Below are 55723 nucleotides of genomic sequence, written 5' to 3'. Positions count from 1 at the left end.
TTAAAACGTGCATTAAATGTAATACATGCATTCCTATGGATTTTCAGAGAACTTGTTCTTAAGACGATTTTGTGAAAACGATGCCCTGCATTTCAAAGCTCTACTACCTCTCCTTCCAGCTATACCTGGAGGGGGGAGGGGTGCCACATCGGGCACTGTACATCATCCACGTAAATCACTTTCTGAAAAGCACACTAACAGTGGTTTACAAACATTCATGTTATACATTATATCAGTACAGTACACTCAGAAAAATCCTTGAATGCATTGATTAGTTACCTACATGTAATGTATGTTACGGTATACACAAAATTAAGCCTGGTTCCGGCACGATGTGATAAACTGCTTCCATAAAACCAGCATAGCAAAACAAGTAATTGTTGTGCTAATATGCCATCCATAGTTTTATTGCTATCATAATTGACATCATAATATTATATGAATTCTCACATAATTCAATGTAGCACAATGAACAGCACATACTACACTAACATTATGTTCACACTTCATGCAATACTGAACTATGCAAGATTTTACACAAAGGATGTGATTACAGTGTACTTTCATTGGGTTCTTAACATGGAGTATACATAAACACTAATAGACAATTCCAGTTTTTGACAAGTGTTTTTTTCTAGGTTGGATTGCTGGCCACTAAAATATTTTGGGGAATACTGAATCTTATTCCATACTTTTAAAAATTACAAGTAGTACATCAAAGAAAAAAGGCTTATCTATTTGTAAAACAAAACATATATTTGTTTTGGATGTACTATTTGGTTTTTGTTTCATTAAATAGCAGCAAAGATGGAAGTAAAGAAAGAAAGAAAAGGCTGTACACAAGAATGTTTCATTCTTATCAAATACCAGTATAGGGAGACACATTAATTCAGACCATATACTTAATGTTATCTTTTGCTTTACGCTGCAAGTACTTGTATTACTAATGCCCAAGCTCTTATCTTTAATATATAATATTTACAATATTTGGCATCAGTCTTTGCTTGTCACATATACCGGTACACACATTTTACTTAAAAGCTATTAAAGACTTTAAAATCACCATGACGAGAATGTTTAAAGAAGACTAGCTATTGAACTACATGAGGGAAAGTACATTTGCCACCCTAATCAGAGTCCAGAATGTCACCAGTTTTATTTTATTTGCGATCTCTCCCCTACCTGCTGCAAGCCGAAGATGGCGGAATCCACATATTCATATGCCAAGCTCATTCTTCCGCTGGGCCTACAAATTTGGGAATTGAGCCATCTTTGGCTTGTGTCAAGATTGCGTTAGTAGATTGGTAAAAGGAAATCGGCCAGATTGTGGACTACTCTGTTCAGTGATGAAGATGAATAAAGTGGTTGCCAGTTTCTGCTTGAATCACTGACCTTTAATTATATAAGAATACCTATTTGCTATTACTTGATCCATCCTACATATCTTCTGATGCAGCACACTAAACGGAGAGAGCAAGGTCTTTTATTTCCCCACAGTAAACTAGCTATTAGTCCCAGATTAATTAGCACATTTTTTAATTATATAGGAATACCTATATGCTATTTCCAAATGCAGCAAACTGAACAGAGAAAGCAAGGTCTTGTTTTTTCCAGAGTAAACTATTAGTCCCAGATTGATTACCGGTAGTACATTATTTATGTTTACTGCAACATATGAATACATGACATGTAAATAATGAAATCAACAGCTATTTTTATAAGCCTTAAAAAGTGCATACAAGTCTACATTAGGTTCCAACACTCAAAAATTTGAGTTTCATTTTTTTTTCTACCACAAAGTATAACTGTATACATGTAATCATACAATAAAATAATCATATTAATCATGATCATGACAAACATAATAAAATGAACATAAATGTCCCTTTCTGAAGAGTCATCAGTTTTCTGGGTACATGGTTATATTTAGAAAAGGGAAGCCTCTTTAAAGAAATAAATATACTGACTTACGGCAACAAGGTGGCATAAGAAATGAAAACTCTGATGCAAAGGAATACAAACCCTATAAAACGTACAAACTCAATTTTCGTACGGTATACATTTACTACTCTAACTAGGTCATGAATAGATTTACCTTAGTTTATGAATTATTCATGAATCGCAAGGTCATTTACTTGCCATGTGCCTGACAGATGGGCGATAGGGAAATAGTAAAACTAACGCCCTTCGGACTGGGCATGCAAAGTTGCTTCCAATTAAAGATAAAACAAACATCTATGACTAAAACATGTATATTTCAAATATGTCACACAATTGCATCTTGTAATGTACCATATGCACACGCATATATGTAAATGTTACGGCTGAAGAAAACAAAAGAAATGTCAAGTTTGAATTGTTAATCCAATGACAATAATTGTTAACTGGGTCTTCTAATAGAGTGAGAAAAAGAATGTTGAAGTTTAAGATCTGTCACTACAAATCCTAGTTATACGGCAACATGCAGAGTAAAAGGCAAGCCAAACCTTATTATACTTAAAACACCACGCTTGGTGTATGCCAGCAAAGCAAGGTATTGAGGAAAGTAGGGCACGCACACTTATAGTTATATCAAAGCCATGAATGAATAAAAGCACACAGTATGTCACACAAAAGTTACCCTGTAAAAAAAAAAAAAAAAAAGATAATTATACTGAACCCTTCCTTACTATAAGATGCGAATCCCACCCAAGAATTGGAAAGGCTGAATGATGAGTTTGGACATAGAATGTCTGGGTTTTTTTCTTCCAGAATCAGACACAGGTGACTTCATTCTGGAATTTATACCCATGGATGATACATTTTTCCCAATTACCAATGAAACAAAGTAATACAAGTCACAGTTCACAGTTCATCTATGCTTATCAGAGAAACACTTGGATAGAAGGCCAGGGCCGGGTTACAAAGGATGGAGAAATAATAAGTGAGTCAAAAAATTAAAACAAATACAGCACATTCTTTTTTTCAAAATAAAAATAATTCCTTCTTCAGCACTATGCAGCTGCATTGAGACCATGCCTATCCTCTCTGTAAGTGTTAGACAGTTGAAATAAAGGCAAGATCTATTATCTACATGAAGTTGTGCAACAGACACAATTCCCTACATGCTGAATTTAAAACAAAATCATATATACTAGTAATAACAGTTAAATAGGGAAAATAATTCCCCCCCCCCCAAAAAAAAAATCATTTTACCACAAAGTACAGTGCAACCATATTATAATGAGCTCTGATATAAGAGAGCCGTTTAGCAAGGTAATAATGCAGGTCCCACTTCTTTATATTCTTTATATCGCTTTTTACATGTACCTTATATATACCGAGGTAATTTTCATGGTCCAAGTCTCCTGTTATCAGGAGGTTCTGTTCTATTATAATCCTATTATAATGATGTTACACTGTCTTTGAGTTTATACAGTATTTCAGAATAGAATTCTTTGCAATGATCATTATCAATGGTACAAGCACAACAATAACAACTTTCAGTACAACAAAAAACAACATTTCTATACAACACACATTCAGCCAATATTTACTGGGCTAGGGGCAATAAAGAATAACTAAAACAGCCTCTTTTGTGACTTCAGCCTGATCTATCAAATGAGTTAAGATTTATCCACACTACTGGCTATGAAGCTTACATCCTCTAGCACCGCATCATCCTGAGCTCAAATAACTTTACCTACTTTATTATTTGCTCAGAGCCAGAGGGACATTATCTTGAATGCTTTTACACAGAAGTTTAAATTAACAAGCTTAAAGGTAAAGACCAGTTATGGTCATGCGATTGCATTGTGAAAGAAACGTTGTGGAATCGATCAGAAAAGGTTGATCATCTAGCATCTAGCATCTGCAAGGTTCTGGAATCATCAAAATGATAAGAAATTTGGCCCATTCTTCGTAAAGTTACAAGCACTATACACAGAAAGATGTATATGGGACTACCCTATATCTCTCACAGACCATGAGAGAAACAAATTTACCAAATATATGAATTAGTAGACGGTTTCCCGGCAAATTTTTTATCATCATGTATTAGTCAAAACATATTCTTTCACATGATTGGTAATGAGAGCTTCCATTTCATTTTTTGAAATTGGGGCGTTTCCAATACTGGTCTTTACCTTTAACATATCTTTTGCTTGATAAATAGGATTTTTACTATTCTTTCTCTAGCCCATATCTTGGGCAAAACTGTCACATGGTCACATATCAAATCATGATAAATTTTTCAGCTGGCATAATAAATTTTTTTTTAAAGAATTAAAGCAGCATATTTAGTCACCAGCTATATTCTATGGTTACTGAGTTGTTTTGGGGTTTTAAAAAAAGGTCAGAACGACCACATAAAATATCTCAATTATCTGAAACCAAGGTGCTGGTAACTCCTTGCTAAAACTAGAGAGAGACCTAGGCTGGTATTCTTGCAAGCAAAATCAATTTAAAAGAGGTCTAGACCTCAACTTAAATGGTCTACCGGTAGTAGATCCACTGATTTGTCCTGTACCAACAACAGTAATTAGTTTTGGGTGACTGAAATGCACAATAATAATAAAAACTATGTTATGAAATTAATTTCTTGATTTCATTTCACGACTAAAGCTATGGTCACAAATCAGAACAGCGACCGACCGATCAGTAGCCTGCTCGGTCGCTGCTGGACTTAGGCATCGCCCAGCGATTAGGTCGGTGCCCGGGCGGCGACCGCCCAGGCACCGAGCGTATTTTGGGCGGTGAGTGAAAAGTGAGCAGGCGCCGCCCAAATTTTAACTCTGCGCTAAAACTTCAGCGGCGACCGAGCGATGCTCTAAAAACGAGCGGTGCCTGGGCGGCCGCCGCTCGGTGGCCGGGCAGCCGCCGGGCAGAATTGGTTAAAAACTCGCCGCTCGGCCGCCGAGCAGGCTACTTTAGGGGTTTGTGACCATAGCATAAATTATTGCATTGATTCGATTTGTATCACAATTACCGGTACTGTTATCGATATGAATATCTACGTTGGTACTTCATTAACGAGTGGACTCGCTTTCAACCAGGTTTAAAGACATGCTTTCAAGAATATGGGCCAAAGGGAGCCTGAACATCAATTAGGTTTCACATTAATGCTCTCTAAAAAGCTACCACTTGTGATCACAAGCAACATTTCTTATGGTCTATAGCCTTTTCTTTGGGAAATGGATGTTATAAATAATACCTACATACAATTCAGCCTCTATATAGATTACCATGACAACCGTTTGACTTTCTCACAAACACTCCTCTTTAAAATCTGTTATTTCAATCTCTTTGGTAGCAGCCTGGTCAATTACGACAAGAAAAAACGCTAGCTCTGCAACTGCCTTTGACATGATATCAAATTATTTGAATTCCCGGATCCTAAAGCTCTCCGCTATAACTCTTTTTCTCAAAGCTGTCCTAATTAGATCCTAAAGCTCTCCTGTTTGCCATCAATGTGCCTCAGTCTAAGGTAGACATCTGTTCCGATACCTTGCATGGTCTCCAGTGATATAGACCCTCCTAGGTACTCTGCATATGCCTTGGATACTGGCAGTCCAAAGCCAAATCTAAACAAGAAAGAAAATAGGACCAAATACTTCTCTGATCAATATGCTTTGGGTTATAGACAGGGCTCAAATTAATTTTTTGTCCACGGGGGCTCTTCCCCCGAAAAAAGAGCCCCCGTGAGCCTTCTCACGGGGGCTCTTTTATTACTGACGGGGGCTCTTTTTTATACAAATATCCATTGAATTGGTACCTATGATACTCCTCAATTATTTGCTATTTCATCATTATCATTTCAATCAGCATTTTCCCTCTTACAAATTTACAAGCTACATAGCTGTTACTGGCCTGTGTATATAATATATACGCATAAAACACTGATCTTTATGATGTCTTTAACGTGACATATCTTCTTCTCCCCTTGCAAACGAAAAATAAAACATGGTCATTAAAAGGGATTAACCCTTACTGTACTGAGCTATTTTGAGCACCCACTGACCGGGGGGGGGGGGGGGGGGGGGGGGGGGGGGCCTCCCAGGCGGGTCAATGTCGCTATTCATAAGGACCGCTGTTCATAAGGTCCGCTATTCATAAGGTCCATTATTCATAAGGACCGCTATTCATAAGGTCCGCTTTTCATAATTGGAGAAAAGGGTCATTATTCATAAGGGTCATTATTTATAAGGAACGCTATTCATAATCAAAGAAGAGGGTCGGTATTCATAATATTAGAAGAGGGTCGCTATTCATAATACGAAATCGGGGTCGTTATTCATAAGGGTCCCTATTCATAATATTACAAAAGGGTCGGTATTCATAACACAGAAAGAGGGTCGCTATTCATAATACGAAATGAGGGTCGCTATTCATAATACGAAATGAGGGTCGCTATTCATAATACGAAATGAGGGTCGCTATTCATAATGCAAAATGAGGGTCGTTATTCATAAGGGTTATTATTCATAAGGGTCATTATTCATAATAAGAAATGAGGGTCGCTATTCATAAAAGGAGAAGAGGGTCGCTATTCATAATAGAAGAAGAGGGTCGCTATTCATAATAGGAGTAGAGGGTCGCTATTCATAATAAGAAATGAGAGTCGCTATTCATAATAGAAGAAGAGGGTCGCTATTCATAATAGAAGAAGAGGGTCGCTATTCATAATAGGAAATGAGGTTCGCTATTCATAATAAGAAATGAGGGTCGCTATTCATAATAGAAGAAGAGGGTCGCTATTCATAATAGAAGAAGAGGGTCGCTATTCATAATAGGAGTAGAGGGTCGCTATTCATAATAAGAAATGAGGGTCGCTATTCATAATAGAAGAAGAGGGTCGCTATTCATAATAGGAGAAGAGGGTCGCTATTCATAATAGGAGTAGAGGGTCGCTATTCATAATACGAAATGAGGGTCGCTATTCATAATGGGAAATGAGGGTCGCTATTCATAACACGAAATTAGGGTCGCTATTCATAAAAAAGAAATGAGGGTCGCTATTCATAATAGGAGTAGACGTTCGCTATTCATGATACGAAATGAGGTTCGCTATTCATAATACGTCCCCCCCCCCCCCTCGGCTACGTTCCTGGTCCAGTAGGGGGGGGGGCGATATATAGCCCTTAATAGTTGTCTCTTTTTAAAGTAATTCTATTTTATCTGTTATCTTTGATAATTATATAGAGCCAACCCCCGCTCATGTGGTGACGAAAAAAAAGTAAAACATAACACACATGTAATCCTATCGTAAATTTTCCTCCTTGTTGGAAATCTTGCCCCACCACCCTGCCCCCGACTGATCTTATCCAGGCTACGCCACTGAGATATTAAGTACGCCAAGCAGGCCCATTATCCATTTTAGCTTGCTATTTAAGAAACTAGTAATTGTTTATACGACAATAATGTTTTTGTAGAAAGTAATTTTTATTAGGACTTATGGACCTACAAATTACTGAGCGGAATTGAACCTGACAATTTTCCAATTGGGTGGGGGGGGGGGGGGGGGGGGGGGGACGGAAATTTGAAAAATGCGCAGACCGTTTTTTCAACTCAACATACCAATACTGACAAGGTCATATTATGAATAGCGACCCCTTACTCCTATTATGCATAGCGACCCTCATTTCATATTATGAATAGCGACCCTCTTCTCCTTTTATGAATAGCGACCCTCTTCTCCTATTATGAATAGCGACCCTCTTCTCCTATTATGAATAGCGAACCTCATTTCCTATTATGAATAGCGACCCTCTTCTCCTATTATGAATAGCGACCCTCTTCTCCTATTATGAATAGCGACCCTCTTCTCCTATTATATATAGCGACCCTCTTCTCCTATTATGAATAGCGAAACTCATTTCGTATTATGAATAGCGACCCTCTTCTCCTATTATGAATAGCGACCCTCTTCTCCTTTTATGAATAGCGACCCTCTTCTCCTATTATGAATAGCGACCCTCTTCTCCTATTATGAATAGCGACCCTCTTCTCCTATTATGAATAGCGACCCTCTTCTCCTATTATGAATAGCGACCCTCTTCTCCTATTATGAATAGCGACCCTCATTTCCTATTATGAATAGCGACCCTCTTCTCCTATTATGAATAGCGACCCTCTTCTCCTATTATGAATAGCGACCCTCTTCTCCTATTATGAATAGCGACCCTCTTCTCCTATTATGAATAGCGACCCTCTTCTCCTATTATGAATAGCGACCCTCATTTCCTATTATGAATAGCGACCCTCTTCTCCTATTATGAATAGCGACCCTCTTCTCCTATTATGAATAGCGAACCTCATTTCCTATTATGAATAGCGACCCTCTTCTCATATTATGAATAGCGACCCTCTTCTCATATTATGAATAGCGAACCTCATTTCCTATTATGAATAGCGACCCTCTTCTCCTATTATGAATAGTGACCCTCTTCTCCTATTATGAATAGCGACCCTCATTTCGTATTATGAATAGCGACCCTCTTCCCGTGTTATGAATAGCGACCCTTATAAGTAATGAACCTTATTTCGTATTATGAATAGCGACCCTCTCGTCGTATTATGAATAACGACCCTGATTTCATATTATGAATAGCGGTCCTTATGATTAATGACCCTTAATATGAATTATGAATAGCGACCCTCATTTCACGTTATGAATAGCGGTCCTTATGATTAACGAACCTTATTTCTTTATGAATAGTGACCCTCTTTTGCCATTATGAATAGCGGACCCGGAAGTACGGGAATTACACGTTATGAATAGCGGTCCTTATGAATAGCGGACCTTATGAATAGCGGTCCTTATGAATAGCGAATAGACCCCTCCCAGGCCCCCCCCCCCCCCTATGATCTCGGCCGTCGATTGTCCGATGAACACGAAAATTTGCATGTTTGTAGATATTTACGTAAGGAACAAGATGGTATAATTAGTTTTTTCCGAATGTGCAAATTTTTGTCGTTAGCCTAATTAATTATGCAACATGCGCTAATTTTATGCATTTTACAGAAAACGTGTCAAACTCCACTTTTTGAATGTTGAAACTCATTATTCATATGAAACTTCTAACACAAAAAAGTTATTTAAATGTAATTAATAATGATAATTTATGCAAATTTTGATGGATTTTAATTTTTTTTTTTTTTTTTTTTGATGACATGCGCATACTAATTGTTATGTAACGCCTTACAGGTATATCCGATTTTGACGAAAATGGTATCAAAATGTGCGTAAGACTTGAGGGAAAAAAGTCATGAAACGACAATTCAAAATTCCAAGCGGTTGCGGCGCAATCTCCGAAAATGTCGAGGGGGAGGGGGCTCCCAGGCCCCCCCCCCCCCCCAGTACAGTAAGGGTTAAGCGACAAATAATGATTGTGATTCAAATTGATGCGAATATTTGTTTGAATAAGCACTGCTATTCACCCGAATCTTTTTGTAAAAACAACTTTTACAAATCTCAGCCATGCTTACTGAGTTGAGACGTTCCATTCAATTTAAAATACCCATTACATAATACACTTTTCCTAATCTCATAGTGATATTACAGCACAGTGGCAGAATTGCATGGCCGAGATTTGTAAAAGTCGTTTTTACAAAGAAGATTCTGGTGAAAAGCATTGCTTATTCAAAAAAAATCCTTGCATCAATTTGAATCACAATGATATTTTTCGCATGGTCCTTTATTAAACAACCTTGTTTTCTGTTTTGTTTGCAGAGGGAGAAGAAGCTATGTCACGTTAAGAAATCATAAAGATCAGTTGTATTATGCGTATATACATATGATACCAGAACAAATGTTGATTATCAGAATGTCATTTTGGAATACCTCTATACAAATACAATGTCTTTAGCCCGTATCAGTATTAGTATGATCCAATATAAAGCTTTTATTCTTTATTTAATTCAGTATAATGCTTTTCCTCAAAAATAGTTTTGCTATTTTTTTAGGGTTGAGACGCTAAGAAATGGTTTCAAATGTACATTACACGAACCCTGAACCATTGCAAAATGATGGTGGTTCTCTCTCTCTCTCTCTCTCTTTATTTTAATCATGCATTATCAACTACATATAAAGCAGCAACCAAAAACTTCGGGTTATCTGAGATAGGTGACAGTAAGAGTTAAAAAAAAAAGTCATTCTAAAACGGCGCTTCACTTCCCCCCGCCTTTTGAAAAAAAAAAAAAAATAGATTAGAAGTCCTCTCCAGAATCCCCCTCCCCCCGCTTTAATATCACATTTTCACTTGGCAGCCCAAGGGGGCCGGGGGGGGGGGGGGGGGTGGGAGGAGGGGGTTAAACCCCCCCCCCCCCCCCCCCCCCCCCCCCCCCCCGCCGTAGATCTGCCCATGTTACCATATCATTCCACGCAGGGGCGGCGATCCGGGGGGGACACGTCCCCCCCCCCCCTCAATTTTTTTAGGGGGGGATCGTCCCCCTGGAAATTTGAAACAGTGCAAAACAAATTGTATAGCATATACTGAATAATGACTGCAACACACTTTTAGGCTCTGGAAGGCCCAAGAGTGCAGCGTTTAGACTAATAAAATTGCAAAAAAAATCTCGCTCGGTCGCTACGCTCCCTCGCATAACATCCTCGTAAAAAAATTCGCAGCTCGTCCCCCCCGGTCATTAACAGAAATCGCCGCCCCTGATTTCACGGCATTTTGGTCTTCCTCTTCTCCTCAAAAGCGACTTTTAGATTTGCGTGGACGTGGACGTGGACGAGTTACGTCCTTTTAAGGCACTAGCTGGCAATCACATGTGACGTCCTTTTAAGCACTGGCAGTGCCTTAAAAGGAGGTCACACGTTGCAGTCCACGTTCTCATCGTGCAAATCTAAAAGTCCCTAATATTGATTTACTGGTCGAGGTTCATTATTTGCTGAGAACGAAAAACTTCTCCAGGCCATGACCATGTTTCTGCCCTTGCCCGATCGCCTCCAGCTCCAACAGACATGGCGCGGCAGCGTGCACACGCACCGCTACTAACGGCGCAGTAGGCCTATAACCACTGCTGACGGCGGCACTGCACTGCGAGCTGAATCGGTAATACTAATAATAGGCCTACTCATAAAACGAGAAATCTTGCACGCTAATCTTAGTTCCATTTCATTGGTTTAAGGTTTGAAAATTGAAACTCAATATTGTGTTAAAGTTATAACAGAAAAGATTATCTTTATTTTATAATTCCACCGGGGCGATTTTTAATTTTGCAATCGCCCCCGTGAGCAACCTGACGGGGGCGATTTTGTAGCTCACGGGGGCGAATCGCCCACCGCCCCCGTGTATTTTGAGCGCTGGTTATAGAAATAAAATTACTTACAAGTGACAAGTGCCAAAGGTTTTTGATTTGATGTGATCTGCTGATGTTAAAAAGTGACTTTTCAGAGATGCACCTGGGGTCAACATCAAATGATTTCAGCCAGTAGGCCCAAAATAAAAATATTGATATATAAAGAGGTGTACATTCATGGTGTCACTGACCCAAATTAAAAGTTCAGGAATCAAACTTATCCTTGGGATTGAGCATATCAGCCATAAGACAATATATATTCGTCAATGACAAAGATGAATCCTAAGAAAGTGTTCCACAGCAAAATCTCTACAGCTCATATTCTTATGTCACAGGTGTATACAAAATCAAAATCTTAAGAAAACCAGTTTTTGAACCTACAATCCTTCAACTTTATCCACAAATTATTCAAAAGGATTCAAAAAGCGAGGATCGTAAATTTAGAAAGAACTCAACCTTAGAATCAAGCCAGTCGTCTGTCAAACGGGATATTTGCTGGTGATGGGAAATCCTGAAAGTACATGAACTACTACTCACCCACAGAGAGGTCCGGCTGTAGGCTGATTGACGGCTTCAATCATGGTACCCAAAGCTCCACCATTATCACTCACACTCTCATCATCATTGGCCGTCGTGAAGTGATACTGGAACACCTTCTTCAACAAGGAATGGGGGATACCTCCTCCTCGATCCGATATCCTAAGATGGGAGAAAGGAAATTGTTTTGGTTTTAGTAATTTGATTTTTACCTATTAAGAACATCATTATCATATTCAATGAGCTGGTTTTGCCAGCCAAAGCTGAAAAATAAAGATTTTAAAAAGGTCATCAATGTCCGCAATATACCAAAAAAGCTAGAACTGTGCAAACAGGGATTTTAACTGGCCCATGGGGTAGGGTAGGTGAGGTGGGGTGGGGTGGTGGGGGTGGGGAGGGTCAAGTACGTTGTCATTAATGCCCTTTAAAGTGGCACCTCTGTCTGGTTCTATAATGTAATCACTCTTCACCCACCGACCAACCTAAACTAGGTAAAGAGAGCAAAAATACTTTGTAAAAAAAAGAATTTCAAACAAATCTGAATAAAATAAAGTCAAACTTAACTCTTAGTTGGTATTAAAAATACTAGAAAGCTGTTAGCATCTTTGAAACTTTTTTGTAAAAATAATTTCAAAAGGCATAAAATGTTAATATAAATCATTCATATTTTCTATTATCAACAAGATTCATGTTCTTGATGTGGAATTTATGAAAAGTCTAAAATATCGATACTTGAATTTTGGCTTTTGGATATATTTCATTTTAAGGCTACAAATGGCTCTCCATAATATTCAAGTCCAACTTAGAATTGAGTTCGACTTAATTAGGACCTTTGTGAAACACCCCAGGACCCACAGCTTGATGCAAACTCAACCCTTAAAATAAAGAAGAAGAAAAAAAAAAAACCTGACAGCAGATAAAAAATGAAATGTTTTTGCTTCAGGAATATTTACTTTAAACAAATAATAACATCGGCATAGACTTTGAGGCTTCAAAATAAATAAATGAAAACATTGATGAATAAGTAAATATATGAACAAACAATGAATGAACAAATGAATAAATAATAAGGTAGAAGAGACAAAAAATTACAGAGAGGTTCCCTCAAGCGAAACAAACGGGACATCCTAAATATATTAAATTCGTCCTCGATCCTCTTTTAACACCAAATGATTATAAAGACATGCAGCGGCAGAACCCCCTCCCCAAAAACATAACCGCTGGTTTTTTGTGAATGGCAATTTTGAGGAGGTGTAAAAAAAAAAAAAAAAAAAAGCCGCCGCAGCATTTTGTGCCGATCGACTGGCGGCAAAACTTTTCCAACCAATCATATTCTTACATAGTAAGCATAATCGTGACGTCATGACCACAGATCTATCTTCTTCCTTCTTTTTTTTTGCAGAGGTTTGCCGCTTTATATCTGAACGATGCTAATTTATACAACATGGATGTATATCTGTAGACATACGCCGAAACTTTTTCCCATCGATAGTGATCTGTTTTTTCTCTAAACAGAATAAAAGTACCGGTAGTAGATCGCGATGCCTAAATATGTGTGTGCGTTTTTTTAATTTTTATATCGAGAGGTTTCGAAATATAATTACTTAGGCTCTAAAACTATCTTTTATCATAACATTTTGCCGTTTTTCAATATCAAAACTCCAGCGAACGCGAGAGTCGTAAGTCATACAGAAGATCATTCTTCTTCCTTTTTTTTTGCAGAGGTTTGCCGCTTTCTATCTGAACGATGCTGATTTATACAACATGGATGTATTTCTGTAGACATACGCCGAAACTTTTCCCATCGATAGTGATTTGTTTTTTCTCACAACGGAATAAAAGTAGGTGATCGCGATGCCTAAATATTTGTGTGCGTTCTTTTTATTTTTTATATCGAGAGGTTTCGAAATATAATTACTTAGGCTCTAAAACTTTCTTGTATCATAACATTTTGCCGTTTTTCAATATCAAACCTCCAGCGAACGCGAGAGTCGTATTCTATACAGTTGTGTCTGACAGATAAATGTGCCAATGCAACGTGAACGGTCGACAAGATTCCCGATATTAATACATTTAAGTATTTTCCTGGCAAAAACACTATCGGAGACAACCCCCTAGATCCTCTCCCCTCGGAAAATATACTCCCTGCTTTAACCTTTCCTTGTAAACAAAAATGAAGAAAGAAAAAATAAAAATAAAGAAAAGAAAAGCCAAGTTGATTGACTCTTTCGATTGTTATAGTTATCGAAATCCATGATGCCCGTGCAGGGCTCCAAATTGTTTTAATCACCGTGATAAGACTATAGGCTATTATTCAAAACTTACATTCATCATCGTACAAAACGTTTCTCTATATCGCCCCAATGACGATACTATACAGTGCGTCCGAGAAAAAACGAAACCGAGAATTATCATAACTTAATCACAATTATAATTCATAAATGACACAATTTGTAAAGCTTAGATCATCCTCTTTCATTTTGATGCAACTCAAAATGATGCATATTTCACGCATGAGTGATTAAAAAGAATTTGAGGAAAGGGTACCAAAGAGTCGATTTCGAAGCGAAAATCATATACCTTGAAAGTATATTTCTGCCCTTTCATATCAGGAATATGAGCCAGGTGTAACAAAGTTTTGTTTGTTTAAAGTAATGCTTGCATTTCCACATTTTTATTAAACGAATCTGTTCCACTGTCTGTCTGCACTAACAACAAAGTAGACGAAAGACTTCCTGCATGGCTGATCGACGAAACGAAGTTCATTGTTGCTTTACAAATATGTGTCATTTTTAGTTATAATTGTGATTAAGTTAATATCGATAATTCTAGGTTTCGTTTTTTCTTGGACGCAATTTAGCGCACGCAAACGATGCAAAGGCAGAAAACGTAAGTCCCAAGCAACAAAATACTAACAAAGACAAACGTAGGGGTCTATAACAAAAGTATAAAAACACTCGGACTTTATTTGTAAAGCAATGCACTGATAAGTCACCCGTCGGGTCACCCGACTGCAGATCACAAGGTACGGGGTTCAAGTCCTTTGACATTTTTAAGCCGATTCTACATTTGCCTCTTTAATTTCCACGAAGGTGTGATGGAGTTTGATCAGCATTATGAGCGTCTATAAAATGGCGCCTTTGAGCAACATGAAAATCATTGTCATATTCTAGGAAAATCTCGACCGCCACTAGAATTTGATGTAAAATACGGTGTTCCGTTAGGTCCATCGAATTTCGTGTCTATGTCTCGTGACGCCCTATTTAAACAATGAATTTGAATGATAAAAAAATATACTCCACACCCCTCCCCCCCCCCCCCTAATAAAACATTGTCAAACAAGCATAATTATCGGAGTTTATAATATGGAGTTATAAGTATTCTAAAAAAAGATTGAAACACCACGATAATACCAAAAAAAAAAGAACATAGGTTGGCGAGATGAGAATAAAAGCAATCACGAAAGCCACAAAAGGCCAAGTGCTGCTCCCCTTCCCGAACTTATGACCCGAAACATCGAGGTCAGTATACCCGGTACCCGGCGGCGCCGCACCGTGCATGATAAACATAGGGCTCGCTCGGAGTCGACACACAACACATTTGTGTATGTTTTGTACATGGGTTTTGTGTAGAATTCGTGAGCTAGTGAGTGACTGTGTTATACTTGGTCAGCGGAAACTGGATTTACATGTCACAAATTACAGCTTGTTACCCCTCGCATATCCTTCAGGTAAGAAATATATAGATATAATATGAGTGTATCTGAATATCTGCTGGCATTGGTCCCTATAGATCATCAAAAATACAGAGTAGGAAAGAGAAAGTGCGATTTCTGTAGAGATTAACCCTCACGATTCGGTGCATGAAAAGATGCACGATTAGCATGGTGTAGTCCCATGTATGAGATTAAGATGAGGGCTAGGGTCCTTCCACGCACATAACCTCTTTTGTAAGAATTCAGCGTTGCCTTTGCGCTGCGCTTGCGTAACCGAGGTCCGACTTCTAGTTCTACCACTTAAAAAAAACAAAAAAAAAGGTTCAATTCCTTGTAGACTATATATTATAAATTTCTATTGGTAGAGCTCCAGAACGGCACCGATGTGCTGCCTCCCGTGGATTGCTGCCATCCCCTGCTGCCTTATTTTGATGGGGATATGCCCCCCCCCCTCCCCCAGAGGATTGGGGGGTGGGGGGGGGGGGGGGGCTTTAAGATTTGGTTTGGAGGGGGTGTTCAGCTGAAGCCTTGAAACTCCTAACCATTTTGTAAGGGTTGTTTTGGGGTTTAAATTTTTCTCAAAGTAAAGGCAGCCCATTTTTATTGCTAAAACTAAACTTTAAAAAGTTGCTTTTAGTCAATGACAATCTGTCACAATGGCATAAAATTAATGACCATCAAAATTTGCCCAAAACTAAAAATGTTTTTAGAATGCGGTGATTCTGGGTTAATGTGGATGCAGACTTCGGAGTAAAACATGAACTGAACTTCTTTCTGTTCATAAAGAGGTATTGACTAAATAATTTAGCCAATTTTCACATACATGTAACTGTCAAAAGTTTGAAAACAAGAGAAAAAACTAATTTTTGTTTATTTTTTTTTGGATTCATTCCAAAAAGTTATTTGAGTAGGCCTACTTCATATAATAAAATGGGGATGGGGGGGGGGGGGGCGGGGCATATTCCACAGCTATAAGTTACACTATTGTTTAGTTTAATGTCCAGAAAAATAAGTGTTATTTTCTATCTTCACACAGGATGGCGAATATTCAGCAGATGGCTGGTGGTGTGTATGATACAAGCAGGGTTGGCCAAGGGGGCATGAGTGGTGGTATGCCCAACGTACCTCCCAACATGCCCCACAACATGGGTCCGGACATGGGCGGCAACATGGGTGGGACTCCTGGCTCCATGATGCATGCTCCTGTTCCTTTCGATTGCTCAGACATAGACTCTGATGATATCAGTGTGGATGAACAGTCTGAAGGTGGTGGCTCGGATATCGAGAAGACATACACAAACTTGGACGGGAGCAGGAGGGAGATGTTCAATTCCACGATGATCCAGCAAGCGTTTGCGCAGAGCATTGGACTAGGATTGGTTCAGCAGGCTGCCCAACAAGCCGCAAGGCAGGCTGCTGACATGGGTTCACATTCACAAGGTGCTTCTCACAGTCACATGCCCTTTCATGGTCTTCAGATGCCTCCACGTGCCCCGCCTCCGCACATTGCATCCACAGCAGGAGCAGTAGCAGTATCTGCTGCAGCTTCCTCAACACCCAAGGGCAGGAGTGAGCAAGCCAATCAGCCATCGGGATGGACTCATCAAGTCAGAGCTACACCATCTCCACCATTCAATGCTGTCCAACCAGGACCTGGTGTGTTGTTTCCACCTGGTACGCCAGAGCTGAATTACTTTCACTCACTCTTCCCTGAGTCACTCATGGAGCGATTGATGATAGAGACTAACCGATTTGCTGAACAAAGCCATGCTGATAAAGCCAATGCTCATTGGCAACCACTTGATCTGACTGAAATGAAAGCTTATCTAGGTATTCGCATCTATATGAGTATTCTAAGCCTCCCTCATCAAGATATGTACTGGTCAACGGATTGGCTTTTTGGTAACCTGGCTTGTTCACAGATCATGCCTAAGAATCGCTTTCAGAACATTGCAAGGAACTTTAGTGCGAATGACATGACCACTAACCCACCTGTGACTGCACCGGATCACGATAAGCTTCATGCTATTCGCACCGTTCTGGACACAGTCTTACACACCATTAAGGATACATACCATCCACATCAGAATCTGTGCATTGATGAAACAATCATCACTTACAAAGGCAAGTTAGGTTGGAGGCAGAGATCGGCTGATGGTTCGACGGTAGGAATCAAAGTGTGGATGAGAGCAGATTCAACAAACGGCTATGTGAATGACTTTCAGTTTTACACTGGTAAATCACAGACAGGTAAAGTTGAGGGTGGTTTACCAACAAGAGTGGTGCTAGATCTCACCAAGGATCTCCATAATACTAATGCCATCATCAATATGAAAGGGTTCTTCTGTAGTCCTTATCTTCTGGAGAGGCTCTTTGACTTGGGGATCAGAGGTCGAGGTACTGTCAAAGCTGACCGTAAGGACTTTCCAGAGGCTCAGCTTGGGTCCAAGTCCTTTACTCAGCATGGTCAATCTGCAGTTGTTCAGAAAGGCAATACTTGCGCATATGCTTGGAAGGACAAGCGTGTTGTTCATGTGCTGTCAACGGCAGATGATGCCACAGTGACTGACAATGTGACTAGGAAGCAGCGAGATGGCTGGGTGAAGCCGGTCCCATGTCCCCAAGCAATGTCTTACTGTAACAAATACCTACATGGTGTCTCGCATGCCAACCAGCTCCGTCTTGAGTATCCTTCCTCTCGAACCTCCAACAAATGGTGGCACTATCTGTTCTGGTTCATCTTTGACACATGCATGGCCAATGCATACATCATTATGAAGGAGACCTACATGAACGCAAACCACGGCTCCCTGGCTGGAACACGCAAGATGTGCACCTTGGAGTTCAAGAAGAATCTTGCCAAGCAGCTGGTAGCACCGCAGATGATGACCGGCAAGAAGAGGAAGAGTCCTGATCGCAGCAACAACTCCCCTCTCAAGGTGAAATTTAAGAAGGTGAAGTCAAAGTCACCGAAGAGTGACAAGAAAGGTGATAAGAAGAGCGATAAGAAGGACTCCAAGTCCAAATCAAGGCGCAAGCGTACACCTAAGAAAGCCAAGCTTGCCGATACCTCTGCAGCAATGTTCTATCCCATGCAGGACGGTAGCTTAGGAGCACCTATTCATGAACATGAAGCAACAGAAGGTATAGATGCACTGCATGATGAAGTAGCTCAAGAAGGATTGTCTGGTACATCCACAGAATAAAAAGCATCTTGGATTTTGTGTGTTTTCCATTTTCCTGAAGGGATATGAAACTTACAATTTAACATCTTCATGAAAGTTTCAAATCCTGTAGGCTGATAACAAAGTAGATGACGTACATGTACATGTATCACACTTTTTTTACTTTCAATACTGCTTTGTAGACATTTAATATATTGGCAAGAGTTGGTAGTCCTAGTATGTCTGTGTTAACACATATTCATGAATTTGTACATCAATACATGTATTTGATTTTATGTACATATACATTGATAAAGTGTAAACACTAGAGAAATAGAAAAACTGGGGTCTACAAATCTACATGTAACTTTATTCTTGATATCACAAATTACACTTAAATTATCCTGACATAAAAGAAGGTTGACTGTGTACAACACTTGCCTGATTTAAGTTCTTTGAAATGTCACATTTTTACAAAACATTGCTAAGAATCATGCCTTGAATATTTTGCAATGTACTTTGTGTCAATTCAAAAGCACATATGTACCACAGTTCATAATAATGAGCACCTTGAAACTGAAGTAGTGAGTGATCATGCAAGTTAAACAAAAAAAAATAAACATTTTATGGTACAATAGAGGGAAATAAATGCAATTATTAAACATGGATATTGGACAATTAAACCTGATTTTATCAAAGGAGAACGTCGCATTTATGCTACTGTCTTTAAATAATATTTTCTTCCCATGTGGACGAGTCCTAACAGCATTGCTGACTTGGACTTTGAAAGAGTAACTTTGGGAATACATTTAAGAACTGTTACTGAAGCATTGTGTATGACACACACATGTATTTATTATCTTTTTATCTGTTATCTGCAAAGTGTACTAATTGGTGCTAACACTGGAGCTCTTCATAGTGGACACAAAAAAAGTTTACAGAGTAAGCAAGTACAAAATAATTGCCAAGTTGTGTTGGTGCTAACTATATATGAAAATGTAAAATAACGGAGATCTTCAAGAATGTCCTTGAACATGTACATAGATTTAGATACTTAAAGCCCTACTGCACTACTTATGGCTACTTGCGCCCTCTCCATAGCAAACAAAAGCCTAATTGGTGACTGTTGGTCCCTCATGGTCCCCTCTTTCTTATATTAATTGAGACCTTATTTGATGAGATAACCACCTGTCAGTGACCATGCAGGGAGGTCTAATCCCACCTGGCCAAACTAGTGCAGATGGGCTTTAATATATGTACTGTTGTTCTATACCAGCACTTTAAGTCAGGGTTGGCTGCTAATCTTTCTACTTTTTTTTTTTTTTTGAGAGAGAGAGGTGTCTTTGTGTTGGATCTAAGAAAATTTGGTCCTCAAAAGGTGGTGTTTTAAAAATGTTAATAACTGTAAAGAAATTGATTTACTGGAATGTATTATGTTTCTTTGCAAAACTGTCAAAGCAGTATATTCATAAAGCTCTAAGCCTAGGATTGGACTGCTCTCTTTCTTTGACAATGTTGCTCATTCTTTGGACACCTTTCAGACAATGCTTCTCTTAACTCATAAACGTTGGTAGGATTTTGTTGTACTGTAATAAACTAAAATATGTTCATTAGTGAATAATAAAACCAAAGTTCAACAAGTAGAAGCATAATGGCAGTTTCTGCAAAAATAAAAATCACATCTGATTTCCTGTTCACACTGTGATCACATGAATGTATGTGTGAAAAATGAAGTTTATCAAAACTTGGAATTAAGCATTGCTGGTGGATGATTTTTCCAGAATTAATATTCGCTGATTGAAATGTTTCATTATTTTTTTCCATCCTCGTAGCCCATACATAATCCAAGCTATGCTTGACTTGGGGTCTCTGGGAAATCATGTACCTCTAATCCCTTGTATATTTCAACAGCTAGAGTGACCTTTTGAACCTAAGGGAATGTGTAATGGCATGGAATTCATGTAGCACAGGCAGTATTAATAGTCAAACCCCTCCTCTGACAGCATGTTTTAAGGTACACATGTGGAGGCTCGTACTGCATGTGAGCTGGTAAAATGAGCAGTTTAGTAATGAGAAGGAAACGGGCTGATGTTGATTTTCAATGTCCTTATATATACTGCTCATTGTAAAAAGTTGAGTTGTCACATGATAACCTTTGATGCTGTAAGCCTTAATTAAAACATTGAGTACAAAAGTAAGCAAAGATTGCATGTGATTTTGATACAATGCACACACATTTAATGACCCCCTCTTACGATCTCCATCACTCAAGGAGAGACTGAGAGAGTGCAGAAAATGTTCTTTTTGTGGGACTATTTTGGAGCCATCCACAGATTTATGATTCCATATTTACATACTGTAAGAGGGGGTTATTCAATCTGCGCGCACTGTATCAAAATCAAATGCAATCTTTTTATCAAGACCTCGTAATTATGCAGGTAATCACGTGATAAACTCAAATTTTACAACGAGCAGTTTATAAGGACATAGAAAATCAACATCTGCCTGTTCCTTTATAAATTTTGCAATCATTAAATATTGTCTGTATCACTAAAAAATCATTTATGGATCACTTAAAATAAGAAGTAATTATTGGGATCCACAAAACAATGGGGAAAATGCCATCATGCAATTTACAGAAGTAGAAAAGCAAGCTCTTTGTATTCATTTCTAGAAAATTCCTTTTTCAGTATTAACATAGATTTACAATTAAAAAGCAATATTTAAATGTGGAACTGCTGATGTTAATTCACTTTGTTAATAGTGCAGTTAATAGTGTTATGATCATTGAAATATCAAATTCACTGGTAATTTTGTTGTTGAAAACTGCTTGAAGTAAGATTTGATTAAGCAGTGAGAGTGAGAATGAGAGGGAGAGAGAAAAAGAAACAAAGAGATTAAAACACAATTTCATAGTTGCTAAATTCTCAATATATACTCCCCATGAATTTGCGTAAAAAATATTCAAAAAAAGTATGTTATGTACATATGCATGCACATGTACAGTGTTAATACTCAAGTGGAGGCTGGTGACAATTGATACATACATGTATACATATTTTGTAAACGTAAATAAACATAACTTGTGATTACTTTTCTTTGTATAATGCTTTTTACATGATACATTTGTTATGGAATGTTAAAAGCGTTGAATTTCATATGCACATATCTATAACCATGTGAATGAGTCTCTAAATGTACTAAGTAATGCATCTGTAATAAAAGCTAGTAGTACAGTAGATAATAATCCCCATATTTCTGCATTCTGTGTACTTTTTTGTACTACCATATCGAGGGGTCAGTGACACAAAGTCGTAACTCCATTTTGGCCATTTTGAGAAAAAGTGGTTTATGTGTCACTGAGCACTTGGGCCTCAAGGAGTTAAGTCTATGTTTCACTAGCCATTGCCTTCAATGGGGTGTTGGGTGGAGTTAAGTCTGTGTTTCCTGGAAAGCCCACATTTTTCTGAACATTTTGATATCCAATACTCACTTTGACAAAATATGGAGTTACATCATTGAGTCACTGAATCCTTGATATGATACATCCATCTCCCATAACGCCACATGGCGGGGTAAAATAAACTGTCTGGCAATCTGTGTGAGCCCATCCTAGTCAAGGTGCAGTGAACTGTTCCAGGGAGCTTGGTATAGCCAGTGGTGATCTGATATTCGGTCTGGTGACATTTGATCATTGACTTGATCTATTTTAATGGGATCTTGCCCTTGGTTGAGTGTCAGACGCGTTCAGGTTAGAAAATGTTTAGATACGCGCTCGTGCTACAACGACCCTGTTGAATAAAACTTACTATTGATGGTAACTTTGCCATCAATGGTATCTACCATAGAAACCTTAATTGTGAATGAGCCCTGTTACCATGGTAGTTGAATTACATGAACATGTAAATATTTTACACAGAAACATAAACAATAACATTGTGATAACAAAACTACTGGTAAACAAATTGTGTTTATGACAGATGAAAATAAAATTGTGATCAAAACATTCTGTGTTCCACGGAGACACACACAAAATTTCACTGTGATAAATACAATCACTCCCGTTTTTTCTTCTCAGTTCACTAAGCTACAGGAATAAATAAAAACAACTCTGTTTTCTTCATTTCTTCTTTATTGTCTATTGCTTCACAACCTAATGCTAAGGGCAACTGGCAAGACTTGCCATTGAAATTCAATAATATTCATAGTGATCATTCAGTGTGCTCAATTGTGAAGAAAAAACCCCAGAAAATGTGCTTCTTTAATTACATGTGTTATCAAAGTAGGCAAAGTGGTCTAAAAACAAACAAACAAACAAACAAACAAACAGAGAATTAAATATAAGAGGGGTGGGGAGGTGAGAAGGACATGACCCAAAATTGTAATATAGGGTAATGGTATCATGCAGAGTGCTGTTCAAGGTTGAGGACAGTATGAACCAATATTTTTTCTTGGTGCATCTATCGGTACCTGGGCTAGAAAAATGATAATTCCCTTCAACAGCCTAGGTTATCTGTCTGTATGGTTAAATCTGTTTCCTCTTTGGAGATACATGTATTTCTTTTGTGGAATTTCGAATTTCTATATATTTTGAAATAGGGTTAGGTACATTGTTAGGTCAAAAGTTGAAGTTATATATTCCATTATTATTGGAAAGAATGGTTGCCAGGCAAAAAGAATTTCCGTTTCGGTTTAATAAAATTTGGAGTGGACTATTAGGCTATTATTATTATTATTATTATTATTATTATTATTATGTCTTGTACAAATATGAAATAATTTTCATTATCATTATGAGCATTAGTAAGTTTCTGCCGTCACCTGTACCTGGCAGGGGAAAGTGAACTGAATCACTGTGACCCTCGAAACTACCCTAGTGGAATAACTGATTGGGGATTTGTAGGTGGACCAATATACCGAATTTCCCATACTCTTACATGAATAATGCAGTGAGTTCTTAACGTGCAATGGTAGTGACTCTCCTCTACACAGAGCCTTTAATAAACATCCTATCTGAGGGACAGAGTGTTTTCCACTGCAACCTAGCACATGTCTATGAAATGGGGGTCACATTTACACAGAATGCAGGCTTCAATTATTTGCCTGGGTTGGATTTGAACCCATGATCCTTGGTTTAACAGGCAGTTGCTTTATCAAATGAGCCAACTCTCCTCCTCAGAAGAGAAAGTAATACTTGTCTAATGATGAGATCAATGTACTTGCTTGAGATGGGAATCACATGCCTACAACACAGGACTCATGCATACAGACTGTAAGAAGTACAATCCAGACCGCTTTCAAAGAAGTTAGTTTGGAGCCATGTTGTAGATTCACAGGGGTATCAAAGGAACTCTAAAAACAATGTAAATAGGAACAGTCGCAAGACTATAGATAAATGTTAAATCTATTACAAATGAAATTTGTGGAATCTTGGAATTCGTTTTGTACGTCAATGAAAACTGACCACGGTCACAAGAAGACGTCTAATGGCATCATAACCCTTGCTGCATGAGAAAGACAATGAAGCACAAAAACAAAAATCTTCCTATTCACCCTGTATCAAGGTACATGTATTGCTACAGAACAGATTAAATCAAAAGTCCAAGTAATACTCACCTAATGATGAAATCAACTTCATTACTTGCGATGGTAATGACTACATCTGGTAGATTCATAGGGGTATCCAAATGACTCTCAATCGTGGCTCTGTGGTATATCAAAAGAAACATGCAAGAATTATTTATGCATCGCTAATTTTCGAAGAAACGTTGACCCAAAATAAAATCAAAATTGAGATTCATAGGGGTATCCAAATGACTCTCAATCGTTGCTCTGTGGTTCATCGAAAGAAACATTCAAGAATTATTTATGCATTGCCAATTTTCAAAGAAACGTTGACCCAAAATAAAATCAACATTTCAAAGAATTAATGTTTAATGTTGTATAACTGAAGTTGTACTTCTCATGAAGAAATTACAGGGCCTATATTTCGTTATGATAATTCAAAGCAATGTTTAAAATGTCAGACAACGTCAGACACTTTCTTCACGTTGTTGGCTGTTGTTGGCTGTTGTTGGCTGTTTTTGCCTGTACATGTATTAAGGAAGGTGTCTGCATCACATACATTGAAACTGTCACAGGTTATTTCTATTGTGAGAAATAACTAAGTTTCTTTACCTCTTTCTGCAGTTTGAATATTATATTTCGTTGTTGTTGTTGAGTTTTTGTTTTTGTATTCTACTTACTACCACAGCTCTTTTTCAGTTTTTTTTTAAAGCTATATATTTGGACCTTCCACAAGCTAATTGTTCACCAGTTTCTGCCAACCTTCTAATGTGACCATCTCAAGGCAAAATTAGAAAAACAGTTTATTTTATATCATTATTCCCATAAGTTCTCAGAAAAAGAAGAAAATAAGGTTCATGACACTAGTCTAAAACCTGAAAATAGGAATCATGCCTTCAAACTAGAAATGGTTGGCATCTGTGCACAAGTTTGGACGTGTCAGAGAACTAACTTGTAAACATTTTCATGAAATGGCTAGTCTGTAAGCACAGCATCTAATTTGACACCTTACTATGGTTGTTTACCTCATGGCATTCTTAAGGAGTTCTGGAAGCATGTAATCTAAAGGCTGGATGATGTACGGGAAAGTGGCTCCAGTGTGGCCATTGATCTTTACGCTGGGTGCATAGCCAAACCGCAACTCACATTGTTCTCTGAAAAGAAAAGATAATATAATATGATACTGTCAAGCAGGATTCTTCACATTAGGGCCCTGTCTAACAAAGAGTTGCGATTGATCCAAATCAATCGCGAGTCCTCTAATCAATCACAAGTTTGCAGTCTCCTATCTCTTCTGTACATAGTTGCGATTGATATCAATCGCAAATAAGTTGCTAAGTTGGGATTAATATCAACTCTTTGTAAGACAGGGTCCATGGGGGTGTTTCACAAAGATCCTAAGTAGAACTTAACACTAAGTTGGACTTAAAAATTATGGACAGCCATTGGAGCCTTAAAATGAAATATATTCAAAAGCAGAAATTCAAGTATTTTAGACTTTTTTATAAATTCCACATCAAGAACATGAAATCTCCTTGATGATAGAAAATATGAATGATTTGAATCAACATTTTATGCCTTTCAAAATAACTTTTACAAAATATTTTCAAAGATGCTAACGGCTTTCCATAATTTTTAAGTCCAACTTAGAGATAAGTTCAACTTAGAATCTTTGTGAAACACCCCCCAGGAGTACAACCATACCACAATTCAAATTATAACATTCAATCCTTTCTTGATAGGAATTGTAGGAGGCCTTCATAATCTTGTTCTTATTCCTTTTCAAATTGGCAACACTGCTTTTTTTCTTCTATTGCTACGATTCGAGCCAATCGAGGTATAACAATTAGTGTTTGTCCACAAACAAAATTGGGTCCTTAAAGTTTATAAGAAGAGTTGATGACATGGAGGTGAACCAACATTTGCGATGGTAATATTTGCTCCTGGTATTACGCTCATACCGTATATAGGTTTAGAACTTCATTAGTGAATCAATTTTTGGTTAAGTTGAAAACCTACTGTTCAGTGTTGGAAATTGACGGCAGATGAATTGTCTCCAGAGCATTTCATACGAAACTGACATATTTGTGTACATATTCCTTGATCAATCCTTAATTTCTCCTATGTTAACTAAGCATTACCTTGCAAATGACACCCACTTCTCGATCACTTTCTTGAGTGACATCTTGGTTGCGATGATACCAATAGAGTCATTCTGTGGAATATGATAATAAAACAATACAAATCACCTGCTTAATAGAGCCAGAAGGGCATTAACTCAGTGTCAAAGCATATGAGTTAATGACCTCCTGGCGGTAATAATGAAATAATAATAATATTATAAAGGTACATAAATAGTAGAAGAGCACAGGTACATGCATTGCACTGGGCATGCATAATGTGAGCGAAACCATACTCAAATTGCCCAATTCAGAGAGAGAAAGACAGAGAGAGAGAGAGAGAGAGAGAGAGTGAGAGAGGGGATAAAGGTCACACACACATAAATAAAGACTTCATGTATAGGAAAGTTAGACATACAATTTGGGCGAAAGAAAAAAATATAGAAGAGAGTATTAAAGCTGAGTAGATAGCGAGTATATGCCAGATATTTACCAGACTTAAGTGGGATATGGGCATGGTACACATTTTTACCTTATCTTGATGAAGAAATAGATGATGTTCTGCCAACATCCGGATACCTAGCCGTGAGGTCAGGATGCGATCCAAGAAATTGTGGATTAGACTCTCGTCCTGAAAGTGGAATACAAGCTCATATTATAATTCTCTCTTCTTTGTCATTTCTGAAAGTCATTCAAATTTCTGTTTTAACAAAAACTAGCAAGTGGAGTGATGTTTAATGTGCATGAGCCCAATATGCCACTCATGCAGTAAAAAGTAATTTTTTTAAATAGACAAATTCAAGAAGGGATGGGGATGGGGTGAGCAATGGGCAATGGGCCCATGTTAGTCATTTATAGAAAGATGACCACTATGACAAGTTAGAGTCTCCAGGAGCAAAGAAACCTGTACATATAAAGACTGCTCATGAGAGACGAGACAAATGGTCTACATGTATGTTTGTAGACGGTTGCTCTTTTTGTAAATAAAAACTTTGTCTTTAGTAAAGAAACCAATTACCCCTCCCCCCAACAACAATGACAACTTAAACAAATAATGCATACAAATTTCTTGTTGCTATTTAGGTGGTTGCTAATCATGTTTGACAAGATACTAGTTCGATGACAACTTAAATAATACACAGTCTGTAGTCTGACTTACCGTGATGTGTTTTCTGCATTCCCTAAAGCCTTCAGCTAGATGAGTTACAACATCTTTGTGGTCATCTAATAACGTCTTCACCATCTTACAGTACTGTCTCTCTGTATCCATGTCTCGGATCTGTGATCAATGGACATTAAAAATCAATTATTTTCAAATACATTTGTAGAGACTTATAGATGTGTGTACATGTACATCTAGTATACCGGTAAAGCATGACAGGTGGAAATGTTGTCCTGCATCAATTCTACTTCTAATACATGTTCTACTTTGCACTAGACTCAAATACATGTATGTACAGTACACTGTGTACATTGTATGTACATGTAACATGAATATAAGGATGACAGCCCTCCGCCCCATCTACCACCCCCCCCCCCCCAGGACAACCACCCCAAGAACAGTTATCTATTGACCAACGATCCCCCCCCCCCCCCCAAAAAAAAAAAAAAAAAAAAAAAAAAAAAAATGAAATCATTTGTCAACTTTTATTTTTGAAAGGTATAATCAATTATTGATTTACAGTATGATATGATATGTATTTTAACTTTTGTAAGTAATATACATACATGTACTGTATGTACTCTTTCATGACTTTTTATTGTGTTGAAAAATGCAGAATTAAATCAAATAAACAAACAAACAACAATTCCCTTAAATATACAATTGTTGGGGGTAGTTGCCAAGGTGGTACAGGCAGGTGTCCTAGGAGCATGGCAAGAGAAGTTATCGAAGAATAAAAATTTACAATTGTTACGCTATACTGTATTTTCTACAGTAACAGCTGATTTTCTTTCTTTAAAAGGGATTACATTAGGTATCTTTGCTTCAGATTCTAAACAAAATCCTTGATTTAGCTCATGTTGCAATCATAATTATAAACCTTTACAATGTAGGTCAATCAGGAATCCCATGACTTTCACAAGCGGCTTGTCGGATTATCAAGATATTTATGAGTGGAATTAGAAATCTCAAGATACGTTTTCCCAACAACATACATGTATATAATATTTCTATTGGGAAAAATGAGTATGGTAAAAACCAGTCACTCAAAGACTTTTACTTTTTTGAAGCACTTCATGATCAATTTGAAACACACTTTTTTTTTAGGGCTTCATTATTACATCCGAAAACAAATAGCAGGAAAAAGTTTTAAGAAAAATTCAAATCAATTATGTTCAGTTTATGCAATTCAGAAAAGCCTCAGAATGTACCATAAAGCATCTTAAAGTTCAACATTTTCTGGGACCCTTAAGCTGGCCTCAGACCCCATGAAATAAAGGCCTCAGGCTCCCAATTTCGTAAATTTCATGCCCCCCCCCCCATACCCCGGTACACAGCAGTGTGTGGCTAGAACAAGTACTTATAGTTAAAGTTAATAAATCCATGGCTAGATCATGATGTAATATGATGTAGTGCATGTACCTGTTTATTTGAGAGGGTACACTTGTACATGTCGAGGTCAGCACTGGCAGGATTTTATTACACTTGGAACTCAATACAAAGTAATGTACAATGTAAACAATACCGGTACTCCATTAGGCAGTAAGGCGCAGGTAACCTGCCAGCTTAAATGTGGGCTAGTACATGTACGTACAAGTAGAAGAACTGTAAACTAGTGTAAATTGTCAACTATCTATTGTGCTAATGATTTTCTACTTCATTTATTCATACATGTACCTCTTATAAATTTGATGATGTTTAAAGTGACTCGGTAACATTGTGGAAGGTTGATGAAAAAAATTGCTTAATTTTTGTATAAAATGTTACTTACTATATTCCTTTTACTATACTAACCCTCTGACATGCAAAAAATCCTGAACAAATTCTCAAACCACAAAGATATCTATGGTTTTCTTTGAAGGTGTCGATGTGAGGCACCCTCTAACAGTGATTAACAGTAAATTCTCCCAACCATTTTTGAATTTTCCCAACCGTTTTTCCATGAGAAAAATACCTGGTACATAAAACAGGCTATAAAAATCTGTCAACACTTAACTGTCTAGAATGGAATGTAGAGCCATTTTATTGCTTTGTGATGATTTACATTCTCCTAAAATGTAATTAAATTGTCCTTGTCTTGATGCTGAACAGGCTTTGACAAGTAGCAGAATAGAAGTAGAATAATATAGTTGGGAGAATTAAAGGTATTACAAAGTTTTGGGAAATTTTGAAAAATGGATGGATAGTGATTCTTTCCAGTTTTAATATATTTGGATGCCCCTGTGGATGTATTAAAAACACCAGAAATTTTAGCCCCTAAAACACTTCTACTTTCGAGAAAAATTGAATATAAAGATTTACCGGTGCTCCCGGTAAATTTTGATATTTTCAAATAGCTCCTACGGCCGTTCAATGGTAGCTGCGACCATGAAAATCTCAGAGTATGTAGTTAGGGTATATAATTTCCGAACGAGAATAGCTAATCAGTCAATTTTTAGTCAATATACATTGTTTTATAGCTTAATTAATATCTTGACCTTGAGAGGGAGCTATTCAACATAAAGAGTTTATTATTTACAATTTCATAACTTTAGAGTCGATTTCGACCGCGACAACGATCACTGAATATTGTAGGATCGTATATGCTTCCAATATGTTCATTTGAACCAAATTCACGACCCCATACCAAAACTTTGTATTACCTTTAAGGAATCGATCAGATCAGTTTTTCCCAATTTATACCATGAATAATGATCCGTTTTCACTCGAATTTTCAGATTATCTTTAATTGTACATCTAGCATTGTAGTCACTACCTTAGCACCACTATCTCTCATCTGAACAATGTTACAAAGTAGTGCTGTAGTCAAACGTTTAACCGTCCGGTATCCGACCGCCCATGGCGGATTCCGTTTTCAATTGGACGGTTTCGTTTTCCCGATTTTTTTTTTTTTTTTTAATTTTTTTTTTTTAATTTTTTTTTTTTAATATTTTTTTTTTTTTTTTTTTTTTTTTTTTTTTAAAGTTTTGATTTATGCCCCTCCACCTGGCACTATGCCTGGCAATGTCTCCCAGCTCAGTAATTTGTGTGTTGACTCACCACTCCAAAACTAGAACAACACTCCAATTTGTCTGTCATCTTGGTTTGAAAGTAATCTATGTAATAGATCTCATCTCAATATGTAGTTTATAATAATAATTCATCCAACTTTTACACAAGGTTCTGTCCTAGGTCCTCTACTGTTTTTAATTTACATTAATGATCTTACACATTCTTCTAAAAATAACATTGTTACTATTATTTGTGACAAGTTCACAAGCACAAATCGGCCCCTTTAAATGCACCTCGCAGTTAAATGAAAGTTGCCGACAGAGTCGGTAAAAAAAAAAAAAAAAAAAAAAAAAAAAAAAAAAACGATTTTTTTTTTTTTTTTTTTTTTTTTTTTTTTTTTTTTTTTTTTTTTTTTTTTTTTTTTTTTTTTTTTTAAATCGTTTAACCGAAAACCGTCCGGTTTTGACTGGCGGTTAAACGGAATTGGAGATATCCGTGATGTTACAGCACTATTACAAAGTCCCTTTAATGTTTTTCCTAACTCAAGAATGAAAGGTGGACTGGTTGAATAAAGGCCTATGTTGAATATTGTTAGATGTTTGCAAGCTTTAAAGGGACTTTGTAACATTGTTCAGATGAGAGATAGTGGTGCTAAGGTAGTGACTTCAATGCTAGATGTACAATTAAAGATAATCTGAAAATTTGAGTGAAAACGGATCATTATTCATGGTACAAATTGGGAAAAACTGATCTGATCAATTCCTTAATTCTCTCTAAATTGGTAAAATTCAAAAATGGTTGGGAGAATTTACTGTTAATCACTGTTAGAGGGTGCCTCACATCGACGCCTTCAAAGAAAACCATAGATATCTTTGTGGTTTGAGAATTTGCTCAGGATTTTTTGCATTTCAGAGGGTTAGTATAGTAGAAGGAATATAGTAAGTAACATTTTATACAAAAATTAAGCATTTCTTTTCATCAACCTTCAACTATGTTACCAAGTCACTTTAATGTGTCACATTCTCAAGAAAAATAAATCAAGACAAATCTATTTTAACACACTTATACATGTAAATATACAAAGTTTGGTTTAAGGGTATGACCACATCGGTTGGTGACTATATAGTATTTATGACATGAATGTTTCCAACCACATCCCTGCGAACATTAAGCTAAATGTACATCCACTGTGGCATGTCTGTGTACATTTGTACACATTTTTTGTGCAGCTGTCGTTTAAAAATTCTACACAGCAGATCAGCACCAAGTACACAGCACACAATCAATCCAAGGATATCCAATAAAGCATAACAATATATATATATATATATATATAAACCTTTAAAAAAACTTCTCATCAAGGGCAAATATGTACTGATACATAGAGAAAATACAAACATTTTCCCCATTTTTTTTTTTATCTACAGTTCATGTATATTTTCAAAATAAATACCTGTAAATTACAAAAAACATGTTTTCATTCAATGCACTTTTCACAATCAATTTAGAAATTTTATAATGAGGTGGTTTCATAGCTCTGTAGATACAATACCTCACTATGAATAAAGGAAAGTTAATAAGCAGACCAAACACACACTGTGAATCGCAGATATTTACTTGTGTATTAGGGTGTGGGCTTTCACTCTGTACAAAGCTTGAATACACACCTGGGTTAAAATGTGTACCCAGCCAAGCAAATTTGTTTTTCTTTACTGTCTCTATTTTTCTGTTGGGACGAATTTATGCCACAGAAAAATGTGTGTGTGTGTGTGTGTGTGTGTGTGTGTGTGTGAAAGAGACTGATTCTCCCTTCCTCCCCCCCCCCCCCCCCCTACCTAAATGTTCCACACTTATACACAAGGTGATTGAACATTGAATCTTTTGAAATGATTATTAATATTAGATTTGTAAGGTTTACAAGCATTCAAAATTGTAGTGCTGGAAAATTGTAATCTTTGGTTTGGTGACAATATACACCTGTACACTCATACAAAAAGAGATAAAAGCATGAAGAACTCACCGAAGGAAACTCTGAGAGAAGGTGGAATGCTCGGATGTAGAGTTCGTGAACATGGAGGATTGTGGGATTGCAGCCAACAATGAAGGGTAGACCACGGAATTCCGCAATACGATGGGCTACCCTCACAGGGAGCTCCTTGTGTAGATACTGGGCACTCCTCTGTGATATAAAACACATACATTTGTTAAAACTACACTTGTGTCAAAGATGCAAACTACTTTTTAGAAAGCTAAAGTAGCTTTTTCTTTAAAAAAAGAAGTTCCCACATCCTGATGTGAAAAATGTCAGAATTCTTATCTTCTTGCAACTGATGTGGCCTTTTATATCCCTGGTGAAAACAAGTACATGTACATGTATGCCTTTTTCTTTCTCCCACATTATACATGCATTATTTATGCTCTTTTAATAAAGCTCCTCTAAATAAAATAAAAAGTGATATACATGTACCTAAACTGTCCCATCAGGCAATTATTCCTGTTATGAAAGTGCCCCCCCCCCCCTCATCCAACAACACCCAATCACTGATAATAACAAATACCATCCTATATCATTAAAAGGTCATTTCCATTGAACACTCATCACAAAACAGCCACACAAAAAGATTTCTAGACAGGCTCAGTGAGGCATCAAGGCATATTTGAAACTCATCTCTACGTAACACGTGTGACAAATTTGATAAAAGGTGGTGCACTGTACTTTTTCTGTTTTTTAGGGATGCACAGTACATGTTCCGAGCATGTTTCTGTGAACAATATTTACATAAAGAATTTGTATTTTCAAATGGATTTTGTAAACAACAACAAATTTTGCTTGCTGATTTCTATACCACTCCCTCATCGACTTCCATGTACATAATCATGTGACTTACCAATAGATGGTTGCCATCAGGTGACTTCCCAGTGTAGAGGAGTGTGGCTGGTGTCAAACGTACAGAGGGCTGTCAAAAGAACAGAACAAATTATTACATGATCATGTCTGGAAAAGTTGTCAGTCATAACAGGTGGAATTTGGGGGCAATGTACAGGAATTCATATTGAAAGGTCACAGAGAGCATTATTAGTGGTTTTCTATCTTGTTATCCAAATATCGGAGAAAGACAGCAAGCATACATGTATATTCATAAAAACATTTTGTTTCATTTTTTAAATTTCAAACACTTGAACCGTGTAACAAATAATGCCCAACTTGGTGCTAGCACACACAACCACAGAAGAGTAAACCTGATTACAGTTTGTGTTTAGAAGTGGATCAAAGATTACTGAGTTCAATTGAAAACGTTGCCTTTTATGATCATATAAACAAGGACCTTCAGAGATATTATTTCAAATTACATGTATTTGTTTATGACTGTGAGAGGTGGTTACCATAATAATTGTTCTGGTTATTTTCATATCTTTGAGCTTCAATTATGTTGGAGCCAACCTCAAAGACATTGTTAATATTATAACAACACCTCAATAATGTTTTGAAATTATTTTGTGAAGAGGTCTTATGTGGTAACTTGTATTGTAGTGTATTAAAATATCCAAACATTCATGTACCTTTTTTGCTGCGACGTCGATTGCACTTTGGTTGTAAAAGGACACAACTGGCCTCGACTTTTCCTTTGCTGGGCTGTAATCATGGACAGCTGAGTAATTACTTTGTGGACGGTAAGAAGTAATAGCAATACTCCTGCTGTATGAAGCGCTCTTAAAATTTAAAGCCTGCTTGAAGACTAGTTGATTCGCTTTCATCGTTGATAATGCCATCTCTGCTGCTTTGTGGATGTAAAACTCAATCAGAATTCCATACAGAAATGAAAACAGTTATCACTATTCCAGAAGGGTACCTTGTCTAGATCATCCACAGAATAAACGTGCTTCATGGGCTAGTAGAGATTAGCATCAATTCTAAATGATACCCTGCTCCATGAATTGGCTTTAATCCAACATCAAGATCAAAGGCTTTCCAGGAACATTTGACTATCCCTTCCTGTCATTAATTGAAGCTGAGCGGCTGGATACCTGGTAACAAAACAGAGAGAAACAGATAGAAGAATATAGCAACAGTGAATAAAGTAGGAGATATTTAAAAAATCTAAAAACTGAAAATGTAACTTAAACTTAAAGCCTGACTGCCGAGAACTAGGCATTCTTATAGAATCTTGGATAAAGGTAATATTTTGTGTAAAAATTCTATTGGAAGTAAAACATATCCTTAAAAGAAAAAGTTGATGAAAAGAAACCGATTGATTTGTGAAACATGAGATCAGAATTTACTTTTCTATAATAGACTCTAGAGATTATAGACTCACTAGACTCTACATTGTCGATACCATGGAACCCATGTCAAAATTATTTACACTGTATAGCCGTCTCTTCAACTTTTCATGGTAACTTGAGAAAATGGCTCGTCATTTGATGTCATATTTTCTGATTTTCAAAATCAGAATTTCACTCAGGGATCTAGTATTATCTGCAGAGATTTTTCATATAGGGTCTAGAGTCTAGACTAGATTTAGATGGAATGTCTTCAAAGTTAACTTTGATTTGAGGCTTGAGGAATGCGTCCCAAAGCTCTCCTAGCTAGCAGACAGATTCTTATATTTAGTAGAGTCTAAGACTATTATTAAGAGTAGATCTAGACCCTAAATCTAAGACAGTTAAGTTTAAAGTCGTTTCGATCTAAGTCAGATACTGGGTGAGAAATACCCTTGGGATTGTCTCAAGGAAGTTGAGGCTCGAGTTGAGGTTTGACTTGTTCTTCCTTCCAACAACAAAATGAAAATTTTCGCACACTTACAGGAAAATCTAACATTTATCATCAAGATCATTAGGAGCTAAAGCAATATAAAGAAGAATCCTCGCTAATTTTCAAGTCAAGCTTTAGCTAGAAAGACATGGGGCTTTCCAGCGCCAGCTATTTCTTCGTGCCAAGCGCCGCGCCAACATGCAACAGCGCAGCATGTTTGCAACGCGATGCCCATGCTCCCGCACGGAATGGACCGAGCGATGACGGGCTAGTCTGTCTGTAGCGACTGCACGTACCGAGAGTCGTGACTACGGTACGGGTTCCCATGTTTGGATAATTAACTTACCCTAAACTCTTTATAATCAACATTTTATACCCTCAACAATCCCATTGAGCCATAAATAATTGAAAGACACTTACCTAACACTATATCTGTTTGATCAAACTGATGAAATTAGGGCTATTTCATGGAATTCCCACGAAAAGATTTTCTGTATAACCAAAGTGTTGTTGTTAGGGCTCCCTCTACAGTTTTAATTTCCGCCACTCGAATTTATAAAAACAAGGTCGGGTCAGACAAAGTACACATGATTAACCAGGAACCGGGGGGGGGGGGGGGGGGGGGGGGGGGGGGGGGGGGGGGGGGGGGGGGGGGGGGGGGGGGTCATCAACGTTCTCTAGAATCGATTTCGATCTTGAATGCTATTCAAATAATCTTTATAAATATGATTTTTATTACTAGTCTGATTAAATTAAGTTAAACCAACAAACATCTAATTAAAAAAACCAGGGGCCGATCCAGCGGCGAGGCCAAGCCAAAATAGGGGGCCGCACGGTCATGGTGAATCAGCCAGCCAGCCAGCGAATAAACGGGGGGGGGGGGGGGAGGGAGGGGTAAGGAGCAATTCGTGAGAAAAGGCGATTCAGCCAGCCGGCCGGCAAATCAGGGGCGGGGACCATCTGTTTTTTAATTATTAAAAAAAAAATTAATTTTGCTGTTTTGGGGGCCAGGGGAGGGGACCCAGATCCCCCATTGTCAAAAACATCACTGCAATTAAAATATAGGAAAAGAGCACCATACAGCACAATTGTTTGAATATATATCACATATGACCTCCGGCCTAGCTAGCATATAGCAAATTATCATTTATTTTGTTATTGTCATCTTTCATCCTGTTGATTATGTATTCTATTAATTTTTCTGTTAGCTTTCCTTCCTCAATGGTTTGGCTCATATGCTACACAGCTAAACCACCAGGTATATGTATAGCGGCATGACATATATAACTTAAATGAAGCAGGCACCACACAGAGTAACTCTTTCAATATCACATTGCAACATTTAATTTATTTATTGTTAAATTCTGTTTCAAATGTCACATATCTTACCAGTACTCTTACATAATACTACAATTGCACTACTAAGAGATATTACATTGAATGTATACACATACATCTACATATTCAGCCACTATAGTATACTGCAAATAATCATGTTTAACATAATTTAAAAAGCCTAATATTTATATCATTGAAAAAAGAACAGAAATATCAAAGGCAATTTTATTCACGACACAAGAATAGCAATAATGATGATGCCTGCATGTGTGCACGTACACCTAATTGTATTTTAAGTAAATACAGTTTACTCGATCTGCATAACTTGAAGTCGCAAAAGTCAAATTTTCGCCAAGTATAAAGTTCAATTCGGACCCTTTCCAAAAAGGTTAGTGTTGGGCCCTTCATGTACCACTTATTATATCAATATACACACAGCTCGTTATCAAAGAAAGGCAATTAAGAGTCACTTCATTCAAATCTTAACTTAACAACTACCAGTTTCCAGTCCTAATGATTTGTGGTAAGGGAAGGTAGAAAAATAACGTTTCATGGATCAGCAAATATATCTGCATCTATACTCCAAAACTTAAAAATCCCCCCAAAAAATTATTGGTATTTTTGTGCTTCCTTCTGATAACAGACAATCCCCAACTGAATAAAAGAAAATTTAAAAAATTGTTGATCTGGTAAATTTGTCTTTTTCTATTTTACAAAATATTGCAAAGTGTTGATCTTTCACACAAAAAGCACACAACCGATTTGAACAAAAACACCGCACAAGGAAGGACGAGATACATTATTTGACACTACAATGTTTTTCAAACTCCTTTGAGTTCTACTCATATTTATAAAACATATACATTTTCTAAAAATGCTTTAAAATATTAACTGAAATCTAGACTTAGTCCAGTAAGATGGCACACAGTTGAAATCCTTAAATAAACGTTTAAACTGTAAACATTTATTATATTTCGCTTTCTCTTACTACTTATTAATAACTTGAAGGTATTAAAGGTGAAATATATATGATGAGTGGTTAAAAACATGCATCTAATTAACACATACAAACTTATCAGTCGAATATCAACTGAATATTCAGGTATTAAGGCAGTGAACGAAACAATTATGCTAATCTTTTGTTTTTAAGTAATTTTGATTTGTGTACATGTACAGCGCTTTGAAAATTTTGTCACAAGCGCTATATAAATTTGTCATATTATTATTATTATTATAATAAAAGGAATTCCCTTATTTCCCTTTTTTCTTCAGGCAACTTACTTGAAAGTTTTAGCGGAAACAGCAACAATAGAAAATACCTCTTATAACTTCATTTACGGCCATTTTAACTTCAAAGATAATTTTTCGCATAATAAAGCAGTACTGCATGACTCCCCAATGCATTGAAGAGTAAAAACAAAACTTTATTCCAATATATGTATTTTTTCTTCACTTTATCGAATCTATATGTGATTCTCATGTTTAGTTTTAATAAAATATCTATTTGAAAAATGTATAAAAACTTAATCCTAGCATAATATTAAATACTTAATTAATCTTATCTCTAGAATACTGCTGGGAAAGTACAAGGCATTTTAACTCATAACAAGCCATCAAAAAATGGTTTGTTTTAAGGGGTTTAAAAAAAAAAAAAAATTACCCTGACTGCTAAGAAAGCACAAATAGGAAGTTTGATCGAGTTAAAGAATAACAATTAAAAAAACATACATATCAATTATAATTCTCTTTAGATGTTAAGTACAATCTACATACCACTGTCAAAACGATCTTTACAACAAATATTTTCTACATTCTGTCCACGATTTTTGTATTTGTATCAGTGTAAATATTACCAAGAAAGTAAAGTCTCTTGGTGCCTCAACCTGATTGCAAGAAAACAATGGATTTTGGCTTTCCAAAAAGAATATCAAGCATTATGATCTATATAAGGCTTCCAAGTGGTATCAGTGTATTTAATATCTTTAGCACAGTACCCGGATGACTGATAAATATTGTTTTCGTATTGCTCAGTCATCCAGGAACTTTCAAGGTACTATGTCCCATTTACAGGCCAAAAAAATGAAAAAGTTAAATTCCAACTTCATTTGAAAGATAATACTAATTTAGAACTTCTCTAAAAAATGTGGGGCTTGAAAATGTCTTCAAGTGGGAAAATAACGACTATTAGTTGTCAAATCGACTTTAGAGCTATAGAGTCCAAAAGTAATAGTCTTGATTTTCAGACAATTGTACCGAATGGTCATACGTTTTATGCTGCGCAAAGATTCAATCAGTTTAATCTTGGCCATCACAAGAAGTGGGTTACTGATGTAGAAAAATGCTCATGTACCCTTTACAACTCTTTTCATGTATGTTATTACCAAAGAAGAAAAAAAGCCAGTCAGTCACTCAGTAGTGTCTGACAGTGAAGTCTAGCACGTAAACGGGTTTCCTTGCATAATTTGAATATGAGGACACTGCTAATGTTTAAATTTCACAGATAGGACATACCTGTACATGACATATTCATAATTCCTGCAAAGTTCTACACCATTTGAGGTTGGCTGCAAAAGGGACATAGTACCTTTAACTATCGATATCACACAAACACAAAGCCATATTTACAGAGGTAAGTCAAAATTTGTTATTTTGCTAGTCAGCCTGATATAGATAATAATAATATATTGTATGGCTTTGATTTTGTGTGATATATGAGTATATTGTCATAGCTCGAGCAAAACATTCTTGTATCACACTCAAAGCCATCCAATATTATATAAATAACTTTATCTTATTTGGTCATATTTTATATCTCACATGGGGTTCGTAAATCGTAAGCTTACCCTTTCTTCCTCATTCAAAATACATCCTTATCCTATAGGATCGGGATTGTTTTCTGAGTTACTGAAATACAGAAAATGACAAAAATTGCACAATAGCAATATGCATGAGTTTACATAACATGATTTTATACTGCATTCTACAAAAATAAATTTCATATTCAAGAGCAAGATATGATTATATGTCTTCCTCTTAGGAATCAGTACATAAAATTAATCTTTAATGATGGATTTTTGACATTGCATCCTCTATTTATTCCACATCAGTGTAAAAAATACACGGGGGCTTGGGGCGAATTTGCCCCCGAAATGCCTAAAACAGCCCCCGAAAATCAGAAAAGAGCCCCAGTAAATTTGCATAGAGTTCAATGCAAAACAAATTTTAGAGTGTTATTTTTATGCAGGCAAGCTTGAAAAGTAGCCCCCGAAAAATAAATATTAATTTTTTCCCTGTTCCACATGAAATGATTTTAAACTGCATTCTACAAAAAATAAACGTTATATTCAAGAGCAAGATATGATTATTTACTGGGTGTAAGCCACAAATATGTTTAAATAAAAGATATGATTATATGTCTACCTCTTTGGAATTAGTACATAAAATTAATCTTTAATGATGGATTTTAGACACTGCATTTTCTATTTATTCTAGGTAATAATGAGACAGGCATTTCTTGGCTGTCATAGCTTTGGGTTCCTGTTCGACTGCGCTGGGCCCAAGGGCGGAACGACCGGTATGCCTACGGGTGAGGTGAGCCCAAGCTCACGTTGTATATCCCGTAGGTTCTCACTGGTGAGGTTACGAACGTCCTGCTCGATGGCGCACATGTCTTCTGAGTTTAAATTGCGGACATCCAGCCAATCAGAGAGCAGTGAGGCGGAGAGAGGGGCAGAGTCACACCTGGTGCTGTTCAACAAATTCAAAAAATGAGAAAGGGAATGAAATGAAAATTGAAATGAATCATTCGGTACAAAATTTTGTAATTAACGTCTAGATTTTACAGATTATTCATCATTTACTATTCAACAAAACAATATTGCAAAATTTAATTTTTTTTGTGAACACAAAAAATTAGAATTTGGGTTTTGGGTCCAAAACTTTAGTTTCCCGAAGTATCTCACACTCTTTGTTTTTCATCATAGAGTAAAACTATGAAATGATGACAACAATTTTCTCTAATTTTCCCTTATGTTTATCCTCTAAGGGTCCTTCAACAAAACAAAATTGCTCAGATAATAGCAAACTTGATTCTCATTTTGATGCTTCGCCAGTCCAACTTCAAGCCTTTACGTCCAATTATAAAAAGATTTCAATAATATTTCCTAGGTTCTAAGGAGTTGATTTTAACAAGAATCCGCTTCTTTTATCCTAAGCAGTTGAAGAAAAAAACACTTACCTATCATTTATTTGGACATTAGGGTCAAGAGATTCTCCCATCAGCTCCTCAATATCAAGGCTGAGTCCATAGCCACCTCCATCTCCCTTAGGCGTGACTGGTAGAGGCACGGAGAGAAGCGATGGTAACGTGTCTTCCACCACGGATCGAGAAAGCTGTCTAATGATGTTTGTGATGTCCGACGATGTTGAATCATGACGTCTCACCAGAGCTGGGTTTTGCGATCGATTTGCCGTGGTGGAGGTGTGGTTGTTCAGTGAACCTGCAGGATTGGCTTGGGACGTTGTAGATCTGTAATCAGGCGGTGATTGTTGCAAGCAGGATGGTGGGGAGGGGATGTGGCTGGGGGGAGAGGGTGTCTGCCGATCAGAGGGAGTGCGGTAGAGCAACTGCTGCTTTGGAGACCGCTTTGGGCTGAGGAACACATCACTGCCGGAGCGATTCCTTGATGTCGACACAAACATGGGCATGTAGGGCATGGGTTGTTGGTTTGTCACTTGCATGGTTGGATCAAATGTCAGTTCTTCTCGGGCATCACTTCTTGCACCAAAAGGTATTCTGCTTTGGACAGAGTTGCCTGTATCACCCGTGCTCTCGACATTTAGTGAAAAGGGCGAACCTGAGGCAAAGAGACTATTCCCTGAAGGCAGGTCTAGCTGAGAGAGGTAATCAGGGGATTGCAGGTAGCTTGCTGGGTTCAGTGATGATATCTCCTCAAAGAGAGTAGGACTTGCTGTTGCACCAAACTTGGGCGATTCCATTAATGTCGCTGATACTCTCAAACCTTTCAATACATTCCCACTTGAAGTGTCTGCTGGGTCAAATTTGGTTGAATATTGCACAACGTCAACGTCAGATCTTTTGGGATCGTTAGGCAGCTGGGTTTTAGCTGCTGGTTCATATGGCGCATCGGATTCCGACTTGACTCGCCTGGAACTTTCATCCTGAGACTTTGCAGCAGCAGCATTTTTTTGCTGCATGCGATTCCACCTCTCTAACATGTTCTTGTCCTCCTCTGTCAGCAGTGCAGGAGGCTGCTTCTTCTCTTCCTTGTCGTGACGATTCTTCTTCTTCTTCTTCATGGATCGCCTAATCTTCTGCTTGCGTTTCTCCTCGCGTTCCCTCTGACGAGACAAGGCCGTCACAGGCATCTTACCTCCACCTTTGCCTGGCTCACTGGAAGTGGATTCTAAAATAAAAGAAGAAAATAAAACATTACATCAAACATAAATTTGTACAAATATGATCATCTGAATGCATGCAAAACAGAATTCCATATTCCTTAATTGTATGGTGGTTCATCTCTAGTATATATAGAATAAGACGAGTGTGTTTTCCTCCATTACAATTCAGTTCTCACTTCCGTCATTAAAGAACATGTAAATTGGATAATAAATAAGGGTTTGAATAGAGGGAATGTAGTACAAAATAATGAATATCGTTTTACGTTTTGGTCAAAATGTGTTGATGAGGTTTAAAAAGACAGCATTTTACCTTCATGTCATTTTTTTACACCTACATTTCATTTCACTTTCATTTCATTTCTTTATTGTGTCCATATAGGATAATTGTTTATATGCACATGAACAATCTTGCTTCAACATATGAACATAGGAACAACATATAATTGACATTCATAGGGCCCTGTTTTAGTATACATTTGATATAATATACATGGTCATGATGAATATACAAACATATACATTTAAATACTCTTTCTTCTTCTTCTTCTTCTTCTTCTTCTTCTTCTTCTTCTTCTTCTTCTTCTTCTTCTTCTTCTTCTTCTTCTCTTTTTCTCTTACATACCCTCCATTTTTTAAAAATTCTTATATGCTCTAATCTGAAGTAGGTATTTTGTGTTAATAATTATTTCTTGATATGGTATAACAGTAGGGGTACAACAGTAAAGTAAGTATACTAAAACAATATATATATATATATTTGTGTAAAATGTCAATGAGGGTATTTTGTATGTACATGAACATCAATGTGACAAATGGAAACAGATGCTGTTTGGTTACGAAAGTCGCTGTGTAATTTTTCTACATACAAAATCCCCTTCCTCTTGAGCCTCCTTCATATGCAAAACTGCTACATTAAAGGGCAGGTCCAAGCTATTGTCCCCTCTGGGGGTCAAATTTCATCTTTATATATATTTAACAAACTATACCTCATTTTAAAGGTGAAACTATGAATTTTATGAATCTGATAAAAAATTAAAAAAATTATCAAAATACGAAGAGCGCCAAGGTCACGAACTTCGATTTGTATTAATTAGCGTGACGTACGGGACATTACATTTTTATTTTTGTATCTCATTTGAATTATTTGTTTAAAATTAAATATCTCAGGACATGAAGACCATCATGCTAGAAAATAGTAAAAAAAAATATAAAAACTTTCAAAATTAATTAATTATGCAAATGAGGTAGGTTCCAAAGTGTGATGTCCCGTACGTCAAAATTTGATCATAATTTGTTTAATTTTAATTATGAAAATATTTTTTTTTTTTAAAGATATTCTAGGAAGTTCTAATTTAGATGAATACCTAACAAAAAATAGGTTTAACAAAAATTTCGAAAATTCTGTGTTGATTACATAATCAAATTAAGAAATGTGACGTACGGGACAAGTGTGTGACGTACGGGACAACCCCATATAAAACCAATGCGAGATGTGAAAAAGGAAATGACCAAAAGGAGAATATATACTGTGTTAGGAAACTTGTTGTATGTAAAATGATGCTAAGAGTACAGGTGTACATACGCTACACATTTCTGTATCTTATACTACAGAGCAAAGTGAATATATGCGAATGACGTTTGTTGGGACAAGTTGCCATTTATTTACAATTAAAAAAGAAAATGAGGAGGGTGCAGTTTTTAGGCGATTACCATATCATATCTGAACACGCCTTTAAATCAGGGGGAAAATACATGGGGGCTCGGGGCAAATTAGCCCCCAAAATGCCCAAAAGAGCCCCTGAAAGTCATATAAGAGCCCCCAAAAATGTGCATAGAGTTCAATGCAAAACAAATTAAAGAGTGTTATTTTCGTGCAAGCAAGCTCGAAAAGTAGTCCCCCAAATTCTTCGAATAATTTTTTCCCTCAGTTTACACACACATCAAGGTTGGTAAATTATGCTTGAAATATCACACTTTTCCCAATATTGACTGTGACTCACCTAATCTGTCCTTTTTATGATTCTTGAGAGCAGAGTTCATGAGAGCTGCTTTGATGAGAGCCTTTGTGTCTTCTGAGATTGTCTTCTGACTGGAGCTATTGGAACGATCACGTTGACCATCACCTTCTCTACTGCTTAAAAAAAAACATTGGTTCAAAAGTAAAGTCATATTACAGGGATGGATCTCTATAGGTTATGTGCCTAAATCCAGTTTAGATCTTTACATAAAAAGTTGGTACAAGTACCCGTCATACTTGTGTACAAGGATTATTACGTAAAAAATGCAACAGTATAGATCAGAGTAAATTACTGAAAACTAATATCGCATGCTTCAAGACTATTACTCTGACTCTCTCTGAGGTACATTCCTTAAAAATTGAAACATATACATTATTCCCAAGTAATTATTAACCTTTTTTTTGAAAAACAGTGAATACCATAATTTATGAAACCAAATTTGATCAATTGATAGAGAGTAAGACTCAAGGATGGTTTAACTTAAGTCTAGAGTGACCAATTTCCAGCAGATCCTACAGTATCTGTACGAATGACAGATTGAAAGTTGAAAACTATATCTGTTACATACCTTGCATGAGGTACACCTGAGGTGCTCCCTTGGACAGTATCGTTTCTATCTTCCTCAGAGGTAATGTCAGCTTTACTAGATATTTGTTCTTCAATGAGGGGTGTTGCTTCTCCTTTGGCACTTTGCATTTCAATATCGCTGGAAACAAGTAGGGACGTTGTTCCTTGGCTGTAAATCTTTCCTTGGGCAGGCATTTTGTCCGATGACATAAAGAATGACGTCAGGGGGTCCCCACTAGTGGACTTGGCACTGAGCATTTCAACGTCGCTTACAGAACCAGGCACTGAGCCCATGTCAGGTAATCCAAGAAACACATTAGATACTGGAGTTGGATCAGGTTTTGAATCTGTCTCAAACTGAATGCTGCTAGGCTCCATGGGAGGTTTGAATATTTCCGGGCTGAGACTACAGTCGGCTGCTACAAACTTCGGCGACAGGTCGGTGAGTCCTCCGAACAGGGGTGAAGTTTGTGAAAGGCCACTCAGCAAGCTTTCTCTGATGAGAGGTGAGCTAGAAGATGGTGGCACGCTATCACCGTCACTGTCATTCCTCGCCTCACCCACTGCTCCTTGGGGGTCCTTATTGAAAGATGGACCTACTGTCTCAAGAGTTGTCCTCCTTGATGACGGTCCTATGGTTTGGAGAGTGTCTCTTTTACTCGATGGACCTACAGTCTGAAGAGAATGCCTGCTGCCAGTAGGACCAATAGTTTGAAGACTACTAGATGAAGGGCCAATAGTTTGTAGGCTTCCACGATTACTAGATGAAGGACCAATTGTTTGAAGGCCACCACCACTATTTGATGAAGGTCCGATTGTTTTGAGGCTACCAAGACTGTTAGAGGAAGGGCCTACAGTTTGGAGAGTGCCATGATTGGTAGCTGGCTGTGTAGCTGCACCAGATGTGTCAGTCTTTGGAACAACACTCAACAGTCCTTTACTGACCCATCCTGTGGGTTTATTGTACTTGAGGATCATTTTGCCAATTTGCTGTTTGATTTGTTCCCTGCTCATGACGTGGCTTTCAAAGGAAAAGTCAAACTTTGGAAAACAGTCTGGCTCATCATCGGGACTGTAGTAGGTAGCCAGAAACGGATGCTGGAGTGCCTTGTTGACCGTTATGCGCTCTGATGGCTCAAATATAAGCATCTTCGCTAGCAGATCCAAACCTTGAGGATCAGCTTTAGGGTACAGTTTAGACAGGTCTTTGGGAGTCTTGTTGGCAAAGTTCTTCTGGAAGAAGTTGTACAGATGATCACTGCTTGTGGATTTCAGCATGTGGGTTGGAGGCATGCCAAGGACATCCACTATGAGAGAGAGTTGATCAATAGGATTCTTTCCCGGAAACATCTGTTTCCTACCAATCATCTCACCAAGAATACAACCCACAGACCAGACATCCACCGCTAGGGTGTAGTCATCTGAAGAAAACAGAAGCTCTGGTGCGCGGTACCACCTCGTAGCTACATAAGAGGTCATGAACATTTTCTTCTTATCCGTGCTAAATGTGGACAATCCTCTTGCCATTCCAAAGTCTCCAACCTTCAGTTCGCAATTCTCATTGACTAACAAATTGCTTGGTTTCAAATCCCTATGGATCACATCAGCAGAGTGGATGTACTTGAGCCCTCTCAGGATCTGATAGAGAAAGAACCTGATGTGCTCCAGACTGAACGGTTGATTGGAGTGGATGATTTGATGCAAATCACTTTCCATGAGGTCAAAGACCACATAGACATCTTTCATCTCCGACAAAGGTTCCTTGGGCATGAGGATCTCCCGGATGGCGATCACGTTCTCATGCCTGAAATGACGCAAAATCTTCAACTCTCTGAAGGTCCTTTTGGCAGTGGTGAGCTCATCAAAGGAATTTGGAATCTTTTTGATGGCCACCTTCTCGCCATTCTTCTTATTGATTGCTGAACAAACAACTCCATAGGCGCCTGGGTGGGAAAAGAATATTGTGTTATTGACATGTTCATAGTCAATATAAACATTATGCTACTATACCTATGACTAAGGATAGTTCCGAAGGTAGGCTATTTATATCATCTTCTCTCTCCCAACAATTTCTCCTTAGAACATACCTAAACAGATTTAAACTTTTTTAAATATTGAAAGTTTGAAACAAGTATGTACCACATTGTTTAAAAAAGATGTGTTACACTTCATAAGAGTTTGTCAAAACTTTTTTTCAAGGTGAAATATCGATATGCCTACATAAACATTGGAATTGGAAACCTCTTTGGCAAACTTAAAATACAATAATGTTGAATAACTTATTAACTTTATATTCTAAGTTTTGACATTTTGAATAGATTTCCCTAAAGGACTAGAACTTAAGAGATAAATGCTAATGTATAGTATTTGCTAAGACCAATGTCTTCCAATACCCCCAGACAATACAAAATATTTGTGAAATAATGAGTTAAGTAGAATTCAAAACTATTTCTCGTTAACAATTTTTTTCATCCTGAGAAAGTAGGAGAAAAACAAATCATATGAATTCCTAATAATTTTGTCTGTACCTGTTCCAATCTTTTCTAGAGGTTTGTAATTTGAGTTGGCAATGTCAAACTTGACATCCATGCATCTGCCCTTGAAAGCAAGGAGACTCCTTGATGCAGCTTGCTGCATTATGTTGGTTTAGTTAGACTTCATCAAATTTCAAGTAGAAATTATAGCATCACGCAGACCTAGAATTTGTAGAAAAGTAGAAGGGAAAAAGCAGATAATTTACAAATGATACAATTACAAGATATATTTGTTTTTCATTTCATTTATTGACCATTAAAACAAACTAAATATTCAAAGACATCAATACAATAGAAGAATAATATCAAAGAACAACAACATAAGAAAGTAATATATTAGATTTAGAGTAGACCCAGTATGATGATGATGTACGTATTAGACCAATGCCTGGCAACCCAATGCCTAGACCGAAAGCTTCAGTCTCTATATCGTCGGTTGTTCCACTGAGACTACGTCTGGCTCCACTAGACCTCCGGATATAGAGACTGAACTATGCCTATGCCATCGTACGTTGAAGATACACTCTCTACGGGTATACGATAAGACGATACTGCCCTGACGCTAAGTTAAATCCTTTTTTTGTTATAATCGCATGCACTTACATATAAAATTGACGTTTAGAATTAAACCACACATGATAAACATTAAGAAAATATGTACCTTGGACCTCTGCATATGAAATCTTCTTCAAAAAAGTGTTATTATCTCTTCCACTTGACTGTCTTCAGAGGTCAGCCATCTTGAATCAAAGTAATGAATATTCATGACAAATTTTTTTAGTCTCCACCCCATTGACCTCATTCATAGACGTGCGCGTACGTGCACGTACATGTACATCTCGCATCGTTTGAGTTCTCGTGTTGTCTGCTTCACTTGCGCGCGCTATCCTCGATGTGCCGCGCGGAGGAGCTAGCCGAGGCAAGGTCAACCATCCCCATTATCGTATTTGAAATTTTGCATATTCATTAGCCGCCATTTTGATTTCCGTCGGTCAGAATGCTTGACGTGGGTCATCGAGAAGCAGCCAAAAGCTCGGTAAGTCCTTTTATTTCTTTTATATTTCTATTTCGTAGGGAAGGGGGGTAAAAAGGGAACTTTTAGGGACTGACAATTGCCTAGAAAATTACTGCAATTGAAGATAAATGATGTATTTCTCCTCAAGTTTGTCATGTTTGTGGGAGGGGCCTAACGGCTAAAATCTAGCCGTGATATCTTCAAACAACATACGATGGCATAGGCGATCGTTCAGTCTCTATATCCGGAGGTCTAGTGGAGCCAGACGTAGTCTCAGTGGAACAACCGACGATATAGAGACTGAAGCTTTCGGTCTACCCAATGGCAATGCCAATGCCATGGTTTGCTCAGGTTTGCTGGAGTGAATAAATGGTGCGTTATAATTATGGCGGTAATGCAAATCTTATTCGTGATAGACCCTATTGATAATACCAGTTTTGCTTCATCAGCTAAACTGTCTTATATCCTAGTTAAAGAAAAAACTGTATTTGTTACCTAAATTAACTTGCTGCCCATTTACAATTTACACAGTAAAAAAAATGAGCTGATTGAATACACTATAGACTATTACATCGAATGATACATGTGGGACCGAGGTAGGTAAAAACTAAAATTGCAGATAAAACAAGTGCTTTAAACTAAAGGTTGACAATGAAAAAGACGCATACTACTTGTTTGAAATGATTTACAATGACCACAATTTTACAAAAATTATAAATTCTCACCTTATTCACAGTAAAATAACCTCAATCGGGTACATTCTAGGCCGAAGGCAGTGTGCGTATTAACGGATGCACTCCTGTATAAATACAACACTGTTTCTAAAAATAGAACTGCCATAACTCACAACCAATGAACGAAGAGCTGCTTTGACAAAAGGGAATTGCGAAACTAAATTAAAAACGACTCCACCCTTTCCTATAGGGCTAGGCCCTGTACTTGAAAAAGAAAAAAACAAAGAGTCACAGGGATCTAGCAAGGCCCGATAATTTTGCTTTTAATAAGATAGATTTATTTTCCAATCGCTTTAGATCTGGTGCCTATATGCTAGCCAGCGTCACGGTAAAAATCATAACTGTAGCTAGCTGTTAAACTAATGAGTGCAAGTTATACAATCACCCCCCCCCCCCTCTTTTATATATGTTGCCTCGGTTCATCCTACTCAAATTGTACTTCATGTGAATTATTTCCCCTATTTCTCTTGCCTCGTGCATTTAATTTCAAGTGAATTTTTCACCTATATATATATTATTATCATTATTAGTAGTAGAAGATAAATTAAATAAAAATTTTGAATTGTACATTCACCCCCACCCCTCTTTTAACCGTTGCATCCTACCAATGAGATACTCAAATTCATGTAGTAAGACCTGCATTCTACCTGCATATATCTTTTTCCCCATCTTTTGCCTTGAGCATTTAATTTCAAGTGGATTTTTCACCTTACAAATCTTTTCTATTATTATTATTAGTAGTAGTAGTAATAGACTATTACTACTAAGTAGGAGTGGTAGTAGCAGTAGAAGTATTTGTCATCATCACCATCATCATAATTATCATTTTTATCATAATTTTTATATTGTAATCATCAACATCATTATCATCATCATATAGTTGTTCCACATGACCCGAGAACTATATAGAAACCCGTTTTATAGACCTAAATTTGACTATGATTATACTAAAACAAGAAAATTAAACGCCTTGTACTATGTCCGCCTGAATTATTAATGTGAGCTCCAGTCTTGTCAACTATACAATTATTCCGTCTGATTAAAACTTTCACATTTTTTCTCATCTGCCATGCATTTATATTGAACCTAGCTCAAACCTAATATTGAATTGCTGCAGTTCAGAGTGGGTATGCATCCTAGTAATAGTAGGTCCACGATTGCCTACCCCCCCCCCCCTCCAGCAGATGAATTGATCATACGCCAATTGCTATTTATTAATTCATTAGATTCATTTCATTTAATTTTGTCAGAAAACAAAGGCGACATATTTCTTTGATTTTATTTCCGGTACATTTTTACGATTATGTGTATGTAAATTGTAAATTAATTTTGGTGCTATGTAGTAGTGATGCTATCTGCTCCAGGTAGCGTTATTTTTTTCTGTGGCACAGATTGGGGTTAGGTGCGTGTTGAGCCTATGGGAAAGTTTAGGGTTAGGGTTATGGTTAGGATTAGGGTTAGGGTTAAATCAAGACCTCTTAAAAAAAAAAGCCCCAATCTGTGCCGCAGAAAAAATGACGCCTCCCGGTAACATTGAGTGGGGGGGGGGGGGGGGGGGGGGGGGGGGGTATCTACTATGATTTTTTTTTTTCTCTCTCTCTCTCTCTGGCAGTTTTTTTTTCTTCTTTTTTTTTTTTTTTTCATTTTGTTTTGTTTACCGTCTTATTGTCTAGCTAGAGAAGAAGTCACTACAGGATCTCAACGAAAAACATAGATCAACGTGGAGTGTACTAAAACGAGACCGTAGAGGACGCTCTTTGAAAAATATTTATTTACAGAGCCTATGTATACGCACGTGTACTGCATGTACTGACTTGAAACAGACTGTCTATTTTCCTGTAATATTTTTTGTTTTGACGTGGACATCTGCCACCATGCCTATGGGAACCAGGAGAAGTTCTAGACGGATTGCTGGAGGAACAGAGTCAGAAGGAGACCAATCAGACAGTTCTAGTAAGTTCTTTTATTCTGAGATTCGCAAAAACGTACACGTTCCACTCAGTCGTGACAACGGAACGGAGCTCTGCCGCGCCGCTGCGCCGCACCGCCCCGCCTGTTGCAGAGCCTGGACAGTCTAGAGAGATACTCTGTTGGAGCTCAGCTCTGGAGTTTGGAGCACGATCACGTCACCATTATTACCATACAACTGCGCCAGTTTGCCATATTATATTATTGGAAAGTTTGCCATATGCTCTTGACAAAATTGAAATTGTTTGAAAGTGTTTACATCTTTAGATTTGCTACCTTTCACTTTCCCTCTCCTCTCTCATTTTCATTCAAAATCTGCTTCCTTCACTTTAGTAATTCCTGTTTGTCAAGGCTCAAGTTTATGTTGCCCATTTCATGGAATTTGAAATATTGTTGGTATTATCAGTGTAAGTTTGTGCATATTATATTTCTCAAGTATAATTATATTCTAGACTGTTTAGTACTGTCTACTGACTTTTATTACACCTAGTAATGTTATTTTTAATAAACTCAACAGATTATGTTTTTTCTAACCCTCTTGGCCGGTGTTTGTTTATCTTTCCTATCCAAACATGCCTCTTTCTTTTAATGAATAAAGCATTTGTCAAGGGTTCAGTACTTCTTACTTCATTGTTACTTTTGTTACTCACATTTTACAGACTTTCTGCAGAAATCTATGTAGACCTAGATATAATATTAATTTGATCCAACATACATGTAAGAGAACTAATATTCAAAAAAGAAAAAAATAAAGATATTTCATTTTCATATCTGGAATCTCCCTGCACAGTGTATCCTAATAAATTGCATTTACTGGAGCTCTTTGTCAAGAGTAGATTTTCGTTATCATTGCCATTGGTAATAAGTAAGTGATTATTTCCCATAAGAATGCATCTAGCTGTCTTATTCTTTCTGAAATATAAATATACATTTTCATTGATTTACTACTTTTTAACAAATTTATACACTCCTTTTATACTCACTCCTTCCAGTAGGTCAATCGAGCCCAAGAAAGAGGGTTTCAAGATCTGCTAAGAAGACTACTAAGAGCAAGATATCTGAGGAAAAGATCAAGTCCATTCCAGAAGAATCATTGAACTTTGACATAACAGATGCATCAACACCTGTAAAGAACAAACACAATGTGTCATTGGACAAAGATAAGCAGGGGTCAAACACCCCTCAACCATTGGACATACCTTCTGTTGCAAGTGAATCGGTGAAATCTGTAGACTGTAGTTCAGACTCCAAGGAGAAGTCTGCGGAAAAGACTACTACCACAGACATGGCACATTCAAAGAAAAGGTCTGCAAAGGAGACTACTACCACAGAGGTGGCACATTCAAAGAAAGGTCTGCAGCAGAGACTACTACCACAGAGGCGATACACTCAAAGAAAAGGTCTGCAGAAGAGATAATAGCCCCTTGTGATGTCATCAAGAATGTGATGGAAGCTTATAAGCAGGAATCTACGACAAAGAAGAAGTCCAAGGGCATGGCGAAGTCAGGAAGGCCTTGGAAAACTGAACAGACTGCAAGGTGGGTACATGTACATACAGGAACAGTTCTAGAAGGTTTTTTTTTTTTTAGTGGAAAGGGGGGGGGGGGGGGAAGGAGGCTTTATAGAGTTGGGGGGGGGGGGCGGGGCTTGAAGAAATTTCAGGAAAAATGGAACCCTTACCCCGTCACTACTGGGTATAGGTAGACTAGAAGATAACATTGAGTTTCTAGGCCTTTGCAAACCAGAGGAAAAATGTGTATATAGAAGTAAAGAAACATGTGATGGCCATTGTCCATAGTGAAAGGGGCATGTACACAAGATTCATATTTAACATCCAAAAAGAAACTGAGTTGGATAAAAGTGTGCAGTTTCTTGCAATCCTCATACCGGTACTTGAAATAAGTCCAGATTCATTATTAAGTTCTCATTTTGAAATTATATATTAATCTCTGTTTAGCTGTAGAGTGTTTTTGTTTTCTTGCACAAGATCAATAAAGCTTAGTTTTATAAACTCCAAGTATAATTCTCATTGTTGATTTTCTGTCTATTTTTATTTCAGGTTTTCTGGCATGAAAAAAGACAAGCCCCTCAGGTCATCATGGCAACTCAAAATGGCCCAGAAAGCGGAAAAGATGTCCGTCAGAAAATATCAGCAGGGTCTAGAAGATGCCAAGAGGGAGGCCAAACTAGTAAGTCTGTCAACAGCATTTCTCTGTACATTTTTTATGTGACATCTAATTGGAACATCTCACAATACTGACAGATTCGGTCTTGTGAACACTCAGATAACTTTAAGAAGACAGACTTTGTCAGTCTTGTAGGCTCCAGGTAAAATTGGCCGTCTGTCTCTTGTGCCATTGGTCTCTCGAGGGGTTCGATCTTATTGGCTGTAACCCTAGAATCGGGTACATATTAAGAGCACTTCTTTTTGTTTTTATGTAGATTTGTAGAATTAAAGAAATTGACTTTGCCAGCAACCTATTAATTGGGAGAAGTATTCAGAAAACTATGCAACCTTGTATAAATTAGGACTGATGGAAGTCAAACGTTTTCATTGAAAAATTAAATTGAGCAGACTAAATTCATTCATGTTTTATATATGTTCACCCAAAATTCTCTTTTAAGTAAGAATACATGGCCAGTTCGACACAGAAATTTATCAACGACTTGTCCTTATTTCGGTTTGCTATGATGGGGGAACATGCTTTCACTAACATGATAAATACAATTTTCAGAATGCCCTGGGCCCCGTCTTACAAAGAGTTGATATCAATTGCAACTATGTACAAAAGAGATAGGAGACTGCAAACTTGCAATTGATTAGCTATGTACATAAGAGATAGCCAGATAGGAGACTGCAAACTTGCGATTGGTATGAGGACTCGCAATTGATTTGGATCAATCGCAACACAAGACGGGCCCTTACTTGAGATATATTAATTTGAAGTATATTGTCAATTTGTTTTTGCAGTTGAAGAAGCAGCGCAGAGAAGAACATGAGAAGAAGAAGGCAGAGAATCAGAGGAAATCAGAAGTGGTTCAAGTCGTAAGTCTGCTCACATTCTTGGCATTTTATTCATTACAAGATAAGCCATGGAGACACTGACCATTTGTATCACTGTGAATAATTATAGGACATTGTAGCCGGTGCATGAAGAATGGGGCCAATTATATTTTACAATGGGTACATATTAGGCCTGAGTCGTTAGGTTTTTTTGCTAAGCGTTTAACCATTAACTTTATACACGTTCAGAGAGCTGTGTGGGGCGGTATTTTACTGTTTTGAAATAATAATCTTTACTTTAAATATTTCCAAGCGGGGAATTTTGTTAAACTTGTTTGATTTAACATTCTATTTTTAAATGCAGTTACACAGATTATGAAATTAAATCAATATTTAAGGTCAATGAACCTCTACTTTAGTGCTAAAAAGAAATAATCTCATATTCATATTGTCTTCATGTATGTACTGTTAATAAATGCAGTCTTATTTAAAAGTTTTTAGTTATAATGTTCAATGTCAATTAATAGTTCCATATCTACAGTTTTGTGATTCTCAATTGTTGTGCCTTGCTATTCTAAATAAATCCTGTAATTATGTGAGGATTCCCATTTGGTGGACAATCAATCTAAAAAACAAAACTGAATTTGAAATGTTCTGTGAATTCAACCTGGTATTGAACATTGCTTGCAAGTTGTACACCACTATTTCTTTGAACTCTATAGGATAACTCTCATGTATTATTATTATTATCTATTTACTTTTTACAGATAAAGAATCCAGCCAAGTTGAAGAGAATGAAAAAGAAGCAACTTCGTATGATTCAGAAGCGACCCACTTGAGAAATGAGCAGGAAACGGAAACAGACTTTCTGATAAAATGCGCTATATCATCAGTCAGAATAGAAACAGAGCCAAGCCACAGATCAGGTCGGCAATTCCACTTTGGGGGGGGGGGGGGGGGGGGGAACAATTCCAATTTTGTTTTCTTCATGAAGTTGTTTTTTTTCATGAATCTTCATTTTATTGTGCTACAAATATCTTCATTACACAGATATGTTGTCTTCAAATATAGTTTTGAAATACATCTGCCTAAAGAGTGCAGATGGATATTTTGATCATGATACTAGTTTTGCTACATATCCAGGCTTCTTATTTCTGTAATTTCAACTGCTGTTTTAACTAAATCATTAGTGATGCCCATTGCCCTAAAATGGATTGCTAAACTCTGTACCCAAGGCCTGATAGCAAACAGCTACAGTAGATGATGTTTGTAATAGTTGTCTAGTAATAACTTTCGATACATCCAGCACTGAGATGTAGTAAAATTGTAAGAATTGTGAAGTTTTATAAATTTTGTAAAGTATAATAAATCACACACACAAATAACAAATATTTGCAGTAATGTTATGTGTTATTTTCTTTGGAACTGTTATTATTGCTCTTTGGCTGGTGTGTGTATATGTGGGTGGGTACTGAGGACATTCATAAGAGCTGTACCTTCACTTTGACCTTGGTTCAAGACACCCCCCCCCCCCCCCCCCCCCCCCCCCCGTAATTTTTTTAATTTTGAGGCCCTTTCATATAGGGGTACGTTCATTTAGTTGCTGTATTGGCAGCGAAAAAATAGGTCCTTGGTTATTCATTAAATTTTAAATCGTCCTTGGGATGTTAAATTCCTAGTATTTCCTACAAACATGTATGTCCTCGCACATGTAATAGCATCATGATGTGTAAAGGTGAGTCCTTGATTTACACCAGAAATGTTTGTGTGGGTGTGTCTGTGTGTGTGTATGCTGTGGTCTTACTACCCAAATACCAAATATATCATTCAC

General features: G+C 37.3%; 4 protein-coding genes across 8 annotated transcripts; 2 read left to right on the top strand and 2 right to left on the bottom strand.

The window, feature by feature from the left end:
• Positions 1 to 4935: 4935 nt before the first annotated feature.
• LOC574737 (3-methyl-2-oxobutanoate dehydrogenase [lipoamide] kinase, mitochondrial) lies at positions 4936 to 35826 on the bottom strand. 2 transcript variants are annotated; one of them, XM_030991710.1, is made up of 11 exons: positions 35714 to 35826; positions 34102 to 34566; positions 33429 to 33497; positions 32561 to 32719; positions 27547 to 27666; positions 26920 to 27018; positions 26409 to 26482; positions 25293 to 25421; positions 24319 to 24408; positions 11824 to 11985; positions 4936 to 5561 (listed from the first exon to the last, which is right to left on the bottom strand). In XM_030991710.1, the coding sequence occupies exons 2-11, from the start codon at positions 34309 to 34311 to the stop codon at positions 5417 to 5419; spliced, it is 1257 nt and encodes a 418-aa protein (XP_030847570.1). In that variant the 5' UTR covers positions 34312 to 34566; positions 35714 to 35826; the 3' UTR covers positions 4936 to 5416. The 2 variants fall into 2 exon arrangements, with proteins under 2 accessions (XP_030847570.1, XP_030847571.1); XM_030991711.1 differs by lacking the exon at positions 35714 to 35826 and having other exon boundaries at positions 33429 to 33499; positions 34103 to 34293.
• On the top strand, positions 15392 to 21957 carry LOC100888697 (piggyBac transposable element-derived protein 5). The gene is made up of 2 exons (XM_003731391.3): positions 15392 to 15553; positions 16575 to 21957. Exon 2 carries the CDS (start codon positions 16576 to 16578, stop codon positions 18742 to 18744), a length of 2169 nt encoding a protein of 722 aa, XP_003731439.2. The 5' UTR covers positions 15392 to 15553; position 16575; the 3' UTR covers positions 18745 to 21957.
• Positions 35827 to 39930: 4104 nt separating the features above from the next.
• LOC574672 (cyclin-dependent kinase-like 5) lies at positions 39931 to 49031 on the bottom strand. 2 transcript variants are annotated; one of them, XM_030991704.1, is made up of 6 exons: positions 48912 to 49031; positions 47166 to 47333; positions 44639 to 46580; positions 44053 to 44186; positions 40869 to 42057; positions 39931 to 40378 (listed from the first exon to the last, which is right to left on the bottom strand). In XM_030991704.1, the coding sequence occupies exons 2-6, from the start codon at positions 47272 to 47274 to the stop codon at positions 40153 to 40155; spliced, it is 3600 nt and encodes a 1199-aa protein (XP_030847564.1). In that variant the 5' UTR covers positions 47275 to 47333; positions 48912 to 49031; the 3' UTR covers positions 39931 to 40152. The 2 variants fall into 2 exon arrangements, with proteins under 2 accessions (XP_030847564.1, XP_030847565.1); XM_030991705.1 differs by having other exon boundaries at positions 44053 to 44183.
• A 1646-nt stretch (positions 49032 to 50677) lies between these two features.
• Positions 50678 to 54840, top strand: LOC100889012 (coiled-coil domain-containing protein 86). 3 transcript variants are annotated; one of them, XM_030991709.1, is made up of 5 exons: positions 50683 to 50873; positions 51881 to 52426; positions 52948 to 53077; positions 53860 to 53934; positions 54660 to 54840. In XM_030991709.1, exons 2-5 carry the CDS (start codon positions 52335 to 52337, stop codon positions 54729 to 54731), a joined length of 369 nt encoding a protein of 122 aa, XP_030847569.1. In that variant the 5' UTR covers positions 50683 to 50873; positions 51881 to 52334; the 3' UTR covers positions 54732 to 54840. The 3 variants fall into 3 exon arrangements, with proteins under 3 accessions (XP_030847568.1, XP_030847566.1, XP_030847569.1); XM_030991708.1 differs by lacking the exons at positions 52948 to 53077; positions 53860 to 53934; positions 54660 to 54840 and having other exon boundaries at positions 50678 to 50873; positions 51884 to 52338; XM_030991706.1 differs by lacking the exons at positions 52948 to 53077; positions 53860 to 53934; positions 54660 to 54840 and having other exon boundaries at positions 50680 to 50873; positions 51881 to 52338.
• The last annotated feature ends 883 nt before the right edge of the window (positions 54841 to 55723 follow it).

Source organism: Strongylocentrotus purpuratus, unplaced genomic scaffold (genome assembly GCF_000002235.5).
Source record: "Strongylocentrotus purpuratus isolate Spur 01 unplaced genomic scaffold, Spur_5.0 spur5_scaffold_2, whole genome shotgun sequence".
In the NCBI taxonomy this organism is placed as follows: Eukaryota; Metazoa; Echinodermata; class Echinoidea; order Camarodonta; family Strongylocentrotidae; genus Strongylocentrotus; species Strongylocentrotus purpuratus.
The sequence above is the reverse complement of the archived record's forward strand: the minus strand, read 5'-3'. Positions and strand labels throughout refer to the sequence as shown.

Coding starts and splice junctions, on each gene's coding strand:
- LOC100889012 (XM_030991706.1), top strand. CDS start 50,795: ATGCCTATGGGAACCAGGAGAAGTTCTAGACGGATTGCTGGAGGAACA. Junction 50,874..51,880: donor AGACCAATCAGACAGTTCTA/GTAAGTTCTTTT, acceptor CACTCCTTCCAG/TAGGTCAATCGAGCCCAAGA.
- LOC100888697 (XM_003731391.3), top strand. CDS start 16,576: ATGGCGAATATTCAGCAGATGGCTGGTGGTGTGTATGATACAAGCAGG.
- LOC574737 (XM_030991710.1), bottom strand. CDS start 34,311: ATGGCATTATCAACGATGAAAGCGAATCAACTAGTCTTCAAGCAGGCT. Junction 32,720..33,428: donor CTGATGGCAACCATCTATTG/GTAAGTCACATG, acceptor TTTATATCACAG/AGGAGTGCCCAGTATCTACA. Junction 27,019..27,546: donor AATGCAGAAAACACATCACG/GTAAGTCAGACT, acceptor TTCCACTTTCAG/GACGAGAGTCTAATCCACAA.
- LOC574672 (XM_030991704.1), bottom strand. CDS start 47,274: ATGCAGCAAGCTGCATCAAGGAGTCTCCTTGCTTTCAAGGGCAGATGC. Junction 46,581..47,165: donor TCTAGAAAAGATTGGAACAG/GTACAGACAAAA, acceptor TTTCCCACCCAG/GCGCCTATGGAGTTGTTTGT. Junction 42,058..44,052: donor TCATAAAAAGGACAGATTAG/GTGAGTCACAGT, acceptor CTTTTATTTTAG/AATCCACTTCCAGTGAGCCA.